Source organism: Denticeps clupeoides, chromosome 1 (genome assembly GCF_900700375.1).
Source record: "Denticeps clupeoides chromosome 1, fDenClu1.1, whole genome shotgun sequence".
NCBI lineage: Eukaryota > Metazoa > Chordata > Actinopteri > Clupeiformes > Denticipitidae > Denticeps > Denticeps clupeoides.
Window position 1 is genome coordinate 17,665,925 of NC_041707.1, and position 68,200 is coordinate 17,734,124.

The following is a 68,200-nucleotide window of genomic DNA, read 5'->3' on the forward strand; positions in this document are numbered from 1 at the left end:
AAGAAAAAGAGTAACAAAAGAAATACATTTTTTTCCACTAGATTTCTTGTGAATTCTTGAAGAAGGGTTCTCATTACCAAACTGAAGTGATTCAAATATGATACTTTAAAGATCATGCATTTTAGAGGGAAAAAATGTTTTCACAGTGCACTTATATTCATGTGTAAATAATAAATTACACTCATAAATTGCTCTTGCTTGTGTTATAGCTTGCATACTTTTTACTATTTACAATCCTTATTCTTTATTATTCTACTTATTTCTATAGTTAGTACTTTAACTATGCCCAGTCAAAACAGAGTGGTTCAGAATGCATTTCACTGCGTGTTGTACTGCTATAACTATGCACGTCACATTCAAATCTTGATTTACGCACATCAATATTTGCAATTTTCTCCCAGTCATGTTCATCGGTTCGGTCTCCCACCAGCTCTTCTTCGTTCATTGATCTGCCAAATTAACAAAAGCTGCATTTTAAAATCAGTCCGCATGTAAGGATCAGATCCGAAAAACAAACTCAAAGCACCGACAATCAATGAAACACAAAAATACCGTATATTTGAGATCTCCCTTTCTATTTCACAGATTTGTTTTTCCAGGATCTGCTTCTCCATGTCATCACTTTGGGGCATTTTTCTTTTCATGTATTGTATCCTCAAGAAAAATAATGAGTGAAAGTCATTTCTCAAGCAAGCGTGGTACACTAGTGCATAAGGGTGTGGGGACTTACTTTGACATCTTTGGCTGAATTAAACGTTTCATGGAGTCCTGGACTACTGCATTCACTAACAACGTCTTCTGCCATCCCTCCCCTGAATAAACAGAAGTGGAAGTGAGCCTGAGCCACGTCGAGCTACATCTCTCATTATGACAGAACAGTGCAAGTATTTACATCTTCTGATGGTTTTCTCATCACAGGTCTTGGTCCAGGCAGCCATTTTTTCTTTGGTTTCCGGATTGGCAGGAGGGCCCTTAGATTGAGTCGCGGACATGTTAAATGTGACCAGCTGCCTAGAAAACCAGCATAAATGGAATATTTTTTTGCTGCGTACCAGACTGGTGACTTTGTCCTTAAAATAAGGCCTCATGAAATTCCCTAAGAAAAGTTTCAGTGGGGGCAGTCCTGAAAGAGACGGGTTTGGAGTTGTGGGGCCGGACATCTGAACCTCAATATCTTTCTGCAACGACAAATGAATCACAATAATATAGATTTTTTTAAATGGTTACAGGTTCATAATAACACATTCTGGTAAATCGGCACATTAGAATCTACGCCAACCTGCTGCTGCTGATTATCCTTGAGCAGGCGTTCAAGTTCCAAGAGCTTTTCTTTCAGAACCTGCTGATAGACCAGGTTGAGCTGCAAGCAGGTATCTACGTTCTGAGGCAGATCCAGCTCTTCATCACTGTCCTCCTCTCTCTGTTGCAAATAGTTGGATGCAGATGTGGGAAATATCAAGCAGATCCAGAGACTTACGTGCTTTTAAAAAGCCAAAACTACTCACCCCATCGGCCCAGCTTGCAGCACTGTTCTCATCGTCTGTTCAAACCAAACGTGAAATACCTCACCATTTCGAGAGAGATTCATTCCAGCTTGTGAGACACAGGCAGCCGAGACTCACCCGACAAAAGCTCCTGGGCTGCAGCGTTCGAACTGAGAGCCTGCTCCAGCTCTTGTATCTCCCTCTCGACCCGCTGACGCTCCACTGCAAGGTCCTCCCCAGCCTGCAAGACAACAGCAGACATGCAGGACCCATTACAGGCCCAGGTATCACGAGAGGGACCGCAAAGTCTCACCACATCCACAATTTCCAAGTCACTGTCATCCGTGTCGTCGTCTGCAACAGAAAGTGAGAAAGAAAGAAAGAAAGAAAAAGTAACTTTTCAACGCAGCACTCGGGCTTTGAAGCGCCTGAAATCCAACTCACCGCTGGAAGAGGCAGCCAAGTCAAGCTCGCCTCCTTCTGCGCCCAGACTCTGCTCCAGCGCCTGGATCTGACGCCGAATCCTCTCCCTTTCGGCGTGTAACCTGGCGGCTTCCATCGCTTACCACGCGGGTCCTGAGTGGGGGACAGTTTACGCAGAGCAGAAATAAAGCGGCGAACATCAATGCCATACACCACGGGTCCGCGGTGTATCTGGAGCGTGGTTCCCCGGCCGTTAGAATGCATGTAAAACGGGCAGAACATCGTTCCGAGCAGAGTTCCGAGCGCCAGGTCTGCGTTTGTCCGTGCCGCGGCACGCAACGCGACAGCGGGAAAAGTGTCAACTACACATCACATACAATTTCCACACCAGAGAGTCGATGGCGTCGTCACAATCCACTTACACGCGTGACAACATGCCGCGCTGTTTTATTTAAGGCGCTAATTTTCATGTTAAGACAAGAATGTTCGATACCCACAATGCATCGGGGCTGAATATAAATACATAACGACGCTCTTACGTTCGAGGTTCCGGATCCTGGAGCAACCGAGCTGTAGTCGCTTCTGAAAGGCGTAGTTAAATTCACTCATCTAGTAAACGTGTTTGTAGCCCCGTTTGACAGGCTTGAATTAATACTTCATACTAGGAGCGACATGTGACCGCCGTTCAAGTCGACAACAGTTCAGCTTCCGGTTGCTGTAAAAATAAAAGTCTTTCTATCTTTTATTCTCCTCCGTGAAGACAGGTCACGGTACGAGGGGAGAATGTACCTTTTAAAGACAATAAGATATAAGGTGGCGCAAGGTTGTTTAAGCCTCGTACAATAAAACTATAAAATACAGTAGGTACACTTTATGGCGCAAAAGAGATCAAATAAATACACATCACCTCAACTCTGCAATAAGTGGTGATGTATAGTAGGTGAATGAATAACATGGAATAACAAAATCTGTTTTGTGTCTCAGATTTTTGGAAAACGGGCTTGTTACTGTTTGAAGATACCTCTCTTGGCGGAGCATCATTTCCAATAAGTAAGTTTTAGTGTCCAGGACATAGTTCCAGGAAGTTACCCAGTCCTCCTCCATGGAGGTCCTTTTCTTAAGTCTGTGTTCACTTTTTTGAAGGGGCTGGGGTCGAGCACAAAGAGGCCACCCCCTCTGGCTTCAATGCCCTGAGGATGAGTGATGAACACTTCCAGAGAAGGCCAATCAAACGACCTCACAAAACCATCTAATTGGTATTAGTGACATGCACCGTGTACAAAGAGCAAGGATTTAATCAACGCGATCTTATAATCTGCGCTTACCGAGAATTCCTTGTTTGTAGGGAATAGTTACAATGTTCAGTACCAATCACGAGTGGGGTTCAGCTAGTTACTCCTGCTTCTCGGCAAAGGTGATCCACCCATTGTGGCGCTCCGCCAACTAAGAATGGCCTTGTGCCACCAACCACAAAATCCTGAAACAGCTATCAATCTTTCAATTTTTTTGTGTCCGAGCCGGGTGAAGTTTCTTGTGTTGAGTCAAATTAAGCCGCATGCTCCACTCCCGGTGGTGACGTTCCGTTAATTCCTTAAGTTTTCAGTTTTGCAACCATACTCCCCCTGGAACCCAAAGACTCATGGGTTCCCTCATGCTGCCTGCTGGGTCATGGGAATAACGGCGCCGGAACGTGGGTCGGCAACATGTACAGTCAGAACTACAATGGTATCTGATCGATTTCAAACCTCCAACTTTCGTTCTTGATTAATGAAAACAATCTTTTGTCCATCTGTCCAAGAATTTCACCTTTAGCAGCGCAATACTAATGCCTCTGGCCATCCCTTTTAGTTATTGCCCTGGTTCCGGAAACCCAAAAAATAGAACCAGAGTCCTATTCCATTATTCGTAGCTGCAGTATCCAGGCAAGGCTGCCTGCTTTGAACACTCAAATTTTTTTCAAAGTAAATAGGCCTCGCCGGACACCCAGCCAAGGGCATTAGAGGGCACCGGGAGGCAGGGGACAGTCTGGAACAGGTGGTGCCTCGCCTCGTGGTGGACAGCCAGCCCATTTCCAAGATCCAACTACGAGCTTTTTAAGCTGCAGCATTTTAAATATATGCTATTTGAGCTGGCATTACCGCAGCTGCTGGCACCAGACTTGCCCTTCAATGGGTTCTAATGGGTTTAGGATACGCTCATTCCAATTTTAGGGCCTCAAAAGAGACCTGTATTGTTAATTTTTGTCTCCACCACCCCGAGTCAGGAGTGGGTAATTTGCATGCCTGCTGCCTTCTTGGATGCCCTCCGGAATTGATTCTCTGTTACTCATGGTTATCATGATAGATTATCATTGTAATCTAGACTCACCAACGCAGCCGGGGCGCTTTAGGCGCCCTGGATGGGTTTTGGGTCGAATAAATGCACACATGCCTGTAAGGGGTTACCACTCACTTACATGTATTAGCTCTGGAATTGTCACAGTTATCCAAGTATGGGTGGAGCAGTCAAAGGAACCATAACTGATTTAATGAGCCATCTGCAGGGTCATGGGAATTCCCGGGTTCACAGTACCCGTCGTGTGCATTTGCACCTGAATGGCTTAATCTTTGAGACAACCATATGCTACTGGCAACATTAACATTTTACATTTATGGCATTTATCAGACGCCCTTATCCTGACTTACAATCAGTAGTTACAGGGACATTCCCCCCTGGAGCAATTTAGGGTTAAGTGTCTTGTTCAGGGACACAATGGTAGTAAGTGGGATTTGAACCTGGGTCTTCTGGTTCATAGGCGAGTGTGTTACCTACTAGGCTACTACCACCCTATTAACTAAGTAGCTACACACACCCCACACACAGAGTATAGTTAGGTCGATGGGAGGCGGCAGGGGATGAGCGCGAGGAAGCTGCCTGCCGGGTCATGGCAATGATGCTGCCGGATTGCGGGTCGGCATCGTTTAATGTTGGACTTACAACGGTATTTGATTGACTTCGAACTTCCAACTTTCATTCTTGATTAATGAAAATAATCTTGGCAAATGCTTTTGCTTTTGTCCATCTTGTGCCTGTCCAAAATTTTCACCTCTATCAGTACAATATGAATGCACCTGACCATTCCTCTTATTTATTGCCCTGGTTCTGGAAACTGTGACAGGCAATAGTTTGCCTTGCGGTGGACAGCCAACCCACTCCCAATGTCCAACTATGTGCTTTAATATACTCTATTTGAGCTGGAATTTTCTGGCTGCTGGCACCAGACTTACCCTCCAATGGGTCCTCACCCATGGGTTTAGGATACGCTCATTCCAAATACAGGGCCTCAAAAGAGACCTGTATTGTTATTTTTATGTCACTACCTCCCTGAGTCAGGAGTGGGTGATTTGTGTGCCTGCTGCACTCCTTGGAGCTGTTTCTTATGCTCCTTCTCTGGAGTCTAACCCTGATTCCCCATTACCCGTGATCATCATGGTAGGTGCCAAATGTAGTATCAAAGGTTGATAGGGCAGAGTTACCGCTGAGTGTAGATCAGCCCGAGGTTATCTAGAGTCACCAAAGTTGCCAGGGTACGTGAGGCGCCCCGGGTGGGTTTTGGATCTGATAAATGCATCCCCTTGAGGGGTCAGTGCTTGTTTGCATGTATTAACTCTGGAATTGTCACAGTTCTCCAAGTACAGGTGGAGTGTTCAAAGGAAACATTGACCACATTGACCAAAGGAAACACAGTTTCACTGTACCCAGCGGGATACCTCTCCTGGTGGAGTATCATTTCCAAACGCTCAGTGTTGTGAAGTGTCTGGGACATAGTCCCTGGAATCTACCCGGACCTCCTCCATAAAGGTCGTTTTCCGTGTTCACGTTTTTGAAAGGGCTGGGGCAGAGTGTGAAGAGGCTGCCCCCTCTGGCTTCCATGCCCCCAGGACAAGAGACAAACACTTCCAGAGAAGGAAAGTGTGACCAAGTCCAATTTTGAATTACCCTCATCATTTAAATATTGATCCAAACTCAGCCTTGGAGGTTGTCTGTGGCAGGTGTTTGAAAACATTATGTTCACAGACCTCTCGAGGGCCCTAAGCACATGCCCTAACCCAGTGGCTGGCTTACAGGGCACTCTGGGTGGATCAGACATTTCCATGGCATGTCGGTGCTTGGGCCCAACACCACTGAAAAGTGTGCCTCTTGAAACCAGGCCCACACCCCTCTGGCCTACCTCACTTTCGATGAAAACAAGAGAGGTGTCACGTTCCATGCGGGCATGACGCGGTGGGTGAACGGAGAGGAGGACGAAGAGTGACGAGGAATGACGAGGAATGAAGGACGCTTTCACCTGACATCACGGAACAGGGGTTTAATGGTGAATCACAGGACAGGGGAGACATCCGAGACATAGACACTGGTGAACACGGAACCTAACATCAAAGACCTGACAGCGAACAGAAACGAACAGGGCAGCTTTATACAATTAACACAGGTGAAAACGATTAGGGAACATTACACAGGACAACAATGAGTGTGACATGCTTCAACCGGCGGGGTGGTCATTCCCCCAGCTGCTACGCGGGCCCAGCCCCACTTTGCTCCTCATCCCGATAGTCCCAGCCCTTAGAGCCAATCATTATCCCAAAGTTATGGATTTAATATGACTACTTTTCCCGGGGTCCCGGCCAGCTTCTCCAGGTTCATTTGCATCACCACACTGGATGCCTTGAGGTGTGGATCTCAACCACTCCAGGTTCAGGGATCTGAACCCGACTCTCTTTGACCGAGGGCCACGGGTTCAACTTCTTTTCACATGGAACTCTTCTCTACTTCAGTCTTCAAAGCTCTTGTTTAAACATTTGCTACTACCACCAAGATCTGCACCTGTTGTGGCTCCTGTGGCGGTCCTCCTACTCATCACAGCTTAGCCCCTGCTGCCAGCAACAGCCAGGAATAGGCCAGACAATCCAGCACCATTCATTTTCAGGGCTAGTTGATTTGGCAGGTGAGTTGTTACACACTCCACCGTCCTGTTGTCTATATCAACCAACACCGTTTCTGGTTTCTAAAGTTTGAGAATAGGTTGAGATCATCTCGGTCCCAAGGCCTCTAATCATTCGCTTTACAGGATAAAACTGCAAGCGAGTGCCAGCTATCCTGAGGGAAACTGGTATTTAGCTTTTTAGACCCGAACCCCGGCAGGATGGGGGCAATCAGAGGCCCCCGGCCCGTGCCAGGCAAAGCGGACTTCTGTATGGCACATTTTCCATGCCCTGAGTGGAAATTCGACATTGGGCTCTTCCCTCTTCGCTTGCTGCTACTGATGGGATCCTTGATAGTTTCTTGTCCTCCACTTAGTTAAAATGCTTAAATTGTCATCTCATCTGATCTGAGGTCGCATTCAAGATCCTGTGGCAGAGACCCTGGAAGGGGGGGCTCTCCTTAATCTCCCCCATTTGTTTCAATCGAGACTCAAAACATGGGTGTTTGTCAACCGGTACGGGTGCCCGGTGGGTCATCAAAACGCCTGCCTGAGACCTGGAGGCCCGGCCAGAAGTAGGTACACATAGCTGCGGTACAGTTGAAGGGACGGAGGGCGGTGTAATGTGCTTGCCTTAACTGTAATGCCCTTGGAAAAGTATTTATACTGTAATCTGAAAGTATACAACATACAAAAAAAAACTTGTCATGAATATGAACATTTCATTATAAATGGATTAAAGTATATATTGCATTATTCAAAAGACCTGTTTATTGATATATGTTTTCAGTTTTTTGGCTCTGTGGACCATTTTATAGATTTGGCTCATTTTCTTAATTACTGTGTCCTTGAAGAAATAATGTGATCTGAACATCATATTCTGCAAATATCAGATTATTATCAGATAAATTATAAATAAATACATTAAAAAGACGATTTTCTGCCTTTCATGAAAAAATGCCATTTTTTAAAACACACACAAAAAGAATGTACTAAGAACAATTGCCCAGGTGATTAGTTTCTCAAGGTCCCACCCCCACCTCTGGGTCCGATTTTGTTATATTAGTAAAGTCATCAATAAACAGTTGTCCAAAGTTGTTTTATATTGCATGCTAATGTATTTATTACCATATGCTTGTGTGCATATGAGTAACATTCCCAGATGAATTGTACAGTGAAACAGTGTTGGGACAAGCAGATAAAAACTATTTCTACACATCATATTTTACCCTAAACAAGTGAGATTTCAGTGGCCTAAAACTTTTAAACCCTTTTTATATTGCATGGAAATGTATGAGCAAAGTTCCCAGGTGAGATAACACCTGATACTATTTATACACATCCTATTTTACCCTAAAAAAATAGATTTCAGTGGCCCAAAGCTTTTAATGCCTATTTATTGTAACTGGAAATGTCCATATTCATCAGAAATCTGTGTATATTGGAAAGGTTCCCAGGTGAGTTTTACAGTAAAAACGGTGTTGTGCCGGGCAAGTAACATATGGTACTATTTATACACGTTGATTGGATACATAGATCATTACAATACACAGCTTTATGTTCATTTCTGAGACAGATTTCCAGACTATTTGTCTCGCTGAACTATATAGCCCCTACAGGCGTAATACGGGTATTGCAGCACTTAAGGTGGAACGGACAATTCGAATAAAGAGCTGCGACCAAGGAGATAACTTCACCGTCATCAATAACCCAACTTCACTGCAGCATCACTGCATTATTTTTTGGCTGTTGCTGGCGCCACCCTTTCCCTCCCCCGTGTCCGTGATCCTGAGTAAAGAGCAATATCTATGAAACTAATCAAGCAGCAAACTTCTCATTATCTCCAGGACCAGAACGCCATGTAAGTGTTAGTAAGTGTGAACCAGTGATGTTAGTGTGTTTTACGATTACTAACACATAACTAATAACACTGCCCATTTGGAAGCTTATATTGTATATAAATTAAAATTAGTGGTGGGCCGTTATCGGCGTTAACGTGCTGCGTTAACGTGAGACTTATCGGGCGATAAAAAAATATCGCCGTCAATCTATTCACAGAGTTGTGTTGGGAGCTGGGTCTATACTACGCAAGCTATTGTGCCGGAGTTAAATGGTTACACTAGGTTTATAAGTATATTTCTTCTTTCTTGTGTCTTTTATTTTCTTATTTTCTAAAGACTTTTATTTTGTTTTTGAGACCCGGTTTAGTTCTCTTAGACACATGGCGTGAGTTGTGAGGTGCGTGGGGTTTGTGTGCAAAAAGTTATTTCTTTCATTTTAATTTATGTACATATTAGGAATATTTTGCATGTGTGTTATTTTGTGAATGTTTTTTTTAATGTTCTTTTAATACTGTATATTGTAGAGAGAGGTGCAGAAAGACGCGATGTTCTGACGCGACCTTGCTTTTTGTACAGAATACACTTTGCACAGAAAATCTCTTGGTTGTCAGCTCATCATTTGTGGTTCAAGAAACGAAATCAAAAAGTTACACAACGCAGAAGAAGAACCGCTACACTATGATGACTTTCACCTTGATATTTTAGCGTGGATGTATACCAAGCCGAATTGCACTGTAGGGGGCGAGAACGAGTCTTCGAACTGTGAAATTACCACAAACGTGACGTGGTAACATGGATTCAGCTATTTAACTGAATAAACAGTTGGTAAACACAAGTACTTCTTATTGAACATCATTTATTTTCATCACCAATGATCATAGTAGAACATCTTTCTCAAGCAGTTTGTGATGCATTTTGGAAACAGGAGATGAGCCCCTGGTCTAATGCGCCACCTGGCTTGAGAAACCCGTTCTCAAAGACTTATTCTGAATGCCTTTGACAGAATGCAAATGAGCCATTTTAATCAAGATTAAAATATTACAGTGAGATTAATCTAGATTAAAAAATCTATCCCCACCTCTAATTAAAATGCAGTGAAAATGTGACTGTACACAAAAATACCCAAATAATAACAAATATATGAGGTTTATTACATATTTTATGCATTTAATGTAATTTTTAAAAATGTGGTTGTTAAACAATGTTCCAGGAATATTTTAATCATGTCAGTAAATTGCTGTGTAGAAGGCATAAAAAAGTGCTGCTCTTTTAAATACAAAATTACAATATTAGTCTGGTTACACATAGAAAATTATTATCAAAATATATTATGCATTTCCAGTTAGTATTATTACAAAAGGAAAGCAATGGAATTATTTAATGGGTCTCTGATATCTTGTCCATTGAACTTAGTAGCTGAGATACAAGAGTAAGTGTCTCTGCGCCGGTCAGTAGCTGCCTATGGGGAAGAAGAAAAAAAAAAAAAAAAGGAAAAAACATTATGCCAAGTGGCACTTGAAATGATTCATAATTTCCCTAATTCAACACAGATTACAAAACTCATGATTGATCAGTGGTAGTAAGTTCAATTAAGGAATGTTCAACAAAGGAAACTACATAGATACTGCTCTTAAAGACTGGTGATGGAAAGACAAATATAATATCTGACCATATCAAAGAACATAAAGATGAGAAAATGTGCCCCTCACATACTTATCCTGTTGCTAAACTTTGATATGTGTTGCCATGAATACAAAATACATGGTTTGTGTTCTGCTGCAGGGCCTGATACACTCTAATAAACACCAAGACCAACAACTCTGTCACGACCAACAATCAATGTTACTGCTGTGTTGAGAACAGTCTCACATCAAAATCACTTCAGCGATACCCTGGTCGGAAACTGTGACCCTTGATTAGAAAAGTACAGAATTGTGAGTTTACAGTGTATCTACATAAATGCATTACGTAGTTGTACTATACCTGTGTTTAACCATGTGGGTGGTAGTCGCGTAAGGAGTTAAAAAAAAAAAATCCTCAGACGACCACAGTCACATGTTCTAGCCCCATTTACTACCATTGTGTCCCTGAGCAAGACACCTAACCCTGAGTTACTCCAGAGGTCCATGTAATAACTGATTGTGAATCACTCTGGATAAGGGCATCTGCTAAATGCTGTGAATTTAAGTTCTTTTAAATGATCATGACAAACTAAAGTGATTGTGTATGCCTAAAAAGACCAAGCCAAAGTACCAAATCTAGACTAATTCTGAGTGTTCATTCTTACTTTATGGAGGTCTCTGCATCATGGGCGGCTTTGTTAAGATACTCTGAAGCCACATGTGCATTGCGCTTCATGGTACTTATGGCAGCCATTTCTCCAGCACGCAGTCGATCGTTTTCACTCCTATACCCCTCTAACTGGCCCTGTAAGACAATAATTATGAATGTCATTGGCACAGTCAGAAAAAGTACCCATATGATCCACAGATCCACTCAAACCTGTAGTTGGTGCAAGTCCTGTTTGAGCTTCGTCACAGTGTTTTCAGCCTTCACAGCTCGTTTCTGAAATTGGAGATGTAATTTAATATATTTAGATGATGAACTCCACAATGCAGGATTTTTATCTTAATTCATGGATTTAGCTCTGACTATAAGTATCAGGCTATGGATTAAGGCAAGTCCTAGACTAAAAACATTTTGAATGAAGTTCTATTCAGACTAGACTAAACCGAAAACAGACCTGAAATGTTTAGTAAATAATGAAAGAAAGTTTTTGCTATAGAATGCCACTTAAAAGATTTGACAGTGATGTGAATAAAGGTTTATAAAAATCATAAAATCTTGATGCAATGTTATATTTTATTAAAGCCACTATGCAGACATTCAGGTTTAATCCACACAATTAAAAAAAAAAAACTATGATCCTCTTTTAGGATAATCCTCAGTACACCCAGTACATCTGTTCATTTGGAACTGCAAGATTAACTGTTCACCTGTTTAGACCCTAGCAGTATTTTTGTTTTTCATGAATTTCTATTTTTAGATGAGGGGCGTTAAGTTGAGTAACTAAATTCTCGCTCAAACAGATCAATCCAGGAAAAATGTATGAAGCCACAACAGCAGCTTCAGAAATTAGGAGGAAATAAAGCATGAATATTAAATGTCTAAATGTTTATCATGACCCAAACCAACACAAGAGAACATACGGTCATTAAATGAAGGTTCTGCTCCACCGAGTGAACCATGGTCTCTAAAGCTTTTGCCTCCCGCTCCTCCTGGACTTTTCTTTTGTGCAACTCTTCATTCAGGTTCCTGATCCTGCAAGACAGTTAAGACTTCTTACCAAATACGAACAGACAATTCTGTTATATAGCAACAACCTTTACAGGTCTTATTTTCTAATTTTATGAGAAAATAATAGTAAATTTCTTGTCCTTTCATTATATAAATTATATATATTTTACCTCATATCATCACTCTCAGATTTCTTCAAAAGCTCCTTAAGCTGTTTCCTGAGCAAAACATTCTCATCTCTTATCTAGGAGAAAAAAGTTTGATTAGTGTGTGTTACTGTGAATGAGAAAATAAACATGAATACCTTCTGGAAATTCTTGCTCCCGTTCTCAGAATTGCTTTTCGTGCTACTGTATGCCAGATCAACTATTGAGGTCTCCTCATCCCCTTCATAGCTCCCAGTGCTTCTTCTTGCTGGGTGGGCTTCTGGAGAGTATTCACCATCAAGGTGCCATGAGCACACGCTGTCATGCTTGTCCTCTATGGATGACGACTGGCCCGAGTAAGTGCTGCAGTCCAAAGTCCGGCCGAGATCAAACGTGTGTGCCTCCTCAATGGCTGCAGGCTGATAGCTTCCAGTCCACTCTTCCTCAGGCTCCTCCTCAAAAGACTGCGTCAGGGCGCTGGGCTCAGTGAAAAAATTACCTTGGTGGTCATTGTCAAACCCTCTGGGAGGCAAGTAGTATCCTTCTCCCAGATGCATGCCGCCATATGTCTTCTGCAATTATATTTAGTGTCAATGAAATCTTTTCAAATCCCTTGTTCTGGTACTAAGTACTATTGTATAGAATATACCTTCTGAGAGGAGTGGCTGTTATCGTCTAGTTCCTCTCTGGTGCTAAAGTGCTGGTTTTTGCTTCTGATGAACTCTTTGAAAGAAAATGGATTCAGTTCGTCGCCATGCTCTTGACAGTCATCTGCAGAGGTACAGGAAAGACAGGTTTTACATTCCCAAATATGCAATATGCAAATAACCATGTCTCTTATTACTGAATTACGAGGAAGTAGTTTACATTTGGATGCAGTTGATTTCAGATTTTGTTGGGGGGGTGATGAAGACTGTTGATTAACTGTATACTGTAAATTAAGTTTAAAAATGTATAAAACAGCATTACTGAGATTACCTTTGCAAAAGGATTCAAGGATTCTGACTTCTGCGACACCCATACCGCATCAATATTGAAATTAAAAAATATAAAAGCACATAAAAGTACTGTTCACACAGGAATTCACCTACCATCTTCAATGATGAGCTTTTTCTTGTGTTTTGACATGTTTGTGAGCCAGATCCAAAAACTTTTCTTTGACTTTGAAGAAGTTGAACCGCTTTTAAGGTTCTAGTTCAACGTAAGACTTACTCTAACAAATCCTAATTGTTTAGTGGGTCTTTTAGGTTTTCTCTCCATAGCTGGTCCATTGACAGCTCGCTTGCTGTCTGGCTAAGTCCGATATTAGCTTAGCAATGCTAGCTACACAGAGTTGCCATTCGTGGTGATAATTAATCCACGGTACGGTGGCAAGCAGTTTAAAATTCAAGTCCTAGGCTTGACAAAATTACGGTTTTGCTGCTAACAACTGTTCTGTTCTGTTAAAACAGAATAGCTGGGACGATACACTTTCTATAGAGTTTACTAGAAGTCTCGCTAGCCGGCTAACATAGCGTTTTACAGTGGGTCAACCCCTGACAACGTTGTTGCCAGATTGTGTGCTTTTCATTATATAGGCTGCATTGGATCACTTTAGACCACTATTATTTCATTTTTTATGCATGTTTCAACAATTAGCCTCCACATTTATAACATTCGTTTTTTCGTAGGCAAATATTATTTATGTGATATTCTCACTTGTGGAACGAGAATCTATTTTTCAAAATTATAGAATATTAACTCATTTAAATATAGTAAGGTAAAGTACAAGTAGATCTGACCGAAAGACTAGCGCAAACTCATAAATAACTGAAAGTATTTGTTTTAAGAAGCTTTATACCTGATATCCTTCTTGTGTGTGTGTATTTCAGAGACAGACTATTAGTTTATGCAAGTTAACCTGAATGATAAAATGTATTCGTATACTTAATATCGGAGTGAATCTGGCAACCCCGTTTGACCGTCGTCATTTATCATGTGGGGATGTAACGTTAAGCAGCAGCATGGGGAGTAGCGGCTTCATTGTAGCGAATAATTTCCATTTTTGCCGTAATGCCTCGCTCTGTATATAAATCAGCTGCCAAATTTACGGAAATGCAAGTGAAAAGGTAAGATAATTTGGCATGCGACATCATCCCCGCAAAGCTGCCATGGTGATTTTGGCCAGCTAGCGCTAGCTAGGTCGCTTCATTTGTGCATCCCGTTGTTTATGCAGTGCGTGGATCGATTTATTGTAGCATGGTAAATTACCTTATAAATTAGCATTACTGTCTAATTGGATAAGTGAATAAAACTATTAGTCAGTGCGAATGACTAATGCATTTTCGAACCACCCTTTGCATGTTCAGCCGAGTTTTTATTTCCTTGGCCAATAATCACTGCATCTACTGTACAGTAGTTTACTCAACGGAGCTTATTGCTTTATAATTAAATATATTGTTCGGGTAGTTTAGTCAACTTTACAAACACTGTCATATGTGGTGAAATCTGAATTTCAGAAAATAAAGTCACAGAACAAATATGTTGGTGGTATGTGATTTGAAAGCTTTCATTTTTCCAGTGCTAATGCAAAGGACACATAGCAAGAGTTGGGGAGAAAATAAGCCATGAAAAGAATACTCTGGTTCTGCATTTGAAATCAGATAAGTGCTGCTATCCCCATGGAGACACAGATGTTGTGGTTGCACGAGGACTGCTGGGTTCCCTCAGACGTCTGTCAGGGACAGGACCACGCCCTGCAGCATAGATAACATCACATGCCTTGCGTGAGTGTCCACTTTCATTTGAACTTTCGTTTGATTTATTTGTTATTTATAGTTTTCATTTTATTTAAGTTGCTGCATTATGCCGGTTTGTAAAAAGGAAATGTCTTGACTATACTGATGAGTTCCTGAGTTCGGTACAAAAACTGCTCTCTGGGGAATTAGGCCCGGGGACATAGCCCTCGCAAAATATAAACAGGATTTGATGTTCAAGGTCATGGAGTCACTTTCCAAGGCTACAGGAGACAATTCTCTCTGTATTATTTGCGGAAATAGCTAAGAATAGATGATATGAAAATAAGGTGGCTCCCATTCTTCCAAGTTTTGTCAGTAACAAATGGCCTGACTGGAAGCTTTTTATAAAAGGCTCGTCTTGTACGGTGTACAAAGATTGGCAGAATTTCTGTTTGCCATCGTTCGTATTTGGTAAGTAATTCGTGATATTTTGGACATACTGTTTATATTTAGTACTTTATATGGAGAAGAATTCTATAAAAACAGGGCGATGTGCATCTCTATAGTTATGTTAAAACTGGTCTGACTATATGTTTAAAAAAAACGTTTGTGTAGAATTTTTCTGTGGTGTAAATTGTGCATATGCATAGATATATAGTGTTCACAAGTTGGTCTTAGGATTCCAATTTGAGGATAACCTATTACTTTATAAAGGCCTAATTTGTATAAGATCCCACTCAAATGTCTTTTCTGAGAGTCATGCTTTTTTGTCTTTACAGTTAAATCATGATCCCCATCACTGAGTTGCGCTATTTTGTTGACACCCAGCCTGCATACCGTATCCTGAAGCCATGGTGGGATGTCTTTACAGACTACCTCTCGGTCATTATGCTGATGATTGCAGTGTTTGGGGGAACTCTGCAGGTCACTCAAGACAAAATGATCTGCTTGCCCTGCAAGTGGGTCGTCAACGAGACCTGCAGGAAGTACTTCAACTCCACCCTCAATGCACCTTATGTATTAGAGCCCAGTGGTATTGAGTACAACCTGGACAGACACCAGTACAACTATGTGGATGCGGTTTGCTACGAAAACAAACTTCACTGGTTTGCTAAGTATTTCCCATACCTGGTGCTATTGCATACCCTGATATTTCTGGCTTGCAGCAACTTTTGGTTTAAATTTCCTTGGACAAGTTCCAAGCTGGAGCATTTTGTGTCAATCCTGCTGAAATGCTTTGATTCCCCTTGGACAACACGGGCACTCTCTGAGACAGTGGTTGAGGAGAGTGACCCCAAAGCCCTAGTAAAAATGAATGGGTCCTTTGACAAGAAAGCATCGGTTCTCAGTGAAGATGTGGAGGCAAGTGTCCCCATGATTCCAGCGTCCATGTCTCGCATTGAGCAAGGTATTGTTGACCACTCAGAAACTGGCGTCCTGGATAAAAAGGAGGGTGAGCAAGCCAAAGCGCTGTTTGAGAAGGTGAAGAAGTTTCGTACTCATGTTGAGGAAGGGGACATTGTCTACAGGCTCTATGTTCGACAGACCGTCATCAAAGTGATCAAGTTTATCCTAATAATCTGTTACACATGCTACTATGTGCATAATATTCAGTTCAATGTTGACTGTAGTGTGGACATCGAGAGTCTCACCGGCTATCATGTGTACCATTGCACCCACCCTCTGGCCACTCTCTTCAAAATCTTGGCCTGGTTCTACATTATCCTTGTTGTTGTATATGGGATGATATGCGTGTACACGCTGCTCTGGATGCTGCGCCGTTCTTTGAAGAAGTACTCTTTCGAGTCCATCAGGGAAGAAAGTAGCTACAGTGACATACCAGACGTGAAGAACGACTTTGCGTTTATGCTACACATGATAGATCAGTATGACCCACTTTATTCGAAACGTTTTGCGGTTTTCCTGTCTGAAGTGAGCGAGAACAAACTGCGGCAGCTGAACCTGAACAATGAATGGACACTGGACAAGCTCCGGCAGCGAATCACCAAGAACTCTCAGGAAAAACTGGAACTGCATCTCTTCATGCTCAGTGGGATTCCAGACACTGTGTTTGACCTTGTGGAGTTGGAGGTCTTGAAGCTGGAGCTGATCCCTGATGTCACAATCCCCCCAATAATTGCCCAGCTCACTAATCTGAGAGAGATGTGGCTGTATCACACGCCAGCCAAAATAGAGGCTCCTGCCCTTGCCTTCTTGCGAGACAACCTCAAGGCCCTTCACATCAAGTTCACCGACATCAAGGAAATACCCCTGTGGATCTACAGCTTGAAGAACCTGAACGAGCTGCACCTCACAGGGAACCTTAGTGCCGACAACAATCGTTACATTGTCATTGATGGCCTACGTGAGCTAAAGAGGCTCAAGGTCTTGCGGCTGAAGAGCAACCTGACCAAGCTTCCCCAGGTGGTCACTGATGTTGGCGTGCATCTGCAAAAGCTGTCCGTGAACAACGAGGGCACCAAATTGATAGTGCTCAACAGCCTGAAGAAGATGGTGAACCTAACGGAACTCGAGCTGATCCGCTGTGACCTGGAGCGCATACCGCATTCCATCTTCAGCCTTCACAACCTGCAGGAGATTGACCTGAAGGACAATAACCTGAAAACCATTGAGGAGATCATCAGCTTTCAGCACCTCCATCGACTTGTCTGCCTTAAGCTGTGGTACAACCAGATTGCCTACATCCCGATTCAAATTGGCACTTTGACAAACCTGGAGAGGCTCTACCTGAATCGCAACAAGATCGAAAAAATACCCAGCCAACTTTTCTTCTGCCGCAAGCTTCGGTACCTTGACCTAAGCCACAACAACCTCACCAACATTCCAGCTGATATTGGATTCCTGCAAAATCTTCAGTACTTTGCTGTGACTGCCAATAGGGTGAGTTTGTCAGTATATGGTTGGAATGTGACCGATTTTTACAGCTGTTTTTATAAATCTTCTGCAGTGTAATACAGAATGCTTCACGCACATTAAATGCACATGTGCTTTGCAGATTGAAACTCTTCCGCCCGAGCTGTTCCAGTGTAAAAAGCTGCGCACGCTGAACCTGGGCAGCAACTGTCTGCAGGCCCTGCCATCGCGTTTTGGCGAGCTGACCAGCCTTACCCAGCTGGAGCTGAGAGGCAATCGGCTGGAGGTCCTGCCAGTCGAACTTGGAGAGTGTCATTCGTTGAGGAGAAGCGGGATCATTGCTGAGGAAGACCTCTTCAGCTCTCTCCCATCTGAAGTCAGGGAGAAGCTGTGGCGGCCAGACAAGGAGGCATCGTGAATTGATATTGTTGTTGATCCTTAAAAGGTTGCAGCCATAGAAGAATTTAATTCGTTTTTTTTTATTTTATTTTTTTATTTTTTGGAAAGAGAATAATTTTTTCACCTTTTAACAGTGGGATGTTGCACATGCCTTTTTTCCATCCATTGAATTTTGTGTTTAGACATTTTCCTGCCCCATGTTCCAGCTATGGAATAGTGAGAAAGTTATGCAATCAACTACACAGAAATCATTCTTCTCGTCTGCGGAATTTGGACATCAACAATGGGTATGTAGTAGATTAAAAGACTTCCTTGCTATATTATTTATTATATTATACAACACTAGTGCCAGTCATTGTAGCGACGATAAGGCATTTAGGAATTGCCAGAAGAACCAGAAGAATGCAGAACTACACCTGACATTTTGCACCTTCCATGTGCAGAGTTTATGAGATGCAACACTAAAACAGAAAATACATTTATTAATGTTTTATTTTATGAAATGTAAAATTGCTCAATGTTTACTGTAACCACTGTTTGTTCACATTATATTATGTATTCTTGTATTTAGAAATAGAGCTAGCCATACCTCATTGTATAATATTGCTTGTTATATTTTCACTGTAATCAGAATTAAGCCTCAGTTTGTGTGTATATGTGTGTATAGTATTATAGAGTGCATCATATGCCACAAAGATACTCCATCAATGTTTATTTCCAATCCTAAACTCATTAATCAATTGTTTATTGTTATAAAACCACCAGGTCCACTACAATAAGTCAGCATTTATAGCATTCATACGAATGTCTCACAATCAGATGATGGCCAAAAAAATGGCTGACAGTGGAGACTTCACTCATTGTGATGACGCTGAATCCTCTCTAAGCAATATCCAGCTGTTGGAATTTGACCACTGGAACCTTTTACTAACCTTTACATGAACCTTCTAAAATGGTAGGATAGTTTGAGATCTGTAGAGTGCTCATGAATGCACTGAATTCAACACTCACATTGAACATTGTGTAACTATGAAAATTTTAATTATTTTGGAACCTTGATCCTCTTTAGAAATTCCAACATGAGGTTATTGGGATATGCATGGAGTTGACGAGGTGTCATAACTGTTAATCCTATATATTTATCACCTGCTGCTATGAGCCTGTCACCTAAACAGTATTGTTAACTGAAAATGTGTTGTTTGTGTCCTGACTGATACTTGTTTGAGAAGTTCATATTTGTAAGGACAAAAAAAAAAAAAAAGTGTAAAAACAAAATTCTGAACCGGCACTACTGCAGTAGTTACTAATACCATTGTGCAATGATAAACCTATATTGGATCAGCAGCACTGTATCAGTAGTAAAATCAGATATATTGTGCAATGTTAATCATGTTACAGTGACTTTGTTCATATAAGCCAAAGATGAACCTGTTCCATATATCTTCACTTTGCATGTTTCATAAATGTAGATGTAGATGTGTCACTAGATTCCATATCTTGATCTTTCTTTATACTGTTTAAGTAATGCAATGCAGAGAAGACAATCATTTTATGATGTAAATACATGTTAGAAACAATATTTAACTACTGACTATTTTTATTTTTAATTTTAATTAATTGTTACAACGTTTACTTTTTGTGTCATGGGCCAGTAATACAACATTGTTCATCAAATATGTTCAACTCACGTTAATGAGTTCTCTGGGTTTTTTGGCTAATTTGTGTTATAGCTAAATGAGTGAAAATGCTTACTCAGGTAAATGACACACATATAGTCATTTTAGATTTTTAATTTTTTAAGATTTTAATTTTTTATATAATGGTTGTTTAGTTGTTAAATGTGTTGAAAATGTCAAATTCAATCCATGAAGTGTTGAAAACTATAGAAGTGTTTTTAATTGAACATCAGTTGCATATTTTGGCTTTTTGTTTTAAATCAGTTTTTGAATATGTGCCACCTGGTATGTGATATGTCCAATCCCGGACAGGAATTTCTGAAGTATTCCCAATGCTATTATATACAAATCTGAAGATACTTGCTGTAAATAACACCATGCTAGGGATAATTTTTCAAATGCTACTGTATATTTATGTAAGTCATTGGAGGAGGAGTGATAAAACTTGAACATTTGTGCATCCATAGTTATTAATGTAAATGTTTGAAAAGCAAATAATAACTGCTGTTTTATGTTTACCTGTTTTCTTTTACTTTCTGGTGTAGATGAAAATTTTTATTCTGCTTCCCTTGTATGTTTCTGTTAAAATCTATCTTCTGCTGATAATATTTCCTATGCAGTTATACATAATTATTACCTCTTAGTATGTTTATTGTCGATTTCTTTAATTAGATATGCTAAAACAATACACCTGTAAATTGAACTCAATCTTATAACACAATAAAAATGTCATCTGTTCATTTTTAAGTCAAAAGTCTATGTAAACTTTGTCGTCTTGGCTATATACAGTCCAGTACAGAAAGACGTAGACGATTAGACTCCAGTTACAGTAAAAGAAGAAACAAATAGGACACAGAGTATGCATATTTAAATCGAGTATTTACATGAAAGTAAAGTGACTCATTGTGAAACACTGCACAGCACATGGTAATGCAACGAAATGTGTTCTCTGCTTTTAACCATCACCCTTGGTGAGCAGTAGGCAGCCATGACAGGCACCCAGGGAGCAGTGTGTGGGGATGGTGCTTTGTTCGGTAGCACCATGGCAGATCAGGATTTGAACCTGCAACCTTCTGATTACAGGGCCACTTCCTTAACCGCTAGGCCACCACTGCCCCAGAGTAGGCATGGTGTAGGCATTTATAAAAAGAATAAATATCTAGATACTTTAAGCTAGTGAACAGTCCGTGTTCGTGTCTGGAGTGGGGAGTCAGTTCAGAGGTACAGCCAGTGAACAGTCCGTGTTCTTGTCTGGAGTGGGGAGTCAGTTCAGAGGTACAGCCAGTGTTCGTGTCTGGAGTGGGGAGTCAGTTCAGAGGTACAGCCAGTGAACAGTCTGTGTTCATGTCTGGAGTGGGGAGTCAGTTCAGAGGTACAGCCAGTGAACAGTCTGTGTTCGTGTCTGGAGTGGGGAGTCAGTTCAGCGGTACAGCCAGTGAACAGTCTGTGTTCGTGTCTGGAGTGGGGAGTCAGTTCAGAGCTACAGCCAGTGAACAGTCCGTGTTCTTGTCTGGAGTGGGGAGTCAGTTCAGAGGTAAAGCCAGTGAACAGTCTGTGTTCGTGTCTGGAGTGGGGAGTCAGTTCAGAGGTACAGCCAGTGAACAGTCCGTGTTCTTGTCTGGAGTGGGGAGTCAGTTCAGAGTTACAGCCAGTGAACAGTCCGTGTTCTTGTCTGGAGTGGGGAGTCAGTTCAGCAGCCAGTGAACAGTCTGTGTTCGTGTCTGGAGTGGGGAGTCAGTTCAGAGGTACAGCCAGTGAACAGTCCGTGTTCTTGTCTGGAGTGGGGAGTCAGTTCAGAGGTACAGCCAGTGAACAGTCCGTGTTCTTGTCTGGAGTGGGGAGTCAGTTCAGAGTTACAGCCAGTGAACAGTCCGTGTTCTTGTCTGGAGTGGGGAGTCAGTTCAGCAGCCAGTGAACAGTCTGTGTTCGTGTCTGGAGTGGGGAGTCAGTTCAGAGGTACAGCCAGTGAACAGTCCGTGTTCTTGTCTGGAGTGGGGAGTCAGTTCAGAGTTACAGCCAGTGAACAGTCCGTGTTCTTGTCTGGAGTGGGGAGTCAGTTCAGCAGCCAGTGAACAGTCTGTGTTCGTGTCTGGAGTGGGGAGTCAGTTCAGAGGTACAGCCAGTGAACAGTCCGTGTTCTTGTCTGGAGTGGGGAGTCAGTTCAGAGTTACAGCCAGTGAACAGTCTGTGTCCTTTCTGGAGTGGGGAGTGAGTTCAGCAGCCAGTGAACAGTCCATGTTCATGTCTAGTGTGGGGAGTCAGTTCAGTGGTCTCATGGCTTCTGGGGACAAAACTATTGCACAGTCTGGCAAAGCGTCTGCCCGATGGGTGGAGTGAAAAGTGTCCATGTGAGGATGTGCTTTTGTACGGTGAACAAGTAAATACAAGACATACATCTTGTTTACCACTTTTTACATCTACTTCCAGTTTTAATCTGGACACGCACATGGCGGTCGGCTCAGTAGGCTAGGAACCTTTTATTTTGCGCAAATGCTTTAGTCGGACGTTGTACGCTGCTACACAAGTCCCCTGCGCCGACTGAAAATGGTAAGACCCGCGTGTGCTTTCAATGTTAAGTTTTCATTATCTGTTTTTATTAGAATATCTGGTCATTGTCATTTACCATTACTGGGATAAAACAGTGTCGCTCTTCAGAGTACATCGCGAGAATCACGTTTTATTAAAATGGACATAGCTGGAGTGTATTATGTCTATATTGTGTTAATGAATATTCGGGTTAAAATTTTTCAGGCGGCAACTCTGCACACGGACCTGGGAGACTTCAAAATAGAACTGTTTTGTGAACGCGCTCCAAAGTCGTGCGAGGTGAGTTCCTGCTGCGTAAGGTGTTTCACGGATGCGTTATTGGCATTGCAAGGTCAAAATCAATCATAATTAAAAAACAAAATGTAACTTTTGATATAAATGTTTTTTTCTATAGTTCTTTATTGCGTTTCATGTGTCTTTTTAAAGTGCAAGCAAAGTGATTGTCATAGTGACACAATGCAGCACAGCACACGGTGACAAGGAAATGTGTCCTCTGCTTTTAACCCTCACCCTTGGTGAGCAGTGGGCAGCCATGACAGGCGCCCGGGGAGCAGTGTGTGGGGACGGTGCTTTGCTCTGTGGCGGATCCGGATTCATACCGGCAACCTTCTGATTACTGGGCCGCTTCCTTAACCGCTAGGCCACCATTTGTATTGGACCTGTCTTCACCAGATTTCAACAGTAGCTGACATTAGTCTTCTTTTGATAGAACTTCTTGGCTTTGTGTGCCAGTGGGTTCTACAATGGCTGCATCTTCCATCGTAACATCAAAGGTTTCATGGTTCAGACTGGGGACCCAACAGGTAATTTTAATGTGGAGTGTTTTAAAATAAAAATGACTACGCTAGACCCTTTTCCAGGCAGCTTGTTCTGTCAGGCGCATTTGTAACCTCAGCAGAATTCTCATGTAGGCCCTGTATTGTCAGATTATACTATATTATGATTTTCTAGATGCTTGTGTGAAAATCAGTCTTTACAACGAGCATTGTCTTCTTCATCTAACTTCTGCTTTTCTATCTTTATTTTCAGGAACTGGAAAAGGTGGAACAAGTATTTGGGGACGAAAATTTGAAGATGAGTTTAGTGAACACCTTAAAGTGAGTGACTTTGCTTTTTCATTTCCCACCGTTTGAATATGACAGTTATGACAGATTAAAAAAAAAAAAAAGAATGCTGAAGTTTACCTGAGTGCTTTTGCACCCTGCAGCATAATGTCCGAGGTGTGGTGGCAATGGCAAACAGTGGTCCAAACACCAATGCATCACAATTTTACTTCACCTATGGCAAACAGCCCCACCTGGACATGAAGTACACCGTTTTTGGAAAGTACGTTGTAGTATATTTCATTGCCTCACACACATTGTCGTGTGGCTTTTGAACACGTTTAACCAATGCTCGTTTTTTTTTTTTTTTTTTTAGAATAATAGATGGATTTGAGTCTCTTGACGAACTGGAGAAACTTCCAATCAATGAGAAGACTTTTCGGCCCTTGACAGATGTTCACATCAAGGATGTTACGATTCATGCAAACCCTTTTGCTGGTTAATCTGTTAGTCAAGTCAAAATGGAGCATTTGCTTGTAATGTTTGAGTGGTATAATTAATATACCATTGGCCTTTGTTGTAAATGAACTTTTTTTATATTTTTTGTAATAAAATGTATAAAACAAGCGATTTATTTGATTTTCTGCATTTGCACATTTTATGTGCTAAAATTGTTTGAAATAGCATGTGCAGTGTCCTAAATAGTTGTTTGGTTTTAAGATCTTTTCATTCACAACTTGGGACTTTTAATTTGACGGCCAAGGGAATCATGACCCGGATGTTTTAGCGCTTTCACGTGTTCCTCAGCTGAAGTGAAGCCGCTCTGCCAGTTAGCTCGCGTTCCTTCAGTCTTTTAATTCATTTCAGCTTTTCCAAGTCATGGCAACAGAAGATGCCTTCAAAGTACGCGTGAGAACTTTGCTATCATTTTGGTGTCATTTCCACCCGCAACTGGTGATGTATACATACCACGTTTGTCGAAATGCATTCATACGAGTATATCTGAGGCCATAACTAAAGCAAGGCGTGAAAGTGCGAGTTCGTGTAGAGTTCACGGAAAGTTTCAGTGGAGGCGCCTGGTTTCTGCGCGCAGGTGACGTCCCTGAGGGACAAAGTCGCCCTCATCACCGGCGCCAGTTCTGGAATCGGGGCCGCGACGAGCGTCCTGTTCGCCAAGCTGGGCGCCCGCCTGGCGCTGAACGGCCGCGACGTGGAGAACCTCGCCGACGTCGCCAGGCAGTGCGCCGACCGTGGCGCCGAGGTACGGCCCCGCCCGCCCGCAGCACGCCGCGACGGCGACACTGGCAGACGCCGCATGCTTTATCCCGCAGCCTCTGCTGGTGCCGGGAGACCTGACCGATGATGAGACCGTGAGGAAGACCGTGGAGCGGACTGTGGCCCACTTCGGGAGGCTGGACGTCCTGGTTAACAGTGCAGGAATCCTGGCCATGGGCTCCATAGAAACAACCGACTTGGAGCAGTATGACAAGGTCATGAACGTCAATGTCAGGTGAGACCAGCAGTTTCCATGTAGAATACGACATAACATGTCATTTAAACCGATTTAAGCAAGATTAAGCAGACATTGTACGACGTGAACAGGCTTTCAATTATATTTCTGCCCTTTTCAGATCCGTTTATCACCTGACCCATCTCTGTGTGCCTCATCTGATCAGAACAAAGGGCTCCATTGTGAGCGTGTCGAGCGTCAATGGACAGCGATCTGTAGGTATCGCAGTGTGGGGTGACCGAAGTTTCGTCGTTGTGGGCCGTGTGGGGAAAATAGTCAATAAATGTTTTGCTTGTGTTTTTGCGCTGCAGTTCCCCGGTGTTCTTGCCTACTGCATGTCCAAGTCGGCCATTGACCAGTTCACACGATGCGTGGCCCTTGGTAAGACCTCCTTATTGTTGTATTAGATGCATCGACTGTGCGTGAACACGTACAAGGAATTTGGTTTCCGGTTGATGGGGTCTCCCAAGCGGGAGCATAAAACATAAACAGCATAAAACAACGACAATATACAAAAAATGACTGAGATTATACAGGCAAGTGTGAAATGGCAACAGTTCAGCTGTTTAGGAGGGTGACGGCTGGTCCTCTGCCAGAGGTGGAGCGAGGTCTCAGCATTCAACCCGGACCGCTGAAGCAGTGTGTGGGGATGGTGTTTTGCTCAGTGGCACCTTGGCATCCTTACGATTCCGGGTCCACGTTCTTGCCTGATGGGCGGGTCATTGTCTCTGGGGTGAGGTGGGATAATCTGTCTGTCTCAGATGTGCAGCAGAAGCTGTTAAGTTCATCCGCCAGGCTTTTGTTTTGTCTGTAGCCGGCAATGTCTTGCAGGCGTCTCCACACTGACGCGGGGCTGTGGGCTGAAAACCTTTCTCTCAGCTTCTCAGAGTAGCTTCTTTCTTCCTTGATCTCCCTGGTCTGCGTGTTCCTGGCCTGCTTGTACAGCAGTAGGCTCCCTCCTTGGCCTGGCGGGGATGTTGCAGTTTTGGAATGACCCAGAACGTCTTGGTTTGCACACACACATCTTGTCACGGTGTCCAAATGATCAGGTGCAGCTTCAAAGACAGTCCAGTCAGTGCAGTCATTTACACATTTACGTGTGTAACACTTTAACAGTCAAAACCAAATGTGCCAAATTTAACCAAAATGTGCTTTCATTATAAAACATGCGACCATGAAATTGACCTTTGACTTCCTTTTTTTTTTTTTTTTTTAAAGAACTTGCATCAAAGCAAGTTCGAGTGAATTCTGTCTGGTAAGTGTTCTTCACATTTGAGATGCACAATACCGAACTTTTTTTCTCTTTAACTATGTGTGTAGGTGTGTAGAATTTCACCATATAAAACCAAGCTTTAACATTTCTATTTGTTGCAGCCCTGGTGTGATCATAACTGAGGTGCACAAACGTGCTGGTTTGGACGCAGACGAATATGCCAAGGTATTGTACGGTAGAATAGTTTGCATTCATTAGTATAATTTGGTCAAGTGGACTTATATTTCATTTGTTTCCATCTTGTTTTAGTTCCTGGAGAGATGTAAGACGACCCATGCCCTTGGGAGACCAGGAGAGGCGGATGAAGTAGCACATGCAATTGCCTTTTTGGCCTCAGACGCTGCCACGTTCATCACTGGGGTGAACCTGCCGGTCGATGGTGGCCGCCATGCCATGTGTCCTCGATAACAGAGAGTTCAAAATCAGGGTTACAAGGTTACTAAACAGGACAAAAATAAAACGAAGCACTTTAAAAAAAATACATTGTCCTCTTTTAGAATGCCTCATTTAAAAAACGAAACATTGACATAAAACCCATTGTCATAAATTTGGTGAAATTGTTTGCAAAATAATAAAAGAAAATCTATATAACATGTCATAACATGTTTAATGGGTCAGTCAAGTTTTTACCTCAAGAGCAGAGAGGAATAAAAGATCAAACATGATACAGCAAAAGCATTAGTAACACTAAATAATATTGACAATGAGCATTTATTAAAAGAAAAAACATTACGCTTGGCTAAACGTTTCCCCTACATAGATTTTTTACAACACATGTAATGATATATATACACATCAAAAAGACATTTATTTCCTTCTCTATGAATGTAAGCACATCACAACAGAACAACTGAATTCAGAAATGAATTTTTGTAATTAATGAATTAAGTACATTGACTTGAAGCCTTAGACAGATTAACATTGTCATATCTTTTATGTTGCTCTTTAATTAAATTCCATGAAACAATTAATTGTTTCAATACTAGTTTCAAACGGCATCTTAAAACCTTCCTCTTTAGAGAATACTTAGACTAACTTGCAACTTTCTTATAGTCTGATTTATGCAAGATGATTGGTCCCAATGAACCAGAACTGATTACTTCATTGATGGCAACATGAAAGCACGTTGTAAATCGCTCTGGATAAGGGTGTCTGCCAAATGCCATAAACGTAATGTAAATTAAAAAGTGAATTGCTGTTAAACACAGATTAATACAGAATTCACATAATTAGTTTGAATTGTACTCACATTTCATGCAATAGCACAGAACTATGAACTGCCTGTAATCAATGGATAAACTCTGAAAAACAGGTTTATTGTAGGATACTGAACAGTTGTCTGCTGTCTTGATTACAGATTCTGTGGAGGTCTGACCACTAGAAATGGGAAGTGGTGTTTTCTGTGCTGCTTTTTATCTTTTAAATAAACATACTGAGTGTGCTAATTCTACCTATTTTAATATTCCTAGTAACATTCAGTCTGGTATGCAGTCCCAGTGAGAATGCGACCAATACAGACTGGATAACCTTGAAAAAGGATGATGGATGATAATGTAGATCAGATCGAGTCAATCCAATTTTGCTTTGAAAAACTGCTACAAAACGGTCCTCGATGAACAAAGACAAAAAAAAAAAAAAATCTACAACATCAAGTTCTGTGAATCATTTTGATCCAGATTAAAATTTTTGAACAGCTAGGCCGAGAGCATAATCTTGTTTTGTACTCTTAAGAGATCCCTGGTCCAGACGGAATGTGTTGCTCATGCTGAGGGAGTCTAGAGCCCTTGAGACTGGAGACATCATGGAATTCATCCACACACCCACACATGCACATTTACACCTTTAATTCATGTAGCGACCTTTTCAACTGAGTGGTACCAGTTCAAGTGAAAGTCACCGTAATACACCGCAGCGCAGCAAACGGGGCCCGCTAGGCCACCCCTGCCCCAAATCCAGCGGCCTGGAGCAGCTGGTGTAAAGGCACACAACTCGAGGCCAAACCATCACGTGACGCTGCAGGTTTCTGATTGGTTGGAGAAAACGTGCCATCGCTGAGACCGTTATTGTGTCCCGATGCTGCCAGAGGAACGCAATCTGAGGTTCAGAAGGACGCTGCGCTGAAACACGTCCCCGTCCAGGTGCTGCAGTCGCCAACGGTAACGGACCACTACAGACATACGCTAACGTCAGCCAACAGGTCAGATCACCAGTTGGTAACGGGCTAAACTGGAACGACGCGGTTGAAAACGGCCAACGACAACGTTTTGTGTGACGCCACATATCACGGAGGACAAACGTCCGGTCCGGTCTCAGTCCCGTCTGAGCCGCAACGAGCACCTCAGCACTTAATGCTTCAGCCCGTACTGGTTTGTCTCTGCGTCCAGCTGGGCCGGCGGCCCGTGCGGGAAAACCGGCCCAGAGTCCTGTAGTCCGTACTCCAGTTCCTGCATGCTGCCTTCGTTGGCGTTGTCGAAACTGTTCTTGCCGTGGACCTGTTTGAGGTGCTTCCTGAGGACGGGCTTGTGGGCGAACACCATCTCGCAGTAGTTGCAGCGATGCGGCTTGTCGCCGCTGTGCAGGTTGAGGTGGTCGAGCAGCGAGCACTTCTGGGTGAAGGTCTTGCCGCAGATCTTGCACTGGAACGGCTTGATGCCGGCGTGGACGCGCATGTGCCTGTGCAGGTTGCCCTTCTGCGTGAAGGTCTTGCCGCACAGCAGGCACATGAAGAGCTTGTGCATCTTGAGGTGGTTGGCGTAGTTCTCCAGCTGCCGGAAAATGCGCGAGCACTTGGGGCACTGGTGGTGCCACTGCAGGCCCTTCTCCTGGCCGCGGAGGCCGCCCCACAGGCTGCCCCGGGCCGAGCCGCCCGCCGCCGGCCCCAGCGGGTACTCGGGCGCCTGCGTCACGGCCGTCTCCAGGTCGGCGGCGCGCGTCTCCACGGTGGAGTTTATGAGGGAGTGCTGCGGCTCGGGCGAGTGCAGGGGCCTGCGGCCGCCGACCGACTCCACCTTGACGATTGTGATGGGGCTGTCGTCTTCACTGTGGCTCTGGAGGGAAACCGAACGCATCTCCGGTTCTATGATTACATCGTCGTCATACTCCTCCTCCTCCTCCTCCTCTTCTTCCTGCTCCACCATTTCGTCTTCTTGCTCGATCTGGACCGCTTCTACTGGGGAAGCGCTTTTGCTTTCGCTGCTAGGCCGCAGGTGCTGCCGCCCATCCTTAGCCGCACGTGGTTTAATGAACTTGCTGAGGGCCTGGGTGCACTGCTCCACGATGTGGCCCATCTGCAGAAAGCTGGCCACGGTCAGGTAGTTGACCAGCTCCAGCTCCGGGAACTCCAGAGCTCCGGTGTAGCAGGAGAGCAGAAGCCTCCGTCCTACTTCAGCATCCTGCTGAGTGCTGATCTGCACCTCGTGAGAGTCCTGGAGGAAGAACTGGTCCCTGAGAAACGGCGACCCCGCTGCAAACACCACCTTATGGCCAGGCACCTCCACGTCATTGATGCGAACGGACACGTCGCAGAACCGGCTTTGCTTGCGAAGGGCGTCCATTTTCTGCATCATGGACTCGCCAAATTCTGGGAAGCGGAACTGCAGAATCACCGGGTTCCGTGCCATGGCCCCCTGGGAACATACAGTGTGTGTTAGTTAACGAATGTATTACTCCGTAAGAGCCTCTCTACGACAAGGAATATCACAGGGGATAAAAAAAAAAAAAAAAAACTGTTCCGATTCATTTAGAACTGAAAAAAAAAAAAAAAAAAAATCCAAATCTACTTAAGCGATCATTTAAGAATAAAACTGCATAATGACCTTCACAGAACATTTTAAAAGCGCCCTTGCTATGCCTGGTCAATCCATCATGCAGTTGTAATTTTAAAGGAAGCAAAGCAAGAAAATAATGCCCCGATAAAAATGTGGGATGATCCAGAATTTCTCAGAACTTTAACCATCACGACTGTAGAATAATTACAGTGGGGCTAAAAAAGTATTTAGTCAGCCACCAATTGTGCAAGTTCTCCCACTTAAAAAGATGAGAGAGGCCTGTCATTTTCATCATAGGTATACCTCAACTATGAGAGACAAAATGAGGATAAATAAATAAATAAAAATCACAATCCAGAAAATCACATCCTCTGATTTTTAAAGAATGTATTTGCAAATTATGGTGGAAAATTAGTATTTGGTCACTAACAAAAGATCATCTCAATACTTTGTTATATATCCTTTGTTTGCAATGACTGAGGTCAAACGTTTTCTGTAAGTCTTTACAAGGTTTTCACACACTGTTGCTGGTCTTTTGGCCCATTCAGGAAGTGGTGGCCTAGCGGTTAAGGAAGCGGCCCCGTAATCAGAAGGTTGCCGGTTCGAATCCCGATCCGACGAAGTGCCACTGAGGTGCCACTGAGCAAAGCACCGTCCCCACACACTGCTCCCCGGGCGCCTGTCATGGCTGCCCACTGCTCACTCAGGGTGATGGGTTAAATGCAGAGGGCAAATTTCACTGTGTGCATCGTGTGCTGTGCTGCTGTGTATCACGTGACAATCACTTCACTTCATTCTTCCATGCAGATCTCCTCTAGAGCAGTGATGTTTTGGGGCTGTCGCTGGGTAACACGGCCTTTCAACTCCCTCCAAAGATTTTCTATGGGGTTGAGATCTGGAGACTGGCTAGGCCACTCCAGAACCTTGAAATGCTTCTTACGAAGCCACTCCTTCATTGCCTGGGCAGTGTGTTTGGGATCATTGTCATGTTGAAAGACCCAGCCACGTTTCATCTTCAATGCCCTTGCTGATGTAAGGAGGTTTTCACTCTAAATCTCACAATACATAGCCCCATTCATTCTTTCCTTTACACGGATCAGTCGTCCGGGTCCCTTTGCAGGAAAACACCCCCAAAGCATGATGTTTCCACCCCCATACTTCACAGTAGGTATGGTGTTCTTTGGATGCAACTCAGCATTCTTTCTCCTCCAAACACGACGAGTAGACCACATGCAAATTTTCCACCATAATTTGCAAATAAATTCTTTATGTGATTTTCTGGATTTTCGTCATTTTGTCTCTCATAGTTGAGGTATACCTATGATGAAAATTTCAGGCCTCTCTCATCTTTTTAAGTGGGAGAACCTGCACAATTGGTGACTGAATACTTTTTGCCCCACTGCATTTATAGAAGATTTTCTTCCTGTTTGTCAAACCGTGACTTCTCTCGTTCAGAATCATCTTTATTGTCGTTGTGAGCCACATGCACTAATATGAAATATAACATTTTATAACAAATTAAAGGGCGATAGATCCCGCTGCGTGGAACACAGTAATGAAATAGTCAGGATAAAAAAAAAAGCAGAAAGTTCCCGAAAGCGCCGCTGTTCTGAGATCAGACGGGCGGACTGTTCGTTCCTCGGATCGTGGCCTGTCGACCGCCGCGTCACGGACGTAAATAAACCCGGACACGCAACACGCACCGAGCGGTCCGTGCTAATGCTGCGTGGGCGCCGCTGCGGGTCACTTTGTCTGCAGCGTCCACGCTCCCGCCGTCGTTTAGCGCCGCGCGAACGCCAGACAAATCGCGAAATTACCTTCTTCTTCACTTCCAGACGCGCACCGACACCCCCGGCGACATCCGGGTCCCCCCCTTTTCCTCGCCTTCTTCCCGCGACGACGGTCCTCCGTGGGAGAGACTCCGCGCTCGTCCGACTCCCGCTGCGGGCTTCGGTGAAAATGGCAGATGTGCCGACGCGGAAGCGACGTGGGCCGCCTGCTGGAGCATTAAAGCGGTACGCAGCCGCTACAACGCCGCTACTCCAGCGCTGCTACAGCGCTGCTCCAACATATGCGCCTGCTCACCACATGTTACCATCAAAATGGCCCCTTTCTTCAAGCGATATATATATATTAGAGGTGGGCATAGATTAATTTGTTTAATCTAGATTAATCTCACTGTAATCTTGGAATTAATCTAGATTAAAATGTCTCATTTGGATTAGATTAATCTAGGTTAAAATGTCTCATTTGGATTAATCTACATTAATCTAGATTAAAATGGCTCGTTTGAATTCTGCCCAAGGCATTCAGAATGTGTGTGCTACCCAAATAATGACTAAAAGTAAGTCTTTGAGAACGGGTTTCTCAAGACAGGTGGTGCATTAGACCAGGGGCTCATCTCCTGTTTCCAAAATGCATCACAAACTGTGAGAAAGCGGTTTTGCTATGATAATTGGTGATGAAAAATAAATTATGTTCTATAAGATGTACTTCTGTTTACCAACTGTTTATTAAAAGAGGTCGTGATGAACTGTTTACATTCAGTAGCTTTGTCAATCAGTCCAAGATCTATTTCTCCTTCTTCCACCAGTCACTCAGGCAGACCAGCTTGTTCACATTTTCCGGTGACAAAGTAGATCTCCTCTTCTGCACAATATGGCCTGCTAAAGAAAAACGTCTCTCGCATGGGACAGTTGTGGACGGAGACCCCAAGTATTTACGGGCAATGTGGGCCATCTTACCATACACAGCAGTGTGCTCCGACCACCACTTCAGTGGACACTGATCTAGACTGGCACTGGGCTCTACCTTGTACCTCTCCACAGTGTTGTCTTCTGGTGTCTCCTCATCTGATTCTGATCTTATCAGTAGCAGGGCTGTTTTCTTCTTGGGTGGCTCAGGGTTCTCCTCCCCAAGTGGCTGCAGAGCAGATTCTTCTCCCTTCACCAACTCACTTAGCTTTGCCCACACTGGCTCCCTCTCTGCTCTGGGCAAGCACTTGAGGTCCTTAAATCGTGGATCTAGAGCAGTCGCCACCTTTGATGAATAAAAAACAATAATTATTGATTGATGAAAATTTCACTTTCCACATCCAACCTCCATATTTCTTCATGACTCATTCATCTATTCATTGACCGATCTACTGTCTTAACAGTCTATAATGGTCAAACAATGCAGTTATGTTCTGGTAAGTCTGACATACCTTAAGCCATTCCAGGTTTATATTCTCCCTCCGCTGGTTGAGGTCCTTGGTGGAGGCAGCCTTGAATTGCCCAATATAGGCAGGATCATCATCTGAGATCTTCATCGCGTGCTGGAGGTGGCACAGGGCAGGTAGAACCACAGAGCAGGATACATACTTCTCCCCACCAAGGACCTCAGTGATGTACCTACACAGATAGACAGACACACACACACAGAAACAGAGCAATAAATAATTCATGGCTGATTCATTTAACTCAGATTACACATTTTAAAATTCTTAATCACATTACATTTAAGGGCATGTGTTTCTTAAATACAAAGTGACATTTAAAAGAACTTGTATGCCAATTCATGAACACTCCATCTTTGTAGACTATACCTGCATGGCTCCAGCAGTTTCTCTAGCTTTGAAACTGCTCCAACTTCTCATATTCAGCATTTGTTGGGAGGGCCAGATTGTGCTTCTGCTGAGACAGCGTTGTGTGCAGTGCATCTCTGTTGTGCCTCACGCGCTTGATCATCTCAAGGGTGGAATTCCACCGTGTTGGAACATCTTGCATGAGTGAACTTGTCCAAGGGAGGCTTACTGGACATTCAGCTCGTCTGAGTTGGCCGGACTGTGTTTGAAATGTCCGACCACTTTACGGCACTTGGCCAGTGCACCATCAAAACCTCCTTCCCGAAGTGACATTACAATAGCTCTCTGTACAACAAGCGCAACACAGGGCAAATGCTCGAATGGCAGTTTCCTCCCTGCTGCCACCATATTAGGACCGCTGTCTGTTCCAATAGTGCTGATTTCGTCAGCTATCCCCCACCGATTAGCGACGTCGAGAAACTGCCTGGCACACGCTTCTGCAAAGTGACGCTCCTCTGTTTTCATCACACCTAACGGACAGACAAAGTAGATCAGAATAAGTTTACTACTAGTAGTAAACAACTAGAAATCATCAAGAAGCAAACATCATGTGCTGGTAATTTGTGGTGTCGTGGTAATTAATAGGCTAAGTAATTAAATAAAATTATGTAATTTAAAATAACATAACGTAGCCTACCTAAAGCGAAGGAGTGAAGTTCCCAGCTGGCATCAATGAAGTGTACAGTAACGGCGAGATAGTTATCGTTGTTGACAGATGTCCAATGGTCCCCAGTCAGTGCTACACACCTCGCCTCTACCATCTTCTCGTCTTTTGCGGCTTTCTCTGCGGCGTGCTGGTCATGTATTCTCCTCATGATAGTTCGCCTCGCAGGTAGTTTGTAAGATGAGTCGCCTGTGGCCGCCTGGAGAACAAGCTCGAGCCCATCATCTTCAACCACGCTGATAGGCCGGCAGCTGGTGGCAATCCATTGAGCGAGGAGATTAGTTAGCTTGGCTGATAGAGCTGTGCTGACGGGCTTGCCTCGGTTGCACTCAAACATAGCAGTTTGATGACGACTCTTCCCCTGCGCTTCATCAGTACTTGGCCCGGCATCCTCCGCATTAGCTAACGGATGCTTTGCGTTTATGTGGTACTTGAGACTGGAAGAACTCCTACAGTAAACTAATTCCACTTTGCACAAGGTGCAAACAACCTTAGTCTTGTCAAGGTTTCCATTGGGAAGCTTCTTAAAAATAATTTTTCCTTGAAGCAAACCCAGCCAGCTGCATCCATGTTACCACGCCACGTTTGATGTGGTAATTTCACAGTTCGAAGACTCGTTCTCGCCCCCTACAGTGCAATTTGGCTAGGTATACATCCGTGCTAAAATATCAAGGTGAAAGTCATCATAGCTTGCATAGTATAGACCCAGCTCCCAACCCAACTTTGTGAATAGATTAACGGCGATATTTTTTTATTGTGCGATAAGAGTCTCACGTTAACGCCGATAACGGCCCACCAATAATATATATATATATGTGAAGTGATTGTCACATGTGATACACAGCAGCACAGCACAAGATGCACACAGTGCATCTTGTGGCACCTTGGCGGATCGGGATTCGAACCGGCAACCTTCTGATTACGAGGGCACTTTCTTAACCGCTAGGCCACCACCACAGTGTGTGTGTGTGTGTGTGTGTGTGTAAATACATGAAATGAGCCGTAGTTATTTAAATACATTTTAAATACACTAATATTTAGAATAATAATTGTGCCGGCGAATTTACAGATTATGCCTTTATTAAAATTGGGATGAATTAACTGGCACGAGGTGTAAAGCAAAGTATAAAGTGCTGTTGTAGGTTATGTTTTGTTATTTAGCCACAAGGGGTCCTCGTTGTCGAACAAAATGTTGGTGAGAACACGGTGTCTCATGACGCTTTTTGGCCAACAGGAAAATGGTCTTTTCTAAGAAAGTACTCTGAAGGTACTATGGCAAATTATTCAAAAAAGGTGAAGAACCTACCTTGGCACAATCAAATGAGAAATTTATTAAAAATATGCCCTTGCCATAACCAAACATATGGTAAATATATATACAGTACAGGCCAAAAGTTTGGACACATCTTCTAATTCAATGTCTTTATTTTCATGACCATTTACATTGTTAGATTCTCACTGAAGGCATCAATCTATGAATGAACACATGTGGATTTATGTACTTAACAAAAAAAGCTGAAATAACTGAAAACATGTTTTATATTCCTCTTTCTTCTAAATAGCCGCCCTTTGCTCTGATTACTGCTTTACACACTCTTGGCATTCTCTCGATGAGCTTCAAGAGGTCGTCACCTGAAATGTTTTTCCAACAGTCTTGAAGGAGTTCCCAGAGGTGTTTACAGGGTGGTACAGGGTGGTAGTAGCCTAGTGGGTAACACACTCACCTATGAACCAGAAGACCCAGGTTCAAATCCCTCTTACTACCATTGTGTCCCTGAGCAAGACACTTAACCCTAAGTTGCTCCAGGGGGACTGTCCCTGTAACTACTGACTGTAAGTCGCTCTGGATAAGGGCGTCTGGTAAATGCTGTAAATGTAAATGTTTAGCACTTGTTGGCCTCTTTGCCTTCACTCTGTGGTCCAGCTCACCCCAAACCATCTTGATTGGGTTCAGGTCCGGTGACTGTGGAGGCCAGATCTCCACTTTTTGTTAAGTACATAACTCCACATGTGTTCATTTCTAGTTTTGATGCCTTCAGTGACAATCTACCAATGTAAATGGTCATGAAGATAAAGAAAACAAAATTGAATGAGAAGGTGTGTCCAACCTTTTGGCCTGTACTGTGTATATCTATATACATATATATTCCATTTTCCTTTCCAAATGAAAACCCTACATAAAGCAGGCATAAGAAAAGAACCCACACAGCCTGACTGAGTATAAAAATCCCATTCCACCCAGACTGCAAGTCTATCAGCTCCCAGGGAAAAACAGAGAATGTGGCTGAAACTCAGGCAACCAAGGGGAAAAATGTCATCCAGACAGAATTTCCTACTACAGTCAGGATGCCCTAATTCACAACTGGGCCGTACATTTAGGCAGGTAAAGGACACGGAGGAACTGACATCTTGAGCTAAAACTTCTTGCTCCAGTGAGAACAATGAATTCAAGAAGCGGACAGAAAACTGAAGGGATCAAATGTAGAACCTGATTGGACCTGCGGGCTTCTGTTTATTTAACTTTTTTTTCAGTTTGAGTGTGATAGGATCAAACCATCACCTGAAATGTGCCACCCCAGTGCAATTTTCTAAATGGCTTCCATCTAATTTTTTTTTATCTGTGAATTCTCAGGGGATGTATTGCTACAATTATTCCTGTGTACTGGTTTTCTGTTGATATCTGTGGACACTGCAATTTATTGTGCTTTTCCCACAAGCCCAGAGTGTCGGGTGACAGGAATGGTACAGCTCAGTGATCAAAGGCCTCCCTGCTAAATCCAAGGTCATTTTTCAGGCCAAAAAAAACATGTTTTATGATTCAATTTATTTTAAATGCACTTTTTTGGTTTTAACTTGCGGATTACAGACTATATGCGGCAGTTTGTTCATTGGCAGTGAAAATTATCAGCTGTACATGTCGGATTTAGGTTGGTATGTCGTATGCTATTATGTCATTTGATCGTAACAGTAACCTGCAGTAATGTAATTCTGATACTGAAACCATGGTAAATTGTGCGATTGTGAGCTTATTGTTATCCTTGGGAAGGTATTAGCCCGGACAAACAGACCTTGACTCAAGTTCATTCTGAATATCGCAGTCTGGACATGACGGCAGGATGAAGAATCCATTTTCTTGTAGTCTGTGAAAGAACAGACTTCACTAAGCTGATATTTGAGACCTCAGGGGGATGGGGACTTGGCAGCCTTGCTGCCTGTTCTCACACTGGCCGGTGTCTGTGTCTCTATGATTGTTTGCCTTTAAAGACATCCTAGTTCAACACTTTCGCTTCAATGATTGTGTTTTAAAAAAAACAAACTGTAGACCGCCAGTCAAGATAACAATATTTATTTTCCAAAAATCATGAAATCATACCATTGTTATACTTTTCATTTGTTTTATGCAATCCCACTTCCCTCTTTGATGCTAATAACAATTTTGGATATTTTGTTTGGTAGTGATATACACCTCCAATGCAATAAAAAAAAAGAAAATAATGATTTTTGCCATAAATCTTGAAAGGTGTTACACCTCCTATGCTGTACTTTAAGGTCCTGACTTGAAAGTCTTCTATGACGCGCTTTAATCAAAATTTCTCATTTCTTCTGGTCTTCAATTTGTTCCACTTCACTGGACTCATCCACCACTTTGCCATTGACCATGGTCTGGGTGACCACCTTCACGATCTTCCTGGTTCTTACCTCAGGCTCTTCTGCAAAAACAGAGGAAATATGAGATGGACATCGTAATTCCGTTTTAGGTTCAGTTTTCTAAAATGATGACATAAATCATTTGTTTGAATAGCATCTCTGATGGCCCTGTTTCAGACAGAAATACCTAATAGAAATACAGCTGTTGTCAGAAGCACGGTGGTTATTACTATTATTATCATAATGAAGATTATTATAATGTTCTACATGGATTTTGGCTTGCAGGGAGACATGTAACTGAGAGAGAGAGATTACAGGCATGAGAGAGATTACAGGCAGGGCTGGTGAGAAGGAATGCAGGCAAATGGTCGCTTACTTTTGGGAGGAGGCACTTCCTTCACCCTAAAAAACAAAAACAATTTACAATACAATATCAGATATGAGACTAAGGTCAAATCTGTAGATGGGATGATATAGTGTAACAATATAATGTAACTATTGAGTGAATTGTAATGGATATTTTTAAACCACTTCGAAGCGGGAAAAATGACTAAATAATTATCCCCTCCGCTCACATTTCCTCTCCCTCCAGCAGCCTCCTGTACGTGGCGATCTCCAGCTCCAGGTTTTGCTTGATGCGCAGCAGCTGCTCATAGTCGGTCTTGGTGCGCTGCATCTCCAGGCGCAGCTGGGCCAGCTCGTCCTCGAGCTGCGACAGCGTGCTCTGCAGACGCTCCATCTCCTGGCTGTACTTCACGCCGGTCTCCGCCAAGTTGCCCTCCAGCACGCCCACCTGCAGGCCGCAACCAGCGCATTTTTAATCCTCGTCTCCTTCGATCACTTCCATTCTGATACATGAATCGCTAGCGGTACAGGTAAACGGCAGAGCATGCTGAGTCCACAGCACAGTGTAAACGGTCCTCTGAAGACTATGCCTGAACACGTTAACCCACTCAAACATGTCCTGGTTACTGAAGTAAGAGCTACAAAGTGCTCAGAACCGTGAGTGGGCGTGCAGATTTTGCAACATGCCTTTGTTGTCCACTCCTAAGTGAGCAATGCCTCCTTTGTTCAGTAACCCCCCACCGTCAGCTCATTCGTTTGGTCGTATGTAATCGTGTATAATTAGAATCTTTGTCCAGGTATGACAAAACGCTGGCTGCCGGATGCAACAAAGAATCCGCAGAAAGACGTGACTCATGTATGTTCAGCTGGCTCTGGCTGTCTGGAGACTATTCAGGGTGGCAATTAATCAGTTTCCACACACCGGCTCGTACACAGCGCAATCAGTACACACCCTCTTAAGCCATTTTGGGGTTCTGGGTAATGACTTTGTTTTGATTGGTTGTTTTTCTGCCAGTTTTCCGAGAGGATTAAAATGTTTAATTCGATTTTCACAGATCAAACGTCACCCACCTGCTTGCGCAAGCTGTCCAATTCCACCTCCAGGGCCTGCAGGAAGCGCCGCCTCTCGTTGAGTTCACCCTGGGCGCATCGTAGAGCTTCGTTGCTCTCCCTCACCTCAGACTGCACTGCCTCCAGCTGCATATGAACGCAAAGTACACACATAAATAATACAGCACAACACAATACAACACAAAACATTATAAAGCACATTTGGTACTCCAATAAAGTGTTCTAAATGTCACTTTATAAGCCCTCACCTTCTTCAGGTACCAGTGCTCGGCATCCTCTTTGTTCTTCTGAGCAATGCCCTCGTACTGGGACCTCAGCTCAGCCATGATGAGCCCCAGGTCAGGACCCTTGGCTGCATCAACCTCCACGCTGACTTGCTCATTGGCCAGCCGTGCCTTCATGGTGCTTATCTCCTGCAATGGTGGTTTAGGTCAACTTCAAATGCATGCATGTGCAGAAGAATATTTTTATTTATAATTAAACTGTGTTTGAAGTTTTTAATTATTTAGTGACAGCCAAGCAAGGCTTTATAATGGACTGTGGGAACCTTTTGAAGGTCCTTGATGTTGTTTTATATTTGTATTCCAAAAAGTGCTTCCTCAAATTACGGTACTGACTTATTTCAAGTAATTAACTTTATTATAATTATCATAAGTAAATTGGTTGTCTTAAAACAAACACACTCCTTAAAAGTAAATTGTTATGAATATTGTGCGATAGCTGGAAATTTGGCTTTTGCATGACAGCAAGATATGAAATACTGGACACCACACCTCTCTCTTTACACACACACACACACACACACACAAATTCAGACATTACTGCGTGTTGTTATGTTTACTGACATCACATCTACAGGGCCAAGGGAAACAATATGATCAGGGTGTGTCTTCTTACAGCCCACAGAAGCAACCACATGATTTAACTGATGTGCTAGTTTTTCTTTCACACGGACAACAGCTTCAAGGAAAGAGGATCTGATTAGGTATATAGGTCACGTACACAAAAATTAAGAAGTAGGCAACCAAACGCTGGGCGTGTTCCTGTTAAGCAGTCCCTTCCCATGAAACATTGAGACTTTGAGGTCGTCCGCAAGCAAGAATTTCTGCTGCGTCAACATTGTGAGTCTGTCTGTCAATGTGTTTTCTCAAGCTGTGGAGACACCGCTTACCTCGTCATGGTTCTTCCTTAAGAAATAAAGCTCCTCCTTGAGGCTGTCCAGGTCCCCTCTGAGAGTGGCGATGATCTGGTCGTGGTCAGATTTGGCCCTCCGCAGAGCCAGACAGTCCCTTTCTACAGACTGACAGAGAGCAGCCTCTGCTTCCCACCTGAGCAGAGGGGTTTCAACAAAAATGGGGAAGCCTGCCTTTTACTCTGTGTTTCAGTGGAACAATAACTGAAAATATTACAATTCTAAATATGAAATTCATTCTTCATTTGGTGATCGTACATGGACAAGCTATATCATGTATGTCAGGCTGTCTAGATTGAAAGGCTTGTTCCAGATTGTGTGATAAAAATATATAGGAAGAAAAAGTGCATGATACCCATATCATGGCTTGGAAAACCTGCAACAAACTGCATACTTTTCAGTGACATCAGGTCAAATGTACATATAGCACTGAGTAAAAATGGCATGTTTCAAAAAGCCTTGGTAAAGATTGCACGTCTTATAAAGAAAACAGTCAAGTATCATTTACATGTATTAATGTGAAGTTACAGAAGGAGAGGCACTCACTTAACCCGGAAGTCGTCTGCGGCAAGTTTGGCATTATCAATCTCCAGCATGATCCTGGCGTTTTCCAGAGTCTTTTTCCTCAACTAAAGAGCAGATTCCGCATCAGAGGAGCACTTAATCATTCTTTTATAATAAGTCAAACATTTCAATGTCAGCTATGGCTGTAGTCTGCAAGGTCATGCAGCAGTGTAGTGAGGTCTATTGTAGTTAATTGCTAAATTGCTTCATGTACTGATTTTCTCAAAGACCAAGCTACAAAGATAAAGATAGTTGATGTGGAATTATATAGAGAATAACATTTTGAATGTTTGAACCAATGGGGTACCAACCTCCTGACCAATAGCATGTGCCTGAGCCATCATCCCATCAATGTCATGGCCCTTTGGAGCCTTTTCAATCATTAGCTGCTTAATCTTCATCTCCAGGTCAGCATTTGATCTTTCGAGGGAGCGCACTTTGTCTAGGTAGCTGGCCAGCCGGTCATTCAGCCCCTGCATGGTCTCCTTTTCACTGGCACTGGTTCCAAAACCATTGAGAGATAGGCCCATGGAGTTAAGCCCATTCCCCACAGACTGGGAGCGGGAGAGGGACAGGGTGCTAATGGAGGAGAGGGTAATGGGTGAAGCTTTGGAGCGGACACGGCCACTGTCCTTCAGAGACATGGAAGAGAATGAGGGCTGACGTCCCAGAGAGTAGCTGCGCATGGAGAGGGCTGAGGTCATGGTGTCCACAGGAAGAATTAAAAACTGACGAAAGAGACTGAAACCACTGCAAAATACATGAAATATAAAAACAACATGTTTACACACTTTACATAATTATTTTAAATTATTAATATTGTTCTTATTATTTTTGAGTACTGTCTTTCTGGCGCAGCATCTAATTAAACATTTCTTTTAGCTTTTTGCTTTTCATCCAGTGAAATGCTACTGAACGTCAGACAAATCATACTGCAAGATGCAGTGACCATGCATGCAAAACACACCCACAATAAACAAACAAAAATCATTCATAAACCAATAAATATATATGAATACTTGTTTTATTATGCCGATGTTTAAAATTTGTATGTGTTTAGAAGGTAACCTTTTATCCAAATGCTCACATTGTTTCAGACAAAAGCAAATAATGAATATTTGACCACAGGAATATAAAAGATAAAATAATTGAAGCAAACTTTAAATATCTGCTCCAGTCTCACTGCACCTTGTAGCAGCTTAGTATGGTCCGCGTCAGTCAGATCTTTAATGCTATGATTGGCTGATAAGAATTAGACCCGCCCCTTACCTCCTATAATTTGTTTTGAATGAAGTTGTTTTACAAATATACATTACTCTCAATATGCATTACAGTTTACTCTCTGAATTCTGGTTTCAAATCCCAATATTCACGGCAAGTGAACAATTCTGTTGAGCACAGAATGTAGTACAAATATCCACAATGAGCCACAGATTGTAAAGTAAATATAAGTAAGTAAATATAAGATAATATGATTTTTTTTTGTCCAAAATGTGGAAAATTTACAATCTGCATCAAAACTATTTTATGGTAGTGGCTTTATCATTTGTTTAACTGCAAGTATCACACCCAAAGGTTTGTCTACTGTAGTAAATGTCTTACAACAACCTGGGAAAATGTATTATAATTCCACAGATGCATTCATCTAAATGTTCACAATTTAAAAAAAATTGGAACCATTAATTACATCTAACAAGATTTATAACATGTTAAATCCAACTATATATCTTATTTCCACATTTGTCATACAATTAGCAAAACTGAGATAACTAATGTCTGAAGCAGATGAAAAAAATTCAGTTTTTCATTATTCAAGCTTAATGTTTTCGTTATAACCAGTACTTACATGGATGCTTGCTCAAAGGGACTTGTTGGATGGAGGACTGACTGGGTGATATTTATATCAGCTGAAGTGAGGTGTGGACGCCTCGCCTCCTACCAGCTGATTGGCTGCTGTCAGTAGCTGGCCCCTAATTAAACATGTTTTTTAAAGGCACTTGGAATACCCTGCCCTCAAATGGTAAAAATACAAGTAGACTGCTTATTAGAGGCATGAAAAATATATATTTTTAAGATGAGAGTTAAAAAGGATTTTAGAAAAGTTTTACTCAGCTCGCCTCTTAGTTTTGTTGCAATAGTAAACAATAGATACCAGTTAGACATGAAACGTGTTTTATTATTACAAAACTTGTACAAGGATTTGCCAGACAGACAAAATAGTAGAAACCAAATAACAGTATTCGTTGTAGTCAGCGTTCGGACAGATGACAAGGAGACAAGCTCCATTGCTTTGAATGATCATGGAGTTGCGGAACACTGGCTCCCATTCACGTTTCGGCAGAACCAGTTTGGGTTCCTCAGCAGATGAAAGAAGGCCCACTCTCTTGACAGTGAAACCCATTGAGCAGCCAGGGACAAAGCAGGCAACACGAGAAGGTTGCTCCACTTGTGTCTAAAGCCCCTGGAGTAGGGGGAAGCTGAAAAATGGAAAGCTGTGACAATGGTGGTGGAGAAAGAGCAGAAAGGAAAAACCCCTGAGAAATTGTCCCATGGCTGGGTGAGGGGGACGGTAAAACTCTCACACATGCCTGACTTGTCTCGGATTCCCTCCGCCTTTCTGCGCACGGCTAGAGCCGCTGTCTGCAGAGTAAACACAGGATTACACCGGACCGGTGCTGCCACACTAAACAGCGCTGGGATGAAAGATGACACACATTCTTTATCCAAAGTGTTTGTATGATTGGCAATTGTGTGAAATCATAACAAGTGCTTTTGGTTTTAGGAAAATGAAGCTTCACATGACAACCGCTTATTAAAAAAAAAAAATAAATCACATTTTTTGCATGGGAAATGTTATTTGGAATATTGCATGACTATTGCCAGGTGCTGTGCAGAATTTCTCTGATAAAGGATTGTCAATATTTTAAGGGTTATCAGTTAAAATATTTTGTTTTATTAATACATTTCCGAAACTTCTCAGACCTGTCAAGACATGGACTCCACAAGACCTCTGCAGGTATCTTGTGGCATCTGGCACCAGGACGTTAGCAGCAGATCCTTCAAGTCCTGTAAGTTATGAGATGTGGTCTCCATGGCTCGTGCTTGTTTTTCCAGCACATCCCACAGATGATCGATTGGATTGAGATCTCAGGAATTTGCAGTTCATGTCACACATTATGGTTCTTGAGTTTTCACAGTCTGGCAGGGAACGATCAGTTGGGGTGGTTTTACTTCACTTGTTCCTTTTCTAATTTGCAGAGATGGAAATTGGGTTCCAGATTAATTGCAACCTACACTTCCCAGTAGAACATTGGCCACTGCCTCCACTAAGAAGATCTATTGCCAGATATTCCTTGCCACCAGCCAAGGTCCAAGATAAAACACAAATTACAAATTACAACTTCAATAGTTTCTTCATTTTCCAGGTTTTACGCTTGACAGTCAGTTGCCACAGAGCCTTGAGCGACCAAGATCATAATTTGGATTAGTTCAAAATGAAGCGCAGCTCACAAGATCTGCTGATTTAAAGCTCATCTTGGCATCACAAATTTGCCCTCATCTGAAATAGACCCCTTAACAGTTGTCACTGTAACAAAAGATTCAAAGTTATTTACAGCGTGTGACGTTTTTATGTTGGAGGTGATCAGCGTGCTCTGAACAGGCTCTTAGGATAAAGTGATATTGCAGCGCCACCCAGTGGATAAAGATGTCTGTTCACTATCATTATCTGAGTGCTGCCACTGTGAAAAAAAAACTAGCAAAGCAATGGTCCCAAGTGAATTTAACACGACTCACAACACGATCTTTAAACCTACTTCATTTTAGACATACATACCACATACTGTACATGTGTTTATAAGGTGAACTATATTCTTACACTGGGCCTTGCGTTAACTATGACTGGAAATAAAACCTAAACATAAAAGAAGGGCCCTACATAATATTTATTGGCATCAAGTAATCTAAACCAACATAAAAAAGACAGGAGTCACACTAAACACCCACGTTGAAATTCAAGCAAGTTCAATGAATAGCTTAAAATAGTAAAAAAGTAAGCGGTGAACTGCCAGGGTTAAAACACATGTAAGCTTACTCAGAAAATAACATACAGTTCCGAATTCAGAGGAACTGTGAAGAGAGTCAACATGTTCATCCTACAGCAAGGGAATGGCCCAAAACACAAGCCAACACTAATCCAGGACAACGCTAATGAAAAAATAAGAAGGTAAGCTTGAAACCATGGGCTGGCCAGCACAGTCTCCAGACCTAAACCCCATCGAGATGGTTTGGGAGTGAAATCAAAGCAGCCTACAAGTGGTACACATTTTTGTGAACTTCTGCAACAGAACAGGGATGAACTCTCCGAAGAATATTGGATTTCTATTGTACAGGGAATGCATGGAGTTCAGCTGTTATATCTGTCAACAGTGACTGCTTTGACAAGTCATTTTTTAAATTTTTTTACTTCAATTGTTTATTTGTTCTATGCTTTCATTTTTAGAGTACATACATTACACATTTTTGTAATAAAAAGCTGGAATAATGGGAGCGTTCTAAAACGAAAGTGAATGTGACTGAAATAAACACCTATGAATGTTATTGAATGTCATCTTCTGACCTGTTTTTTAAAAAAAGAAGGCTTAATGGGAAACTCTGGCAATTGATCCGGTAAAAATAAGGCTCATCTATCCATATTCTCATATGAATTGTGGAAAAAGCTTCTGGCGCAGGCAATTGTGTGCAGCACTTTTACCAGTTTGCAACAATTATGCTGATCTGTTTTATCTGTCCTGCCTTAGAGCTCGTTCCAACCCCAAGTAAATTGTTCTTTACAACAGCTTTGTTGTCACAGTGCAGCCTTTATTATCCTTATCATAGAATCATAGAGGGGCAGTGGATGCCTAGCGGTTAAGGAAGCGGCCTTGTAATCAGAAGGCTGCCAGTTCGAATCCCAATCCACAAAGGTGCCATTGAGGTGCTGCTGCCTGTCATGGCTGCCCACTGCTCACTAAGGGTGATGGATTAAAAGCAGAGGACACATTTCGTTGTGTCACCGTGAGCTGTGCTGCAGTGTATCACAATGACAATCACTTCATTTTCTTTCAGTCTAGTCCATGGGTCTGATAAGGGATAACGAAGCTTATTGTGACTACTGCACAAAACACACACGACACACATTCTAATTTAGGCAAGAATATGGCACAGAGTAAATGTTATTTAGCAGGAAATTGGATTTTATCTTTAATTTCTAATGCCGATCTTGTGTACATTCATAAAATGCCCGCTAGAGGGCAAACGAATGTAAATTATGGAAAAATGATTCTCCTTCAGTGGTTGTTTATATCATTATTACTGGTATGATGGAAGATTTATATGTTTATTTATATTATATTAACACTACAACAGCAGTTAGAAACTGAAAATCCAACATCTAACCGCCCCAAAAGATAAATATATATATTGATGTTTACACCCGCAAACTTCAGACTTTCATATAACATTCAGGCTTTCATATAACAAATAATAGAAATTTCGAAGTGTGACATTTATTTTTTACAAGGAACACAGATTTAGGATGATATGGGTAAATGTATGAATGAACATTTACTTTACATTTTAAAATCTTAAAAGACTTTCAAAGCTTAACAAGAAATTCATTCCAGCCTTCATTCAGCGCCATATAATCACAATCACACATACGCTTTTTTCAATTTATAAAATGCACTTTACAACTACCACAAACATCATGTGAAACAAGTCAGTGATTTAAGCACCAGACTAGTAAACAGGAGTCCTGGGTTCAAGTAACCTGACCATTTACTGCACCGTTGAACATTATTCGTTTTCAGAAGGGTGAAGGCCATTGCTCCAGCAAATGCCAGTGAAGACCTGAACAACTGGAATCTCTTGACACTGTCGTTGTGAGGGCCACGATCGATAGGTTGGTGGTACCCCAGTGGTTGACATACTTACTACCATTTTGTTGCTGAGCATGACCCTGATTTGGGGGAACAGATTTAGGAGAAAGTGATCATCTAATATGTAATTTTGATTTTGCACTTGGATGAAAAGTATTTGCTAAATGAACATAAGATTAAGTTAGTCTCAGCATTGACAGATTTTTAAATGCTGATAACAATGCATTGTTAGTTGTGTTAAATAATACTTTAAACTCTATGCCTACTGTGACAGACTGAACATTTTTGCTATTTCACACGACTGGAATGTGGAAACCATTTATTTCTATATTGAAGAAAAATAAAATAGATCTCAACTGAAACTAAATGAGCTCATCATTTTTGAGGTGTAGCCAAGCATGCCTCCACAATGCAGTCACAGTGCAAAAGAAAATGAAAAGCACATTTTGCGTGGCGAAAGCCAATTGGGAACGTAGCCTGTCAGGATATCAAAGTGAAGCTCCGGTGCCAGAGGTCTGTATACCAGAAATGTCAGTTCAGATTTACTCGAGTGCAGCAAAAGTTCATCATAAAGGATTGTCCTGTTATAATTGTGACTGCTTTATTTACATTTGTCAAGCGGAGTGGCAGTGGATAGAATTCCCCGGGCAATGTAGGTACACTGCAGAATGAACTCACGTGTCTTCACAGATCTACTGCACATACTGTGACGGATCAGTACACTGATCGTGATATATTAAAGCTGAAATGTATCATCATCCAGCAGCATTGATCCTAAAGAAAGGATTGTGATTTGATTAAAATGAAAGTGAATAGAATGTCAAAATCAGCTTTCCTTGATTTTGAATATTGTATATTCATTATATGATGGAAGTGAGTCATATTTACTATACAATCCATATGGCATGATTCTCATTGACAATCAAGAGATTTCTTCAATCTTCTGATGCTATAAACTTAAAAAAGGCTAACTGAGAAAATTCAACTCAATATGGAGACTGTCCATAGCACTTCTATCTACTTTTGCCCAATTGTCACTCTTCTATTACTGCAGTGCTACTATGGACTTAAGTGCTGTGGATCAATACAGCTCTTTGTACAATATCTCTACAGAGAGATTTATGAAAGCAGCTCATCAATAGCCAATGGCTGAAATTGTAATTGCTGGACCTGTCATTAAATAAACTGTATTTCCTATTCAGGGTTTAAATTGGAGACCTTGTAAAGTGTCCTGTGATGAATGCCAACAAATTCATCTCATAAAAGCTCATACAGAAAGGTTCAGAAAAATGCTGGATGTAATGGATTGACGAGTCTTTGGCTAAAAAAAAGGTGAATTAAAGAAGAAAGAGAGACAGTTGCCTTCCACTTCACACATTTACACATGCGACACAATCTGTACATGAAATAAAATGACATTCTGTGCAGAATTTTTAAAGGACTTTAAAATACTTTCAAGTCATATTTACACAGACATTAACATACTGAAACAAATGCATGTTTAGTCTAGATAATGCATGACAACCATGGATATCAACCCCTTTTACCAGCATATGTAGCTCTATGTTCCTGTTTCTTCCTTGTTCTTCCTGTTTCTGATGCATTTTTTTTTTAAATCTATGGCCAATACGATTTTGCATTGTCTGTCTGATGACAGCAAAGGCATCCTGCATCATTCCGGTTTCTGTTATCTGTCGCCATCAATGTAGTCATGTTCCTCGCCAATGAATTACCGGTGTCACAGCAGACAGTTAGTGTCTGCCAGAAGGCAAGTCCCAGTTGTAGGTTGTAAGATTCATTTGTGCCAGGACTGGGAACGGACGATCTACAGAGATGGAGGTACGATGCTGTAGTGAGCCCACAATGGACATTTTGGATTTACATTTAATAGACAATCTTCTTGTTTTAGGTATTTTCCAAAAAATGTAACGTCTAAATTCACTGTTAATTAAAATGAAACACGTATCCACATTATCGCCACAAAACACCCAAATTATTTTAATAAACGTCTGTTCACTTTATATTAGCTTCCATTTTTAAAGTCGTTTAACCATTACTTGAGGGAGACAACAAGCCAGTGAACTGATAACGTTAGGCACGTTGATCATCTTTTGTTGGGACGATTCTGACTTACTGTCAGTGAATCCCTGCAGAGGCCCGATGTGCGTCCTGCCAGGAGAGAGCCACTGCTCATCGGGCCCTGGGACTGGCAGGCGGGACCTTGTCATGCTCTGCAAGGTGGCGTACTGTAGGCCCGGGTGCTTTTTGTGTCTTGCTCTGCAGTTTTGAAACCAGACCTACGAAGATGCAACGTTACTGCAACTAACACTGGGTACAGGTTCACTTATTATGACTGAAAAGAAGAAAAGAATATATGACTCTGTGTGAGTTTAAAACCTGCTCTGAGAGACATATAACTTTCTGGCCTTTTTAAGTGACAGGACACAGACGGCCAAAATGGGAAACAGTGGGGAACATTCTCACTCAACACAGAGTTTTGCACTCTTTTTATACACACCGAAACACAGTATGAAGACTGATCAGATCATTGTGTCGTGCTCTAAATGTCACGAGTCTGCCTGCAAGGATGATGTTTCCAGACAGACTGAATGGTGAGCCACCAATAACCTGCCATTGCTCATCATCAAAACAAAGGCGAGGCGTATAGCAGGGAACAACTTGGAACACCCTTTCCTTCAGATTTCTGGGAACACACATCTCACATGGACTAAGGACAGAAAGCACACCGGCAGCTGTATTGTCATTGGTTGCTTTCACAGAAACTGCCCGATCAGCGTCACATGACAGGTTGGTGTGGCTTTCCAGCTGCGTGGCTGCTGACAGCAGAGGTCTCCAGAGAGTCATAAAATCAATGTTACTCAGATACCCACAAATATCATCAAGGTCTAAATGTTTCTTGTTGCTGCCCACTGGAAGGTGCTAGAAATCCATGAAATCTTGTGCATCACAACAGCAGCATCTGTAATGTAATGTACGCAAATAATCTAAGATTGCTGCTTTTATCCTTTATTTTTATATTTATTATTGATGCATATTTCATTTCTGCACTATGAACTGCTATACAGGGTAACCAAAAGGAAAAACTAGTTATACATTTTTTGGAAATGTTTTTAAAGATCATATTAGTTTATTAATTGATGAGTGGGCAATGTGTTTATCATGACCTGTTGGATAGTTTTATGTTATTATGTTTATAATTGATTGACTGTTCAGAGAAATGGTGTGAAGCAGGCCAGTTATTGTCAGTTATATATATTTTCATTTGTTTCTGAACACATATTTCATTGCACTACTGCAGTGAAACACTGCAGTGGTTTTAAAGGTTATTGAATTCAACTGACTAATTATGTTTCCTGGGAAAATATATAAGTAATATATAATATGTATGTATGTGTATACACACACACACACACACACACACACACACACACACAGTACACATACATAGTACAGGCCAAAAGTTTGGACACACCTCTCATTCATGACCATTTACGTTGGTAGATTCTCACTGAAGGCATCAAAACTATGAACACATGTGGAGTTATGTACTTAACAAAAAAAGGTGAAATAACTGAAAACATGTTTTATTCTAGTTCTAGTTTCTTCAAAATAGCCGCTCTGATTACTGCTTGGAAACACTCTTGGCATTCTCTCGATGAGCTTCAAGAGGTTGTCACCTGAAATGGTTTTCCAACAGTCTTGAAGGAGTTCCCAGAGGTGTTTAGCACTTGTTGGCCCCTTTGCCTTCACTCTGCGGTCCAGCTCACCCCAAACCATCTCGATTGGGTTCAGGTCCGGTGACTGTGGAGGTCAGGTCTCCACTTTTTGTTAAGTACATAACTCCACATGTGTTCATTCATAGTTTTGATGCCTTCAGTGAGAATCTACGTAAAAGAATCAATGTAAATGGTCATGAAAATAAAGAAAACAAATTGAATGAGAAGGTGTGTCCAAACGTTTGGCCTATACTGTGTGTACATACACACACACACACACACACACTTTCCGTAATTAGTTGTATTCTTACCTGGATAACACGTCGACTCAGGCCGGTCAAATCCGCGAGCCTCTGCAGTGTCGGACCATCAGGGTTGTTGTCCCGGGTGAACTGGGTCTGCATCACCTGCACAAGCACAGTTCTTTTTATTTGCCACTATGTCTTTCTTATTTTCTATGACAAACATTAGAGAATGTTCCTACAGAAACTTCTCGAAGCAGATCATCACATAAAAACTAAAAAACATTTTTTTGCCCCATAGATCACAATGCCATATAATTCAAATGAAATAGCAATTACTTAATCTCATATGTGTGTAATGCGTTCATATCTCTCACCTAATGCGCACTGTGTTTTTAGAAATATAGATTGTACTGAAAATATTGTCATTTTATACGACCTCAAACCAACTGTTATATATCCCTCATCGTATCCTGGGCCAGGTAAGGCTCCTCGACCGTCCATCCCCCCAAATGCAAAGTCACTGTTCATCTGGACAAATCACATTCATCTTATCTTAAACAGCACACAACACGCTGCACAAACACACGAGTGTCCAAATGACACAGGCCTTCACATCTTCATCTTCATCAAGCTCTCTCTCTCTCTCTCTCTCTCTCTCTCACACACACACACAGACCTGCAGCTGATCTGCTGTAAAAGACGTCCGTGCTCGTTTTATTGCCTTGGGACGGTTTTCGGGGGGCAAAACGGCTTCGATCGCGACCTGGCGTCCTGATTACAGAGAGAAGGGGAGGAAACACGGCCCGCTTTAGTTCAGTTCCTGCAGCCGCGACGCTCGCTGCGTGATTGTGGGGCGCACCGCTCTCCGCCGCGCGTCCCAGGCTCTCCAGCACGGCGCCGTAGTGGGTGCGGCACAGCACCCTGTCCCGCAGGAGGCCGAACTGCTCGCCCGTGGACAGCTGCCGCTGGCAGGAGGAGCAGGAGAAGCAGGACAGGTGGTAGGTGTTGGTCCGGGCGCGTCGCACCCAGTCGCCGGCGACGATCTGGTGGCCGCAGCGGGAGCATTTTGTGCCGAAAGTGCTGGAGGAGCGAACGACAAGAGAGACGCGGAATTTTCGCGAAACTGCGATATAATTATAGGTAATTTATAGGTCTGCAAATATCGCTTTAGTTTGAGAAACGATGATAATGTAAAACTGTAATTAAAATTAAAGTTTCAAAAAGTTGAAATCACATTCAAGAACTTTTAACCACAAAAATATTTTATTTGAAATGAGTTATGAGAAATGTGAAAAATACCTGTCCGTACACAATATGTGGTATATTATACAGAACAGCTAAATGTTGTTTTGAATTATTAAAAAAAAATGAAAAATAAAAAAAACATTAAAAAACGTGGCACAATTAATTTGGTTGTAAAGGTTGTAAATATGGGAATATGGGATTGGGGTCTAAAATTTGTACATTTGAAACTGAATATGTGATTTGACATAATTCCGATATATATAATTCCGTGATTTATATAATCCCATTTGATAAAATCGCGATATCATCCGTGATGAATTGAATCCTACTTGATATAATCGCGAAATAATACGTGACTGATACGATACTACTTGATTTACCCCGGACACAATCCATGACTGATACACTCCACTTTGTTAACATTAGGATATAATCCGAGATTGATATAACCCCACCTGATATAATCCGTTTTACAGAAGACGGCGGCGTTTTTCACGTAGCAGCTGCTGTGTTGGCGCAGCGGGGTTCTGCAGACGGAGCATTTCAGACACTTGACGTGCCAGTAGAGATTATTCACCTGCGGCCAGAGCGATTTACTGGTGAAACTGGACACTTTAATTCAACTTAATTAAAATGCAACGTGTAGAGTATTCAATAAAATAAAACAGGCTCGTATTACCGCGTATTATTGCAGAGTAAAGAGTATTGTTAAAAATACAGATTATAGTATTATTAAGGAACAGATTAGAGTATTATTAAGGAACAGATTATAGTATTATTAAGGAACATATTAGAGCATTATTAAGGAACAGATTGAGATGTAAAGGGTTTACCTGCAGCAGGTACCTGTCGCTGATCTCCGCCCCGCAGCTCGTGCACGTGTTCCGAGTGGGAGCAGATGATGGGGGGCTGGAGCGGCGCTCGTGGGGTTCGCAGAACACGGACTGAACACGGAGGATCCAAAAAAAATTAATTGCCAACACATGACACGATTTAATGAATTTAAACGCAGACCCAAAGGAACATATCGTTGATAATATGAATAATATTCATAATAGTATGTAATAGCATTGATATGTGAATACTTATATAATTAATCAGTGTATTATACCATTGCACAGTTCGTTTTTAAAATTGACAGGAATGAAATGGCATTTGATTGCGGTCAGAAATGAAGCAGAGAAGGGAAAAATAAGTCACTTGCCATGTTCTAGTAGCGCCTGGGCTCCAGACCTGGAGGAAACTCTGCGTCCTTTTTCTCGATCTTCAGCCTCGCATCACCTCTATATAAACCCCGTTCATCGTTGATCGGGACCCTAAACAATGAAAAATAATTCCTTTCCCGCCGCATTTAAACTAAACGTCCACAATAAAACACTATTTGGACCCCCTTTCGGTATCGATCCTTCCGCGCGCTGAACCCCCCCATTCCTGAAATAACGGTGCAGCAGATGAGGGTGCGGGGTGGGCGCGGACGTGCACGGTGTCAATTTAAACTGTCAGTCACGGGGGGCGTCGGGCCACCCAGCAAAAATCGAACTGGCACAAAAATATATGGTCTTTATTCTTTTCTGAAGTGCTAGCCCCGGAAGTGACTGTAAAGTGCTTTCATTAGAATGTTCTTCCCCTTCACATTCAGAAAATAATAAATAGTTAACAATTAATAAAAAAATATCTAAAATAAAAAATCAATGCAGTTAAAAATATTTGATATTTAATGAAGATGTAAATACTTGATGACCTGGATGTTCATTTTATTCCTCCGCTGAGTTTTGAGTTATTTATTAAATATTGTAATCCTCAAAAATGAACAAAATCCTCTTCTGTTGTAAAATGCTCCGGGTCTGGGGTCTGGCTGTTACAGTTGCAGACCACCAAGGTTTTTATCCAGATCTGGTGGGGTCTGGAGTTTCTGCAACACCGAAATTAGAAGTTCATCATCATCTCACCCAACCATCAGTCCTGCATCAATAAAACAATTAATATAATCCATCATGCAGGAAACAGCCACTGCAGCTACTCTCTTGTGTTAAATCCACAGGGGCCAGCAGAAGAGATCAGACCACCACTAAAAGAAGGAAAGACGAGGAACGTTCACTGAGGAGGCAGTGACGTCCCAGTGCTGATTAGAAGGAGTAGTGATGTGAGCTGCCGCAAACTGGTGCACAACTGGCTGAAGTTGGCTTCAGTCTGGCTCAGTCTGCTGAGGACGAGACCAGATGGTTTCATTACGTGAATTACATACCGTCATGTACTGCGTTCTCAGAGCAACACCATGGAAATACAGGAAATACTCGGCATGAGAGCAGGAACCTCAAGGTCAAATTGACACTGCTCAGTTGTGTAAACTCCAAGGAGTTTTTTTATAATGTAAAATTGAAGCATTTTTATTGATGATTATGGAGGATTGTACCTCAATTAACTGAACTTTCCGAGTTGAAGGCATTTTCTGCGCTCCCTTAATTTTTCCCCTCACATGAACAGCAGTAGAAAAAGTATTTGGTGTGTTTTTCTGATCTTTGTGACAAGGCCTGTGTGTGATCGCTGCCTGCCTCCTGTACGGGGGCTGCAGGGGGCAGATGAGGGTCTAGATTGCCGAGCTCCTGCACGCAGCACAATGCCAAGTGCCACAATGAAAGATGGCTGCGAAAAGCAAATGTTTAGGTTAGGAGCAATGGGCTGCGCTAATGCAGCAGAGCGCTCTTATCTTGTTTCTGTAGCTCCACTGCAGCAATGCTGGGATTTTCAAAACTTGCCACTTTCCAAAAAAACACACAAATATTTTTCAACCTTTAAATGTTAGTTTTTTTTTTTTATTTTATATCTGGTTCTGACAATATCTCAGCGTTGCCACTTCGAAAGCCTGCAGTGCGATAGGCTTGTATATTTTGGCCGGGAAGGCCGATGCATGATGGATGCGCCGAAGGAAAGAAATGGCCAGAAGACAGACATGCAAATTGGTTTCAGCTGATTGCTTCGTTTCGCCATGAGGTGACCTCCACTCTGCACCCGCCATTCGTGTTTACAGTGGAGAGGCGGCCGAGAGAGGATGACAGTCAAAGTGGCCCACGGGATTTTTCTCCCCCGCGCGATGAAAATATGAATATACTTGCACAGTGAGTGGCTTCACCAGATGTTCCCACCCATTACCAGGTGTGGGTCTACGCTGGATCCATCAATGCTACAAACCAGCCACTAGTTAGGAAACAATCTCAGATGGTATATGTGCACAATGCATTTGGAACTTCATCAGAAACGCCAACTAAAGGCAACACTAATTTCATTAGTATTAACATTTAGTATGACCTTGATATCCATGTGTTACTAAGCAAAACTGAACAATTTCATAGTCATGGATCTCCTGGTCGTTCACCAGAGAAAAACTTTCCCAAATGTTGTGAGTCATGTGCTGGGATCTGATGGGAACAGCAGTTCTGTTGCTGCATTCTTTGTTAGAACTAGAAGCAGGCAGAGTGTATAGGGGTGCGTGTCTGTGATGATTTGTTCACTGAATAAACGCAACATATCTTCAGCCAAAGCACCAAAGTTACCAAAAATATGTGAAACAACAACATCAGACAACGTTAGACATTTTGTGAGGTGTGTGTGGGTAAAAGAATTTGGGGGTGGTGTAATAGTGTGTGTGCGGGTGAATGGGTTCCTTCCACACCTGTACAAATTGGGGCTTTTACTCAAATGGAAAATTTTAAGTCATCTGTATCATTATAGGAATTATAGGAGCACCTGAATGAAAGATATGTTCTTATTAAATACTTTGTTCTTTGTACTTTGCATGGTTGAATGTGCTGACAACAAAACCACAAAACCACACAAAAGGTATCGATGGGCTAAAGTATCCACCAACGTCTGGACAGTTTGTGGTGCGAAGCGACGTTGGTGGATGGAGCGAGACACGATGTCCCAGATGTGCTCAATTAGATTCAGGTCTGGGGAAGGTGCAGGCCAGTCCATAGCGTCAATGCCTTCGTCTTGCAGGAACTGCTGACACTCCAGCCACATGAGGTCTAGCGTTTGACAATCTTGGTGTTCTCTGGCAAATGGCAAAGTATTGGGCTATGTTGCCCTCCTACGACCTCCTCCACATCTCCTGATGTACTGACCTGCCTCCATGCTCTGGACACTACATTGACAGACACACGACCTCCTGCAGGACCACGCCTTTATTGGGGTCGTCTTGCTCATTGCCACTAATTTCCACCTGTTGTCTATTCCATTTGCACAACAGCATGAGAAATTTTTTGTCAGTGTTGCTTCCTATGTGGACAGGTTGATTTCACAGAAGTGTGATTGACTTTGTGTTGTTTTAGAGTTACATTGTGTTGTTTTAGTGTTCCCTTTATTTTTTGTGCAGTGTATTTTAGTAACAGCGCTGCTACTCTAAGGTGTATTTAAAAAACGCTAAATGGGCCGGTTTCCTCACAAAAACACGTCTCTGAGTAGCACGCCTAGGGTGACAGTAGCATGGAAAAGCTCTCTGATGGAGGGGAAGAAATTCTGAGCAGAACCTGCTGTTTGGGAGCAGGCCCTCCCTCCCATCCTGGCAGTTTGGGAAATGTAAAGTTGTGAAAGGAGGATAAATGGAAGCTGAGTAGAGAGAATAAACGTGGCCTTATGAAAGAGCAGTTGCTGCTAGTGATGTAACAGTCCCAAATGAGTGCTCAGTATAGGAAAGAATACACAGAGGCATGGAAATAATGCTCAATAGACATTCTATTCAAGCAAAGCTGTATGGATGTATTGCAACACAAACAAGTAGAAGCCCTTTTTAGGAGCATTATGTCAGAATATTTCCAATCAATGGCAAACATAATCCCATTTGTTCATGTCCTGAATAAACATTTTTTGTAGTAATGCTCCTTTTTTAATAACTCTGTAAATGTTCTGAGATTCCACTGCATTGCAGATGATCCTGCCCAGACTGCAGAATATAATGGCCTCAGGCTCTACTACAGAGGTTATGATACATACATTATATGCATACATTTATACATACATTCCTCCCAGGATCGGTGAAGTAGTTTTTTTTTTTTATTAATAAAATTGCATGTTCCGTCATTGGCAGTTCTTACCTCAGTAACTGTGTATTTCTTCTGAAGCACAACATTGTGGTGTTTGGTCCCGCAGTCAATGCTGCTTGAGACAAAAACAGACCCAGTCGCTGTTTAACAGAAAACAGAATATCCAGAATAAAGGAAAGGTACCAAACAGCACTCAACGAGCACATATCCTGGGGGAGCAGCTACGCACTCTTGACTAATCACCTCATTTTTCTTCATTAACAAGGGGGAGAGGGCCTCTGGACGATGTGCAGTATCAGTTTGCACACATTATGGGTTAGCTGATGCTTATAGGTCTTCTAGGTTCTGAAGAGTCCAGAGTTTGGAGAAGAAACCTGTGTGGCTTCGTCAAAAAAAACCCATCTGAGATAATACACAACGTCCATGGCAAGAAGCCATCAGTCACTAATTAAGCCTTCGCTGAGTGGACAGGAAGTCTGCTAATCTGTAACCCAATCCAGAGGGTGATGGGGAAGCATGGGGGTGCAGGAACCCAACTTCAGAGCTTTCAGCATTATATTCATCACTGTGTGTCGGTCACAGGCTCACAACGCATCGGCGATGAGTTCAACTAAACATCTCCATAAAATAAATGTTTCCAGGTTACCGGAGACCCACAACCATGCAACCATCTGATCTCAATTACATGATGCCACTTAGTCCCACCTCCTACTCAAAAGACCTGTGGGCCTGTATCACCACAGCTAAAGCTAGAATATATTTAGATGGGGTGGAAGCAGGGATTTGAAAATGACACTTGAAGTGGAAGCAGTGGCAATTCCGACCTGAACCACCAGCAAGATGCTGCCTGGTTTGCCCGTATGAATGGAAAAGTGGAAATGGAATGCTTACAATTTTGGATCTTTTTGGACTTTATTAAAGAATGTTACGACAATAAGATCTAAATGGTAACCACAAAAATAACAACATCCTCAGTAGCGATAATAATAATGAAACTGATTAATGACAATTAATAAAAAGGATAATTAAACAAAAAAAAAGAGAAAATAATCACTCGTGGCAGAACAGCACCATCTACTGTTTGAAATAAATAGATGCATCTCAATATCGAAGCCGAAGCCAAGGACTTTGGAGGACCACGGGTTAAACTAAATTATGTCACTATCAATTCCAGTTTGTGGTATAAACACGATAAAATGCTTCTGTTGCGTGTTCATTTTTGACAGAATGATTTTCATCCTGGCCGGCGGGGGGCAGTAATGCGCGTCGGCGTTTCCCTCTCGGCGATTCCCGTCACCCAAGAAGGAGTCCGCTACGCTTCTTCATTTGAACTGTTGAAAAAGATCCACATCAGGTGACTATTTTCTTTACGGCAGCGCGAAATGGATCGCAAATCTCGTTTATTTTCTAATTATGAAATTCTCACAGTATTCATTTTCATTGACCATGGTTAGTCGATCGGTTCTGTATTTACAAAAAGAATAAAAAAAACCCCAGAAAAGTTAGCTGCTTGAGCTAGCCAGTGGGAATGAATTCAATCTAGTCTCAGATTCAACTTTTCCTGTGATCACTTTCCGAGGATCAAATGAGAGATGATTTACATGGAAATAAACTCTTACCTTGCCGTTTTCAGCGCGGTCTGCCCATGAATTATGTAGCATTTGTTAGTTACAGATGCTGTAAATATTGTTCTGCTCAAGTTTTTTTTAAACACAGTGTTCCTGTTGGCCCAGTTGTCTGAATAAATTGATGCTTTTTATGGAACGTGTGAGGTGGGGGCACAGGGCTGCGGGACTGAATCCTAGGGCCGTGAATAAAAAATGGCTTCATTAAAACCATGAACCTGGCCTCTTGCAACAGCTGTGTCTGAGCTTTTAAAACCCACAAGTCTGATGTGGACAGTGTGAATGAGAGTAAACATTTTCCCTGGTGTAACTGCATCGTTTTGTTCTGATCTTTAGGTGTCAAAGAAAGGACCAGTCTTTCAGACTATGATTGATTTTCGAGCCTGGGCGGAGTACGTGGTAGAGTGGGCGGCCAAAGACCCCTACGGATTCCTCACCACTGTGATCCTCGCCCTGACGCCCCTCTTCATTGCCAGCGCCTTGCTGTCGTGGAAGCTTGCGAAGATGATTGAGGCCAGGGATCGCGAACAGAAGAAGAAGCAGAAGCGCCAGGAGAACATTGCGAAAGCCAAGCGGGCTAAGAAGGACTGAATAGGTGGCGGGATGCGGCAGAGAGGGGCGTGCCAACTCTTATCCCACAGCTGCCGCAGCCATGACCCACCCTCGGCGTGGTGGAACGACGGTTCATCCTCAGCATGTCTTCTCATGCTGGTAACAATGTTGAACAGAGGCGAGCATTTTGCCTCTTGTATGTGCAAGGAAGCAGTCTCCTGTTCCCTGATATTAACAATTATGGCATTCCATTTATTATGCTATCAGCAGTTCAGTCTTTTTCATTATTAAAAAATTGTTTAACAATGTTTTTATTAAATACATTTTGAACAAACGTTCGATGTTGCCTACAATATCAATGCATTTAACCTTGAATTGAGTGGCTTCTTATTGGAAAGTTCATATTGACCATTTAAATGGGCTCAACATGCCTTAATTAGTTGTTCTTGAGCCCAACTGGCTATGGTCATAAATGCCTGTTTACAGATAATGAGTACAGTGTTTCTATTATAAATAATGGTGGAGGCTGATGCAGCACTATGTTGTGTTATGCTGTCTAGTGATACGTCAATGTGCTGATATCCAGGATTGGACAATTTACAGTTTGATGTATCAATTTAATATGTGTGGGTTTTGGGTTTCATATTTTACAAGATTGATATTTGACCACTAGACAAACTCAATGGCCTTATGGTTTGAGCTGTTTTTAAGTATGTGCCTGATCAATGCAAATATCTTAAAATAAAATTGCTCCCCCCACATAAACATACTTTTCACATTTCCATGTGAAATCAATCATTAATAAACAATGCCACTGTAGATGCTCTTCACTTTATTCAAATCACTGCAAATGATAAACATTGATAACAGCATTACTTCCACACATCTGCTACTTCAGAACTATGCGCAGTCTTAGCAGCAGGGTTGCAACAAATTAATGTTCCATATATATATATATATATATATATATATATATATATATATATATATATATATATATATCTCTCTCTCTCTCTCTCTCTCTCTCTCTCTCTCTCTCTCTCTCTCTCTCTCTCTCTCTCTCTCTCTCTCTCTCAACTTGCTTCTTGAAAGTGAAACCAAAAGCTGAATGTTTCACAAAAACTCTACAATCCAGAAAAGGACTGCACCCATCCCTTTTGTGAGAAGCGTGCTCCTTGAAGATGATTATTTCAGTCTACTTCTTTTCTCCTGGTGGTGCCCACGTGCCAGGCTGAAAAGTGTTCCCGGCACTCACGGGGTCCTCGCTGGTCTCCGGCCGCCCAAACTGGGTGGCAGCTGCGTGACCCCTGACATGCGCCAGTGCCGGCCGCGCCACAAGGCCATCTTCGTACTCCTTGCCTTGGAGGGCCCGATCCTTGTCCTCCACCTCAAGTGCTTTAACCTTAATCTGTTCTCTGTACTGCACGTTGTTCAGGATTTCCTTATCAGAGTCAAGAAACAGAAACAAGCATTTCCCGTCTAATATAGTTATACACATACATACAGACTACTCTTCTCATGTTTAATTCTGAAAAACAACATAAACCCCAGCAGCACTTACACACACTCTCTCTCTCTCTCACACTCACACACACACACACACCAGTTTCCAACGTTCACCTTTCTCACAAATATGTACCCCATCATCACGTTGAGGTGAACCTACCTGTTCCGTGGGTGGCTGCTTCCGTCGACCACGGATCCAGGCTGAAAGTGAAAGAAATCAGAGCTAAAGGAGGCCGTGCACACGAGCACCTGTGCACACTCACCGTCCCACTCTGAAGGTATGCTGCCTTCCCTGTAGTCCAACTCGGAGGGGTTCGCGGCCACCACCATCCTCTTGGCTCTTACGACCCGGCCTGAACGGCAAAAAAGAACGACCAACTTGATTATTTTGTAAAGGGCAGAGTCACGCCTCCATTAAAATAAAATAAAAGCCCCCTCGGTCCGCAGCCAGGCCACCTTCTGTCGAGCTCACCTGTCCAGTTCTTTTGCTCGGGTATAAAGTAATATTTATTCCCCACATGATCCGTGCCAACGTGTTCTCGCACCAGGCCAAACGTTCTCCTGAGCAGAGACGCGATTCGACTCATCTGGACGCCGAACGATCGGGTAAAAGTCCTCCGCCCTGCGCGACGCGACCTACTGCGAGACTTGGCATAATACGCCGGGAACACAGCTGACTGCGCATGCGCACCTCTCACGCTGGCGGCGCAAAAAAACCGTAAACCTCATAATACTTGCGGCGACGAAAAATTCTACAGTAAATCTTTGACAAAAAGGGGACATAAATATTTGCCTATGTATTGGCACGTGGCGAACAATGGTATTTAGAGAATGTACACAAACAAGCAAATAAAACAATTCTATATTTATTGTTTTGTAACACAAACATCACACCAAAAGGATCAAAGTTTGTATTTTATAGTGAGACGCCTTTTATGTGTATTTTTGTACATTGCTTTAAAAAACATGACAAGATCCCCAAAACCACTATCAGGATGTGAACATATAATGGAGAAAACAACAACAACAAAAGCAACTGTGACTTTTTTCCCCAACTTTTCCAGATTCTGATATTCCAGATGTTTGGAAATGTTTAATACTTCCATTACCTTATTTCATGTACAATTCTAAATACGTAGCTTGTGGGTATACAAATGAAATATTTTATTCATACGAATCGGTCATATTGCTCATGTTATTAATTTCATATCATAAAATGTGGAAAAAAGAGAAAAAGAAGCGAGATAGTATATGCCCAAGAACGTGCTTTGAGTACAAATATTTCAGCATTCATCAAATTAACATGGCTATTCTAGGCCACTTAATTAGCATTGTAATACGCCATTTATGTGTGAAAATTATATACGCCGCACAGCCAGGCGGTTTTCTATAAAGTGGTTTATGCGCAACATAAAAAAATCAAAACCAAAAAAAAATCTTCATTTATACAACAACTTCCACGCAGTCAGACAGAACAAACCAAATCCACCAAACACACGATGAATGTTAATTAGTAAAACAGTACAAATGTATTAAAAGGCAAAAACACTACAATTAGTGTGCGGACGGAAAAAAAAACAGCACGCGGTATATTCATATTTTATCCACGCACGTTCCGTAAATATCTCCTGCAGGTGAGAACCAGCGTTGGACAGAAAAGCCGGAGGAGCTCCGGTCTCAAACGGATTCTTCTACACATTAGAAAAGTGCTGAAACTAAGTGGTGAAAAATGAGAAAAGCAGCGGGTTTAATGAACACGAACAAGCGTGTGTCCAGTCGCGGGAGAGAGAGAGAGAGATCAGACATTAAAATTTAATACCAATATTGTTTATTTCATTCATTTCAAATCATGGAAAGTGAAACGGCTTCTTCACGGACAGTCGAAATGTATACCTATTTTTATATCAAGCTAATACTCGGCCATTCAGTATAGCTACGTGAAGGCTAAAGTGAACCTTGCATGGAAAATAATTAATTACTTCGTGTAATTAAAAGAAATGAGTGGGGAGAATGAAGTTGAACGTCTGTCTCTCTCTCTCGCTCACCTCTTGGTCAGCGCCGGACACACCCTGCCCCACACCGTCCTCCACACGGCCAGGCGCAGCGCCGGGATGCGCCACGTGTACAGCGTCGGCGTGCACACCGCGTTCAGACGCGCCATGATGGCGAACGCGTTCGTGCCCTCGTTCCTGATCGTCAGCCCCTTGGACGTGAGCTGCCTGACGATGATGTTGACGAACGAGGGGACCCACAGGACGAGGAAGCAGATGACGACGTAGACGATGATGCGCAGCGACTCCTTCTTGGCGTCCCTCTCCGCGCCTCGCGTACAGCTTGACGGTCATGACGAGCTTGGTGACCACGATCAGCTGCAGGGCCATGACAGTGAATGCGCCGTTCTGGGCCGCTTTGGAGATGGACACCGGGTTCTGGATGGTGAGTATGAAGTAGGTGTGGGTCCAGCTGTACGCACAGGCGCCGAGGACCACGGGGCGCGTCACGTAGCGGCCGTAGAAGAAGGGGTGGCACACTGCGAAGTAGCGGTCGAACTGAGCGAACAGGAAGGTGATCACGTTCACTCCGAGGAAGGAGGGCAGGATGTGGAGCGTCCCGTTCCGAGACGGGGAGCCCTCCTGCACGTCGAACAGGCCCAGGTAGTAGACTGCGAAGCCGGTCAAAGTGTGGCTGATGCTGGTGTTCAGCATGAAAAGGAAGCGGTTCTGGCTGTGGAGGGCCCTGGTGGACAGGATGCCGGTGACCACAGAGCCGGCCACCAGCACAGCGCAGGTGCCGAAGACGATATGGAAGAGGAAAATGAAGTCATCTTCGGTGTGGGTGAAGTCTACAGAAAAGGGGATGGTCAGGTTTGTAACTACTCCGGTCTGCTCAAAAGGACTTCACGCTTCGTACCGATATCCACTGACGTTTATTTCTCTAATACAGGTTATGAAACGCTGATGGAACACCGTGCACTCTAAAAAACGCTGGGTTGTTTTTTCAACCCAAATGCTGGGTTGAGTCTGTTGTTGGGTTGATTTAACCCAATTTGGGTTGAAAATCGGTCTCGATCTGTAACCCAGCGGTGCTGGGTTGGGAACGCGGACCTGAAAGAGAGCACGCACGTCACGTCAACTACCTGGGACATCAGCGAGAGGAGCCGCCATTGTCTTTGCACCGTCTTTAGTTTCTGAGGGGCGAAAAAAAAATTTCTGAAGGGCGAAAAAATTATTTTATGAGCGAAAGCCGCGGGGTTAGGAGACGGGCGGAAAAAAAATTCTGAGGCAAAAGCTGCGGGTAGAAGGACAGAGGAGATTTTTTTTCTTGCTAACTAACACTTGCTATGCTAACAATGCTTAATATCTTGCGACTGCATTGGGGCCAGCAATTTGTGTGTACTCACTCACGCGGAGATAGGTAAGCTTTATTTTGCATATACAACGTGAAAGGGGGTTTTGGGGTTTAATGTTGTATTTTAGAAGTATACCTTTCTGTCTACATTTGTCTGTTTCTCTCAAGTTTGGACTTTTTATTTTAAAAGGAGTTTTGCTTGCTGCAACGAGAACCATTTTGTGGATGAACAAGGTGAGTTGTTTTCTCTATTCAAATTAGAAACTGCTGGAACATTTGTAGTTTGAAACATGCATTTAATTATGAAGTCATCTTAAGGGAACAGTGAGCATTTGATACTTGCAGCAATGTGTTTTTAGAGTAGCTCTCTACTTATCTACATACAGTTTTGTAGAATTCAAATTATTTCAATGTAGGTTTGAAAAAGTAAACACCCACTTTCAACATATGCCAGTTTTTTTTTTGCACTACTAGTTTTGTTTAAAGCCACTTTAATATGCTTTGGAAATGCAAGTACTATCTGCGAGAAGAGCACAGTTTTTTAGGAATCATGTTTGTTGTTAGACGAGAGGAGGTTGTAAAGGATGAACCTGACATCAACCAGATGATCCAAAGCTGGCCAGTGCTTTTTTGACTGAAAACCAGGTTTGTGGATGTGTCCTTTAATGTTTTTTTTTTCTTACTTGTTTTACATACATGATGTTCAGAGAGGTTTATTTGTGTTATAAATAACTCTGCCTGAATATCAAAACTGAGCATATTTAATATTTTTCAGGTTTACCTGGAATTTAACAGGATTGTTGGTAGAAATTTTAAAGAATAGTTCTTTGGTGTTCTTGATGGGTTGTGTCCAATTTTGATGGAAATTTCAAGAGGAAGACGGGTCGGATAGAAAAGCAATTAGCTGACCTGCTACAACACAACGGTGGGTTGATATTTCTCTTTTCTTCTCATAATGATATTGATGGTTAGTTCAATACATAAACTGTTCTCTTGTGGTATTTCTCTATATGGACAAATAAACTGATATAAGATTTATTTCCTTTGTTCTACATTCAAGTGTGTTTTATACCACTTTGCAGAGCACAGAGCTAACAGCCATTAGATGCCTTGTCCTGAGAGGACTTCCAATAATTCTTGGAGATGATGCATCTATGTTCTTCAAGAGCAGTTCAGTGAGTAAACCCTTTCTCCATTTGTACCATTCAAATATCAAATTGTGTAATATACCACCTACTGTCACAACACGAAAGACGCCTATATATAAACACACAAAATAGATTGTTTACAGTGCCTAAAATAAAATCACATTGAATTACAAAATCTATAATATTAGATAATTCTATACAGTTGATTGTAGACAAATTGCTGTTAACCTGCATATTCTCTTTTTGTCATGTTTCTTGCACTATGAAGAGTCTATGGAGACTCCATGGACATCCCAGTGGGAATCCTCTATTATGAGGTCAACAGTTCAGCAAGCCCAGCATTGCCATAACTCAACCCCTCAAGACTGGGCATCAACCAAGAGGGCAAGGGAAGCACTCACCAACCTACCTCAAGCAATGTGCCTCTTGTTTGGCTTAACCTACGCACTTCACCTGCAGCACCCAAAGTGCTTGAAAACACGTTTACCTTCATTCAGCAGGCAATGTGAAATTAAGGTAGAAGTGAGCTACCTCCAAAGGTTCAGAAGCTGAAGAATGAGCTAGCAGGGTAAGACCCAATTATGCTTATAGCACAGCTCTTCATGCCTGATTGTTGTACAATTACTTTGCAGTGATTAGAGCAAATAGGCTTGCAGTTGTTCATTTTGTATCTGATTCTTCTTGTGCTTGATGTGTCTAGTATTGTATTATTTTTTTTTTTTTTACAGAGGGCACATTTTAGGAAAGTTGCAAGTTTATTTTGACCAAATCTGATCCTTACTGCATAGATGTTCTTAATGCCTGCTTTGTTGTGTGTTTCTTACAGATGACTCTTATATCTTAGTTTATGCATGATAAGAAAACTTTTTTTCATTACATTTACATGTCAAATTGTGTTTTTCTAAAGTTAATTTGGCTTCAATCTGATTCATTGTTACTGACTTTATTCCAGAAACACTGTGACTACAGTTTGATACATTTTCACAAAAATTGTCTTAATGTTGAGGTGGAGATGTAAAAAATGTGTCCATATGAATTTAAGACTTTTTTTTCCATGTTTTGTCATTAATAAAATGCCATTATTGAAATATGTATTGCTGTATAATTGTTTTTATTTTAGTAATTTTAATCACAAGTTTCTATATTAAATTTCTGACCCATTTTGGGTTCCATTCAACCCAGCAGCGTAGTCATTTTTAACTAATAGTTGGGTTAATAATCACAACCCAGCATGCTGGGTTAAACGTGTAACCCAACTTGTTGGGTCAAAATAACCCAGCATTGGGTTGGTCCCTTTTTGACCCAGCGCTGGGTTACCAAAATAACCCAAATTGGGTTGTTTTTAACCCAGCAGTTTTTAGAGTGTGAAAACTAAAATAAGTTCAATATTTCAAATGAACATTCATCACAAAATATAAACACAAATTGCACATTCCAGATGTAACAAGGCAATAATAGCTTCATAAAATAATATTTACCGTTTGCGCCTGTTTGACCAGTAGTTGAATGAACGTTTGTTTCTTTATCGTTCCTCTTTCGTATTTCTCTGATTTCTCGACTTCTCTCATAACTTTTCTCTCCCGCTACTCCCACATACACTGAAGGCTGCTGGGAAGGAAGGAGATACAGGTTGGTGATGTGGATGGTAGATACTGGGTCTACTTTTCTGTACTTAGAAAAACATGCAGCTACTGATCAATAAAGCCACACTGACCATGGTGTCAATCCGTTCTGTTTTTACTGAGGGGGATTCCAGGCAATGGCAACCTTTTCACAAAAAAACATTTACACACATTTACACGACATTTACTGAAGTTAGCATGCTAAGCCTGTGTCCTGGAATGGGCTCCAGAAGCCGTGACCCTGAATAGGACTAAGTGTTTATGGAAAATGAGTCAGTGAGAGCATGCAATGGACAGTGAGATGCTATAGAATTAAGTCCTGAGTCTCCTTGGTCATGAGGACCAAGTCCTATTGCTCAGTATTTCTCCCATCTGCCAAACTGAAGTGGAATTTCTTGAAATTCCAACCACACATTTACTTGGATTCAGAGACATATTGCTGTGGGTTTAGTGGTCGAGGGGTGTCATGACCGGAGGTCGGAAGGGGAAGGAGGAACAGCAGCAGGACATTTGAAGGAAAATGATTTATTATGAATATAAAGAAAACTGGTGCAATGCCCAAAAAGGAAACACAAAAGGAACTTAAATGGACATGAAGGTGTGAGACATGAACATCTGGAACAAAACAAACCAAAGACAAGTTTGGAGTGTCTATATCCCACTCCTGCCAGTATCCATGATCCAATCGGCACCTGGCACCTTTGTTTACTTCTTTTGTACCAGATGGACAGGTTGTGGAGAGGGTTGGTGGCAGCAGATCATCTGGCCTCAAAGATGGCATTGGAACTTCAGCTATAGCCTAATAAGATGATCCTTTAGTCCCACAAGTAGGAAATTCAATACAAACTTGCATTTCCTGCTTCCCGGTAGCCTATTGGCTGTTGGTGGCTCGAGCTGTGCCTGCTGGCCTGTCCTGGAAAAGGAGATGACCATGAATTGGTAGTAGCCTAGTGGGTAACAAACTCGCCTATGAACCAGAAGACCCAGGTTCAAATCCCACTTACTACCATTGTGTCCCTCATTAATACACTTAACCCTAAGTTGCTCCAGCGGGGACTGTCCCTGTAACTACTGATTGTAAGTCGCTCTGGATAAGGCCGTCTGATAAATGCTGTAAATGTAAGTTATTTTTTCAAGGATTTATTTAGT

General features: G+C 42.3%; 10 protein-coding genes and 1 pseudogene across 12 annotated transcripts in view; 4 read left to right on the top strand and 7 right to left on the bottom strand.

The window, feature by feature from the left end:
* LOC114801969 (snRNA-activating protein complex subunit 4-like) overlaps positions 1-2,607 on the bottom strand; it is an 11,680-nt gene extending 9,073 nt beyond the window's left edge. The window contains exons 1-11 of the mRNA XM_029000517.1: positions 2,447-2,607; positions 1,929-2,060; positions 1,798-1,838; positions 1,623-1,725; positions 1,506-1,540; positions 1,280-1,420; positions 1,053-1,178; positions 893-971; positions 731-812; positions 553-654; positions 377-449 (exon numbers count right to left, since the gene is read on the bottom strand). Of these exons, the coding sequence (XP_028856350.1) occupies positions 377-449; positions 553-654; positions 731-812; positions 893-971; positions 1,053-1,178; positions 1,280-1,420; positions 1,506-1,540; positions 1,623-1,725; positions 1,798-1,838; positions 1,929-2,043 (897 nt within the window). The 5' untranslated portion in view covers positions 2,044-2,060; positions 2,447-2,607. The remainder of the gene's footprint in view (positions 1-376; positions 450-552; positions 655-730; positions 813-892; positions 972-1,052; positions 1,179-1,279; positions 1,421-1,505; positions 1,541-1,622; positions 1,726-1,797; positions 1,839-1,928; positions 2,061-2,446) is intronic.
* Positions 2,608-9,838: 7,231 nt separating this feature from the next.
* Positions 9,839-13,681, bottom strand: entr1 (endosome associated trafficking regulator 1). The gene is made up of 8 exons (XM_028989419.1): positions 13,243-13,681; positions 12,801-12,922; positions 12,310-12,723; positions 12,176-12,249; positions 11,918-12,029; positions 11,211-11,273; positions 10,996-11,135; positions 9,839-10,167 (listed from the first exon to the last, which is right to left on the bottom strand). Exons 1-8 carry the CDS (start codon positions 13,277-13,279, stop codon positions 10,086-10,088), a joined length of 1,044 nt encoding a protein of 347 aa, XP_028845252.1. The 5' UTR covers positions 13,280-13,681; the 3' UTR covers positions 9,839-10,085.
* Positions 13,682-14,125: 444 nt separating this feature from the next.
* LOC114788619 (volume-regulated anion channel subunit LRRC8A-like) lies at positions 14,126-19,402 on the top strand. 2 transcript variants are annotated; one of them, XM_028977354.1, is made up of 4 exons: positions 14,126-14,259; positions 14,794-14,916; positions 15,648-17,769; positions 17,885-19,402. In XM_028977354.1, the coding sequence occupies exons 3-4, from the start codon at positions 15,655-15,657 to the stop codon at positions 18,158-18,160; spliced, it is 2,391 nt and encodes a 796-aa protein (XP_028833187.1). In that variant the 5' UTR covers positions 14,126-14,259; positions 14,794-14,916; positions 15,648-15,654; the 3' UTR covers positions 18,161-19,402. The 2 variants fall into 2 exon arrangements, with proteins under 2 accessions (XP_028833187.1, XP_028833194.1); XM_028977361.1 differs by having other exon boundaries at positions 14,136-14,259; positions 14,712-14,916.
* A 2,934-nt stretch (positions 19,403-22,336) lies between these two features.
* On the top strand, positions 22,337-23,953 carry ppil3 (peptidylprolyl isomerase (cyclophilin)-like 3). The gene is made up of 6 exons (XM_028991082.1): positions 22,337-22,364; positions 22,569-22,643; positions 23,074-23,167; positions 23,394-23,461; positions 23,572-23,690; positions 23,784-23,953. Exons 1-6 carry the CDS (start codon positions 22,362-22,364, stop codon positions 23,908-23,910), a joined length of 486 nt encoding a protein of 161 aa, XP_028846915.1. The 5' UTR covers positions 22,337-22,361; the 3' UTR covers positions 23,911-23,953.
* A 221-nt stretch (positions 23,954-24,174) lies between these two features.
* LOC114801789 (3-oxoacyl-[acyl-carrier-protein] reductase FabG) lies at positions 24,175-26,793 on the top strand. The gene is made up of 8 exons (XM_029000115.1): positions 24,175-24,310; positions 24,501-24,668; positions 24,739-24,917; positions 25,039-25,132; positions 25,229-25,298; positions 26,136-26,172; positions 26,292-26,355; positions 26,440-26,793. Exons 1-8 carry the CDS (start codon positions 24,287-24,289, stop codon positions 26,596-26,598), a joined length of 795 nt encoding a protein of 264 aa, XP_028855948.1. The 5' UTR covers positions 24,175-24,286; the 3' UTR covers positions 26,599-26,793.
* An 89-nt stretch (positions 26,794-26,882) lies between these two features.
* zbtb26 (zinc finger and BTB domain containing 26) lies at positions 26,883-32,064 on the bottom strand. Its single transcript, XM_029000100.1, has 2 exons — positions 31,775-32,064; positions 26,883-29,816 (listed from the first exon to the last, which is right to left on the bottom strand). Exon 2 carries the CDS (start codon positions 29,808-29,810, stop codon positions 28,536-28,538), a length of 1,275 nt encoding a protein of 424 aa, XP_028855933.1. The 5' UTR covers positions 29,811-29,816; positions 31,775-32,064; the 3' UTR covers positions 26,883-28,535.
* A 5,512-nt stretch (positions 32,065-37,576) lies between these two features.
* Positions 37,577-42,938, bottom strand: krt1-c5 (keratin, type 1, gene c5). 2 transcript variants are annotated; one of them, XM_028975619.1, is made up of 9 exons: positions 42,913-42,938; positions 41,378-41,816; positions 41,049-41,131; positions 40,482-40,638; positions 39,559-39,723; positions 39,311-39,436; positions 38,470-38,687; positions 38,271-38,296; positions 37,841-37,956 (listed from the first exon to the last, which is right to left on the bottom strand). In XM_028975619.1, exons 2-9 carry the CDS (start codon positions 41,768-41,770, stop codon positions 37,841-37,843), a joined length of 1,284 nt encoding a protein of 427 aa, XP_028831452.1. In that variant the 5' UTR covers positions 41,771-41,816; positions 42,913-42,938. The 2 variants fall into 2 exon arrangements, with proteins under 2 accessions (XP_028831448.1, XP_028831452.1); XM_028975615.1 differs by lacking the exon at positions 42,913-42,938 and having other exon boundaries at positions 37,577-37,956; positions 41,378-41,770.
* A 6,286-nt stretch (positions 42,939-49,224) lies between these two features.
* LOC114798202 (LIM/homeobox protein Lhx6-like) lies at positions 49,225-54,462 on the bottom strand (the record flags this gene model as incomplete). The annotated part of the gene is made up of 7 exons (XM_028993703.1): positions 54,457-54,462; positions 53,045-53,155; positions 52,667-52,788; positions 51,826-52,046; positions 51,643-51,737; positions 51,033-51,128; positions 49,225-49,281 (listed from the first exon to the last, which is right to left on the bottom strand). Coding segments are annotated over exons 1-7 (708 nt in total), but the record flags the coding sequence as incomplete, so codon positions are not given.
* A 4,065-nt stretch (positions 54,463-58,527) lies between these two features.
* Positions 58,528-59,802, top strand: LOC114798419 (small integral membrane protein 15). The gene is made up of 2 exons (XM_028994128.1): positions 58,528-58,604; positions 59,212-59,802. The coding sequence occupies exon 2, from the start codon at positions 59,242-59,244 to the stop codon at positions 59,464-59,466; it is 225 nt and encodes a 74-aa protein (XP_028849961.1). The 5' UTR covers positions 58,528-58,604; positions 59,212-59,241; the 3' UTR covers positions 59,467-59,802.
* Positions 59,803-60,461: 659 nt separating this feature from the next.
* Positions 60,462-61,615, bottom strand: LOC114798441 (NADH dehydrogenase [ubiquinone] 1 alpha subcomplex assembly factor 2-like). The gene is made up of 4 exons (XM_028994166.1): positions 61,406-61,615; positions 61,197-61,286; positions 61,094-61,134; positions 60,462-60,868 (listed from the first exon to the last, which is right to left on the bottom strand). Exons 1-4 carry the CDS (start codon positions 61,518-61,520, stop codon positions 60,623-60,625), a joined length of 492 nt encoding a protein of 163 aa, XP_028849999.1. The 5' UTR covers positions 61,521-61,615; the 3' UTR covers positions 60,462-60,622.
* Positions 61,616-62,762: 1,147 nt separating this feature from the next.
* Positions 62,763-68,200, bottom strand: part of LOC114798228 (uncharacterized) — a 5,797-nt pseudogene continuing 359 nt past the window's right edge.

Bases quoted from the DNA above. Each gene is read 5' to 3' on its own strand.
- entr1 (XM_028989419.1), bottom strand. From the start codon at position 13,279: ATGTCAAAACACAAGAAAAAGCTCATCATTGAAGATG. The intron at 11,274-11,917 runs GTATGTTCTCTT...CTCCAATTTCAG, and splicing joins AGAACCTTCATTTAATGACC to AAACGAGCTGTGAAGGCTGA. The intron at 10,168-10,995 runs GTAAGAATGAAC...TCTTCCCCATAG, and splicing joins GATGCAGAGACCTCCATAAA to GCAGCTACTGACCGGCGCAG.
- LOC114788619 (XM_028977354.1), top strand. From the start codon at position 15,655: ATGATCCCCATCACTGAGTTGCGCTATTTTGTTGACACCCAGCCTGCA. The intron at 17,770-17,884 runs GTGAGTTTGTCA...TGTGCTTTGCAG, and splicing joins TTGCTGTGACTGCCAATAGG to ATTGAAACTCTTCCGCCCGA.
- ppil3 (XM_028991082.1), top strand. The intron at 22,644-23,073 runs GTGAGTTCCTGC...TTCTTTTGATAG, and splicing joins GCGCTCCAAAGTCGTGCGAG to AACTTCTTGGCTTTGTGTGC. The intron at 23,168-23,393 runs GTAATTTTAATG...CTTTATTTTCAG, and splicing joins TCAGACTGGGGACCCAACAG to GAACTGGAAAAGGTGGAACA.
- LOC114801789 (XM_029000115.1), top strand. From the start codon at position 24,287: ATGGCAACAGAAGATGCCTTCAAA. The intron at 24,918-25,038 runs GTGAGACCAGCA...TGCCCTTTTCAG, and splicing joins GTCATGAACGTCAATGTCAG to ATCCGTTTATCACCTGACCC. The intron at 25,133-25,228 runs GTAGGTATCGCA...TTTGCGCTGCAG, and splicing joins GCGTCAATGGACAGCGATCT to TTCCCCGGTGTTCTTGCCTA.
- zbtb26 (XM_029000100.1), bottom strand. From the start codon at position 29,810: ATGGCACGGAACCCGGTGATTCTGCAGTTCCGCTTCCCAGAATTTGGC.
- krt1-c5 (XM_028975615.1), bottom strand. From the start codon at position 41,770: ATGACCTCAGCCCTCTCCATGCGCAGCTACTCTCTGGGACGTCAGCCC. The intron at 39,724-40,481 runs GTAAGCGGTGTC...CCACCATTGCAG, and splicing joins TAAGGAAGAACCATGACGAG to GAGATAAGCACCATGAAGGC. The intron at 37,957-38,270 runs GTAAGCGACCAT...CTGTTTTTGCAG, and splicing joins GGAAGTGCCTCCTCCCAAAA to AAGAGCCTGAGGTAAGAACC.
- LOC114798419 (XM_028994128.1), top strand. From the start codon at position 59,242: ATGATTGATTTTCGAGCCTGGGCGGAGTACGTGGTAGAGTGGGCGGCC.
- LOC114798441 (XM_028994166.1), bottom strand. From the start codon at position 61,520: ATGAGTCGAATCGCGTCTCTGCTCAGGAGAACGTTTGGCCTGGTGCGA. The intron at 61,287-61,405 runs GTGAGCTCGACA...TTTGCCGTTCAG, and splicing joins CGAGCAAAAGAACTGGACAG to GCCGGGTCGTAAGAGCCAAG. The intron at 60,869-61,093 runs GTAGGTTCACCT...GACTCTGATAAG, and splicing joins AGCAGCCACCCACGGAACAG to GAAATCCTGAACAACGTGCA.